This window comes from Helicoverpa zea, chromosome 8, assembly GCF_022581195.2.
Source record: "Helicoverpa zea isolate HzStark_Cry1AcR chromosome 8, ilHelZeax1.1, whole genome shotgun sequence".
NCBI lineage: Eukaryota > Metazoa > Arthropoda > Insecta > Lepidoptera > Noctuidae > Helicoverpa > Helicoverpa zea.
Genome location: NC_061459.1, coordinates 1,821,724 through 1,877,792, shown reverse-complemented (window position 1 = coordinate 1,877,792; position 56,069 = coordinate 1,821,724). Strand labels below are relative to the sequence as shown.

Genomic DNA, 56,069 nt, shown 5'->3' with positions numbered 1-56,069 from the left:
ATAGCATTTTTAAGGTACGGAGCTCTAAAAGGCAACAACCGCAATAAATATCCCTTTGTGTAACTTACCGTTGCCATTTTAGAAAATAAAAATAATTGAAATAGATTGTTTTTAATGGCTTTTTGGTCTCCGTTGTTTCTCAATACGATTTCTTGTATTTTCAATCCGCTTATATGTTATTTCTTCTATCGGATTGCTTTTGAGCTAACAGAAAGAATAGCTATAATTTACTTTATTGAAGCATTGCCAATATTATATTCAGTAGCAGTTTAAAATAATAGTTGAGTAAGTATATTTTTAGGCAGCAAATAGTTCTGAAATAACACAGTTACAGCATTTTTTTTTTCTTATCGTCCCACTGCTGGGCTCAGGCCACCTCTCACTCAGAGAAGGATTGAGCGTTAATCATACATTAAAAAAATATACCATCACAAAAAAAGTATTCGGAATTAAGTTTGGGGGGATGCTTTAAAAAAATGCAAAACTAGGCTTTCGAGTATTTCGGTTTTTTTTGGAAGGGAAAATATTGAAATAAGTAGACATAATAAGTAAAAGCCATTTTGTATTGTACATTTCACTACTTTGTCTATATACACGTATTTTTTTCTACCACATAGTTTTTTAATTATATTTTTACGATAAAGACTGATTGGAATGCGGAAAGAATTTACAATTTTCATGACAGGAATTTTGAAATTAAAAATTCCGTGTTGATTTTCCTACATTATTAACAATAATTTATGAAACCATTAGTGAATTAAGGAAACAAAATAAAAATAAATTTGAAATACAACAATACAGATATTGGCATAACGTAATTAATCAAACTTTAATAAATGGTTTTAACATGACAAAGCAAAAATTACTTTCAATTTTATCAAAGTGTCTTATTTCGTTTTTCAGAACATTAATTTGATTGATAAATATGATGATTTTCATGATAAGTATTTGTTTTCAAGCTTTGTAAAGATATATTCATTTAGAGGTATATATGTCGTAGCCATATCGTAGAATTGACCACTTCATGAAAAGCTTGAGCATTTCATGAAATGGTTGCGTTTCATGAAATGTTCATGTTAATTTACCAGATCGTTAAATCGTCAACATTTCTCGATTTTGTCATCCACGTCTGGCCGTATGGTATAATAGGGTATCCATAAAATATTTAATATAAATCCACAATATTTTGGGTCCACCCACACGATTTGATGAAAGCTTTTTTTTTCATGAGTTAATCGATCTTCACATTACCAATTTTTAAAATATAGTGAAAATAATTCTAACATGATATACAAAAGTAACTCCTGGGAACATAAGTTATAATTAAATATAAATATTTCACTATGAACTAATTCTAAGAACAGAACCTATCTAACTATAACTACTACTACTAACTACACTTATTAAAACGACGTTAGGTAAATTCAGACGACATTTTCAGACGTTTAGTATATTCAGACGACATTTTCAGACGTTTAGTATATTCAGACGATATTTTCAGACGTTAGTTATATTGGGACAATATTATAACACAAGATACATTTAGAAAATATTTTCAGACGTCAGATATATTCAGACGTTAAGTATTTACGATATTAAAAAAAAAATCTACTCCTAAACAAAATTCTTAAAAATTATTACATTTGTACTTTTTCTTTAAACCACTGGTAACTGCTTAGACAAAGTAAAATATTACACAACCATATTATTTATAAGCTTATTTTTACTAGATAGTAGTATTTATTAATCATTTCGTGTTTTGTGTTTATTTCTATACTACTTAGTTCTAAAACTTTGAAGATGGATTCAACAAACTGAAACTATTAACTTCAAAAAATTGTAAAAGATTAATTATAATAAATGAAAAGTATCTAAGTGAGCTTACATTAAATAGAGTACCTAGGCACAATGGGTAGTCCTCATTCATTTCTAAAAACTTCAAAATGCAAAAATATTAATGTACTTAGTCTCGACTGCATAGTGCAAATTGTAGAAAAATAAAAATTGTGAAAACATAAAACGATTGCATTATGGTAGGCAAAAATCTGTCGCATCTACGACGATTAATCTATGTCTTGACTAATAAAAGATTTGCTAAAGAACAGCACCACTTAATACTCCTCAAAAAACATTAAAATACTTTTATGTCAAACAAATTATGTCAGTGTAGCATTATCAAATGTTTCATGACTACTGCTGCCAAAGTCTTCAATCATACCCTGAACAGACACGTACGCTCCAGAGACTAATGCTATAATGGAAATGATTCCAATAAGAAGGTTTTTCCAGAGGACATAGTTGAAGGGGCCTAGGCCCGTGTCCCAGTGGTACACTGTGTCGACGACTGCTGGGATGAGGAGGCCTAGAGTTGAGAAGAACACTGCTCCAACGAAGCTGATGACTAGTTCCAAGTTGGGGAATGCTGCTGCGATGGCCACTGGAAAGATAATGAATAATGTAAAGTAAAATATAAATAACAGTATGATCTGTTAGATTACCACGTTCGTGGAAAGTGAAAAAAAAAATATTGGAAAGACCATTCTCTGTGTGAGAAAAGGCCAGTGACAGACTCAATATTTTTTGGACTTTATTTACAAAGTTTGTTGCAAGTTCCAAAATTTCATTTTTATGTTATATGCTAGGTATATCTATTTATGTTACATGTATATGCTATGTTTATTCTCAGGTTTTTTTGCAAACTGCTTATAGCAACAGATTTTTTAGAATAAATAAAAGAACCTTATCTACGTTATTTTTTCATCAAAAAACATAATTCCCAATTTAAAGTCCCACAGTTTTGAACGTCAAAGAGATATGAACTTAAAAATGTATCTCTGTCCATTCATGACGTTCTCACGACTAAGCCGCTTAAATGGTTTCCACGAAAGAACGATTTTAGTATTCTCTGGTTTTTTTACTCTCAGTTGAAAGAACGTTAGGCATCAAATTCCATACTTCATCCATCATGTATTAAGTTTTCATATGTATTTTTTCTCTTCCAATTACCAACGTACCTATTTGTATTGAACTGTTTTTTGTTTAATTATTTAGGATTCATTTTTGTTTACATTTTTATCGTATGCTGTGTTTATTTTATCAAACTTTTTATTGCTTGAACAGATATAAAAAACAGTTGACAATGCATCCCCTTGTTATCTCTTAACATTAAGTATGGCAAAAACACAATTAATATCTCTTCATATAATTTTGCTTTTCTCAACATCTAATCAGAAATACATTTGAGCAAAAATAATATGGCATTATACGAAGAACAGGAGTCCGGAATAATAGTGACCCCTACAACTGCCAGCAAATAAAATACCCATTTTATTTATTTCAAATTCTCGAACACAAGTAATTATTAAACCCATATTGGCCTGTAAGCTTCGGAAGGTCACATAAAAGAGGAATGGAGAAAGCTTGAAATATAATACTGCGAGGAATATTTTCCAAGAGTAGGTATTTGCCCGTTTATATTAACATCCAATTGCTGAATTCTGTTTTCTAAAAACAAACAATACAGGGCCCATAAATTGAATTAAAATTTATGTGTACATAAACCTTCATTTGGAATTAATGGCGGTGCCAATGCATTATTCTATTTAAATGTTTAAGGAGGCCTTCAGGTCTTTAAGATGGTAAATAAATAATGATGAACTGGCTTCTCGGCCTATTACCTTCTATCGCTTTCTAAATAATTTAAAACAAAGTACCTACTTCACTCCGCTATCCCTCGGTTGATGATAAACTTAGAAACAACTAACTGGAACTAGACCAATAGATAGAGTGAAATGAGATCGGTACATCGGTGTATTTTCATTAATACAAGCTGTTGATTTGCAACCGTGCCATATTCAAGGACGTAATTGTGCTAATGATTCTCGACCCAAATCAACAAAAATATGGTACGTATTTTTTTTTTCGGAATTCCGTCAATGTCATCTAGCCGTATTTGAACTTGACGCGTGTATTACTGGCCTTAAAACCGTGCTGCGCCCTCACACAAACGCAAACACAAAGCATACGCAATGATTATTCATAATTTACATTCATAAAATTGGATGCCTTCTGAAATACTACGACATTACAATGACAAAAAAAGCAGTACATATTAGCTATTTCGCGTCCACTGTAATTCCAATCGATTATTTACGTATTTTATGTCCTCCTCCTGAAGCATGGCACAAATGCAAATCAACACCTTGTATAAGGTTATTACAGTTTAGAAAATACGCACTTTACCTACATTTGGAGTGTGTTTGGAGTAAATACGCAAGCAACGCCTATTACGAATTTAAAAGAAGTTATTACAAATTGAGAATTCAAAGAACTCCACTTTACCTCGCAAATAGGCAAACATCTGGCGAATAAAATAACCTATTTTTATCTTTTATTAAATTTCACTTACGTCAGAATACATTGAATAAAATTATCACAAATAATGTGCAATTGAATTCTTGCTTGGCTTTCAATTATTTTTTTCGGGAACAAATATAATGACCACCATAAAATGCTTTGATACCCTAAGTTTTGTAACCAGAAATATCTACTGAACACCAGAAAAATAAAGTCTAAAAATGTAATAGTACCAGCTATTTTAGTCACGACTTCACTTTAAATTGTATTCGACCACCAAATTTAGTAAATGATCACCAACTCTTGACGACCAAATTAATGTATTATTTTTGCCTAAATAAGTCACTGTGATTGCCATAAAATGTAGGCTTATTACCAAATAAAGTATTATGATGCCATATTAAGTTATGTGTCCGGCTTGCAATGCATGCGTGAGTGTCAGTATGACGAGTGACAGGGGAAAATGGAAGAAAATGACATATTGCGCCGACCCCAAGTAAAATTGAGAACAGGGCAGGAGAAAGAAGAAGAAGAATGTGTTTCTCAATACACTCCCTCGAAAACACACTCTTATCGCACTGTTTAGAGGCATGCAATAGACAATTTTCCACCCTAGAGCAGGAAAAGGGTCCCCATAATGTTATTACATTTATTGTATCAGGCCGAACTTATTTTTTTGGAGTCAGTTTATTTAAACAGGATAGCAAGATGTAAAAACTTTGATTATCATTTTGATATAATATATCTGGTATAATTTTGATGATCATTTACTACTTTTGGTGATCATTTACTACTTTTGGGATAACAATGATTTATTTGGACTCATTTTGCTTAAATAGGATAGCAGAATTTAAAAACTTTGGTTGTAATCTTACTTTAAAATGGTGGTTTAATTTTGGTGATCGTTTACTATTTTTGGCTTACGCATGATTTATTTTGGAGTAATTTCACTTAAATAGGATAGCAAAGTGTTAAAACTTTGGTGATAGTTTTACATTAAAATGCGAGTTTCATTTTGGTGATCATTTACTATTTTTGTCTGCTATTTGTTACTATATCTGGTGATCATTTAAACATAAGCCATTTTTTTCTTCTTGGAACCACACCGTTTGAGTTTGTATTTTTATAAAACCGATCTTAACATTTTATTAATAACTATTAAATAGCATAATTAAATAGCATTAAATAGCAAATAGCGTTTTGAATTTCTGCCACCCATAAGATATTGCTAAAATCTAAAATCATTTTTATAATTCAAACAGTTGAAACTCCTTACTATTACCAAATAAAGATCAAACAAAAGAACTTCTAACTACATTTAAACAACCAGGAAATGCTTGTACTTTGGCAAAGCCGACCGATTTTCGGACCTCGGTTTTACAAAACAGAATTAAATAGCTTTGATCCACTTCGAGCTAACTAATCGCCCCACATTGTTCGACAATTATTCACTAAAGCACAGTTAATTCGTATTCAATTGTTTGTAAACAAATAGGGCTTAGTATAAAAGCCATTTTAGCGTGTCAATAGGACTTTGATAATAATAATAAATACGAGTATTTAATTCCATCTGTTTGCCTTGACTTGTAAATGCGTAAATACAATAGGAGTTGGCAGAAATCATTCAGTGTATGATTTGTATTAGGTTTGTTTAATTTAATTTGTATTAAGAAAATTTTATTATGACGATTGGTGTTAATACATAGTATAAGATGAGAATTGTACACCTATTGCTATTGTAACTGCCTCGTTGGTCTAGCTGTCGCTAGTGCGGCTGCTAAGTACGAGGTCTTTTTTTTTTTTTTTTTTTTCCGACGTCAAAAATCATCAAATGACCCCTCCCGCTGTGGGTTAGCAGCGGTGAGGGAGTGTCAGACTCTTACTGACTAAAAACCGTCGTGTTCCGTCATAGGCCTTTACTACGTCGTCGTACGGGCCTTTTATGTACTAGGGTTTTTTAGGGCGTAAGTGGAGTATCTTGCAGTGCCGTCTTTTCTTCTTTTTTCCAACTCTCTAGTGGTCGATCTATCTTAGATGCTAGTCCAAAGTACTGCTTATACTTCATGAATCTCTTCACTGGTGGCTCCAAGAAACTTGTTAAGCACACAGTGGCCACGCCCTGGTAAACCGTGTCGACCCACGGGCTAAACCCAGTGAAGGGGAACTATAACTACGCATTGTAGTTTAGTTTTATGTGGCTGATCCTCCACACAGTGCTTAGAGTCTGCAGCGGCTCAAGAGGCGGGCCCGCCAGTATGGCAAGTTACCCGGCAATTGTGGCGCTGCAGCAAGGCCTGTGATATGCCTGTAGGGCGCATGTCAGGATCCTTCAGCGGCATGCGGCCATTCACAAAAGTGGCAGATCCTCCACCTATATTTTGTAAAGCCTGCAGCGGTTCGATGGGCGGGTTCTGTCAGTATGACAACTCACCCGGCCATCGTTGCGTTGCAGCAAGGCATATGTGATATGCTTGTAGGGCGTATGTCAGGATACAAAGTGGCATGCGGCCATTCACTGCATCTCCTCTTTCTGTCTAGTCGTATCGGTCATCCGATCCACTGGACACAAGATCTAGGAGACGAGAGAGTGGGTATGTATCTGCGCACATACCTACCCACTATAATATATTCCCGCGCTGATGACTCCTGGCAATATCCTTGAACTCTGAATTTAAAAGCCCTGCGGCGATGGAGACTGGTGGTGGGGATTGAGCGGGTGAGCTCGGTCTTTAGCTGGCTCTCTGCACGTAGGCGTTTGGACGGTGATGGTCGTTTCGGGACTCAGATGAGATGGGAGGACTGACTCGGCAGCTCGTTCAAAGACAAAGCAGCCCTATTTAGGGATAGCACTGCTTTCCCCAATCCGGGGAGAGGCCTAGAAAAGGTGGCCTAAACAAAGCCCATCTCACCTTTATCCAGATGGTTAACCGCGACCGTCTGGTCACCAATCAATGCGGTCGAAAGAATAGTCAAATATACAATAAGAAAATCAATATAGCGGCTTGGAATGTAAGAACACTTCTGGACAACGATAACAACATTTGCCCAGAGCGCAAGACAGCGCTAATAGCTCGTGAGCTCTCCCGATACAACATCGACATTGCAGCAATAAGCGAAACTCATCTAGCTGACAGTGGAGAACTTTGCGAGGAACTAGGTGGATTCACTTACTTTTGGTCAGGGAAACCCTCTTCAGAACGCGCTTCAAGTGGCGTTGGGTTCGCGATTAAGAACAGCATTGCCCGCTCCCTGATAGAACCTCCGAAAGGCTTAAGTGATAGAATCATTACTCTTCGACTTCACACATCAGCAAAGAAGTTCGTCCACCTAGTGAGTGTCTACGCGCCAACCATGACCTGCTCTGATGAAGAAAAGCGGAAGTTCTATGACCATCTTCGTATGGTTCTCCTTAGCATCCCTCAATGTGATAAGATTATTCTTCTCGGAGACTTTAATGCGCGTGTCGGAACAGAGTATCTCGCCTGGAAAAACGTGCTTGGGAGGCACGGCATTGGAAAATGCAACTCTAATGGCTATGCCCTACTTGCCTTATGTGCAGAATTAGAACTCAGCATAACCAATACGTTTTTTCGGTTGCCTGATAAATATAAAACATCCTGGATGCATCCTCGTTCAAGGCACTGGCACCTCCTTGATTATGTCATAGTCCGAAGGAATGACCTAAAAGATGTACTTATTACCAGAGCAATGCGAGGTGCTCAGGGCTGGATGGATCATCGGCTTATCAGATGCAAAATGAGGCTCAATATCAAACCTCCACATAGAGCAGAACATAAGATACCAGCTAGGCTGGCGTTTTCGAAACTAGTTCTGGACGTGGATATTAGAAAAGAACTTGACAAAAAATTTGGGAATACTGCATCTGACTCTGACTCTGTAGACAATCCGACAATTGACGCTGAATGGCGTTGTTTCGCTGATAACCTGCACAAGGTCTCAAAACTGGTTATTGGTAAGGTGCAAAAGAAGAATCAAGACTGGTTTGATGATTCTGATACGGAATTACGACAACTTGTTGGAGAGTTTCGACGCTCTCTGAGAAGTGCCCACTGTAACCAAGAGCGCAATGCACTTCATCAAGTCCTTAAGAGAAAAGTGCGTGAATTGAAAAATGAATGGTGGCTGGCTAAGGCCCAAGACTTACAACGTTTGGCAGATACCAATCAAACTGCTAGATTTTTCGAAAGCCTCAGAACAATATATGGCCCCCGTTGTAAGAAAACAGCCCCGGTATATTCGCGCGACAAGACCACCAAGCTGACTGATCCCTCAGAAGTTCTTCTTCGATGGGCGGAGCATTTCAACGAAGTGCTCAATCCTGGAAGTCAAGGAGCGGATCTAAATTACATCAATTCTCTTGATGCATTGCCGATTTCATCCGATCTCGAAACTCCACCATCCTATGAGGAATTCCATAATGCTCTAAACCGTTTAAAGAATGGCAAATCTCCAGGTTATGACAGTCTTCCATCAGAAGTTTACAAATATGGCGGGAAAAATATTAAGACCAGACTGTTTGAACTTGTGTTGCAAATATGGGACGCAGAAATAGTTCCACAGGACTGGAAGGATGCTCTTATAAGCAAACTCTACAAGGGCAAAGGTGACCTTTCCGACTGTAGTTGCTACAGAGGTATCGCCCTGCTATCTGCGGCTGGCAAGGTACTGGCGCATGTCATCAATAGCCGCCTCGTCAAGCTAGCTGAGAGCTTCCTGCCAGAAAGCCAGTGTGGTTTTCGCCCAAATAGAGGCACGGTTGATGCTATTTTTGTGTTAAAACAGCTTCAGGAAAAGTGCCTTGAACAGCATCGTGACCTCTATTTGTGTTTTGTGGATCTAGAGAAAGCTTTTGACCGGGTTCCAAGGTCCGCTTTATGGGTTGTCCTTGAAAAACGTGGGTGTCCACCAAAATTTGTTAACTTAGTACGCCAATTTCACGAAGGCATGTTTGCACGCGTACGCCACGAGGACAAACTTACGGAACAGTTCCCGGTCACAAGCGGCGTCAAGCAAGGCTGTGTCATGGCACCGACACTCTTTGCCATTTATTTCTCTGCGGTAATGAGCGATGCTCTAGTTAAATGTAGGAATAAGATCATCCTCAATGTCCGCATGGACAAGAGCGTCTTTGACATCTCACGCTTCCGAGCAAAACGCAGGATCTCCACGGTTCCTGTTGCGGAGATTCAATATGCTGATGATGTCTGCCTTATGGCCAGCAGTGTCCAGGATCTTCAAGAATGTCTTGACTATCTGGACGAATCGTGTCACAAATTTGGCTTGGTAATCAGCGCATCAAAGACTCAGATTCTTAAACAGCCTGCAAGAAAAACATCTGCAGACGACACGCCTGTTTACCTAAGCGGGAAACCTCTGGAGGAAGTGGGATCCTTTCGATACCTTGGCAGTCTCGTACGCAGCGACAACCGTCTCGAGTCTGATATATCTGCAAGGATCGCTAAGGCTGCAGCAGCATTTGGCGGACTTAATCACCGTGTATGGAAGTCCCATGATCTCAAATTAGTCACTAAGCTAGCTGTATACAAAGCCATTATACTCCCTTTGCTTTTGTATGCCTCGGAGACTTGGTGCCTTTACAAAGGTGACATCAAACGCCTCGACGTCTTCCATCTTAAATGTCTCCGAGCTATTCTTCGCATTCGCTGGCAAGATCGGATTTCCAACACGGAGGTTCTCCGTCGATCGTCTATGTCAGGTATAGAGAGTTTCCTGATGAAGGGACAATTGCGCTGGTGCGGTCACCTTGTGCGTATGGAGTCCTCCAGATTGCCTAAGACCGTTTTTTACTCTGAGCTTAGTACTGGCAAACGCCAATCTGGAGGGCAATATTTGCGATACAGGGACGTACTAAAGCGGCACCTAAGATCAGTTGGCTTATCGCCAACTTCATGGGAACAACTAGCGACCCAAAGACCTGAGTGGCGCAGAACTGTTCATAAGAGCGTACAGGATTTTGAACAGCGGCGTCTTGAAGCCCTAGACGCTAAACGCCAGCTCCAAAAATCCCGCCCTAAGCCCTCCTATAACTACACCTACAATGCGCAAGGGCAACTCTACTGCGCTATTTGTGACCGCGTGTTCAAGGCAAAGTTTGGTTTCGCTAGTCATGTACGAGCCCATGAACGAAACCAAACTGCCGATATATGCCAGGATGTCGCCGTCGACGGAAACGTCTAGGAGGACATCATCATCATCATGTACTAGGGCCGCGGTATCTCTTTCGAACAACCCGCAGCCCCGGCAGGCCTTGGCCCTGCTGGGCCCCGCTGGGGTTGCTGACATCTCTTTGAGGAGCGCGTGGAACAACGCGCGCCGTCGACACGGGTCTGTCGTCTAAGCAGACAGAGGGACGATGAGCCACCCGAACTCACCGCCCACAGACCCACGCCTACGGTGGCCGGGAGTCATCTCGCGACACCCGGCGCCCATGGTGTCTACCTGGTCCAGCGCGGCGGCCGGGATGAGAGGTGCGAACTCTCTGGCGTTCCGCCTCCTCCTTCTCGAGCATGACCGCTTCGCAGAAGGAGGCGACGGCATCCCATTCCCTCTCGCCCCGGACCATGGCCTGAACCAGGGCCGGACGCGAGAGGTCGCCGCCGCCCAAAGCCTCGACGAGGACCCGGCGGTGCCCCTCCCATGCGGGGCACACCTGGACTGTGTGGTCCACCGTGTCCTCGGGGCTGTCCGCACAATGGTGACACCCGGGCGCCTCCTCACGACCGATTCGGTGCAGGTACCTCCCGAAACAACCGTGTCCGGTGAGGACCTGCGTCATGCGGTACGTGAGGGCGCCATGACTCCTCCCGAGCCACTCCTCAAAGAGGGGACTTACCGTTTCCCCCCGGCGCTGAGCCTCCTCGCGCCAGTCGTACAGGCGCAAGAAGACCCTCGCCTCCAGATCCCACGGTGGCAGTCCAGCAAGTAGGCCAGCTGCTTCGCGGGAGATCGTGCGGTACCCCCGGATTAGCCTAATGGATATCACCCTTTGGGGCACGTTCAGGTAGTGTACAGCCCGCGGCCGTACCGAACGTGCCCATACCGGGGCCCCGTAAAGGGCCATGGACCGCATGACCCCCGCGTAGAGTTTACGGCAGGGGGCGTTTGGGCCTCCCAGGTTGGGCAGGAGCCGCTTGAATGCAGCACCTGCCTTCTCCAGTTTGGGGCCCAAACGTCGGAAATGCTCGACGAAGTTCCACCGGCCGTCGAGGACGAGTCCCAGGTATTTCATCGCCCTCTCGACGCCGATGGTAACCCCTCCCACCGTGACTTGGGAGCCTGAAGGTGGCGCGTTCCGAAGCCCATGAAAGCACATGGCCTCGGATTTGTGCAAGGCCACCTCCAGGCCCAGCAGCTGGATCCTCTCGATGACTGTCGCAACCCCGCGCGTCATTATGTCGGCCGCCTCCTGGTGCGACCTCCCTTGGGCCAGAACCAGCGTGTCGTCAGCGTAGCAGACCACGCTGACGCCGCTAGGGAGGTCGGCGCGCAGCACCCAGTCGTAGCCGATGTTCCACAAGAGCGGCCCCAGTACCGACCCCTGCGGAACACCGCACGACATTGCTAAGTACGAGGTCTCGGGTTCGATTCCCGAGTCGGGCCGAAATCGCTTTGTGGGTTTTAGAAGACTTTCACAAAGCAGCCCGGAGCCTGGAAGCTGGTGATTGATACACCCGTGCATCGGAGAGTACGTAAATGTCGGTCCTGCGCCTGATCTCTCTCCGGTCGTGTCGAATTACCGTCCCATCGGGCTATGAGAGTTAAGGAATAGTGAGTGCACCTGTGTCTGCGCAAATGCTCGTGCACTATAATAGGTCCTGCGTAGTTGGCTAAACTCCTTACATGAGAACAGCCGCCGTAGCCGATAATCGGCTAGAAGGACATCATCATCATCATCATCATCATCATCATCATGATCAAAGAAATTGTTTGATAATGAGCAGTAGTTATGTATTTAGGTATGTAAGGTATGCAGTATGTATACTGTAGGAGTTATCTGTGTGTATAGTTGGGATACTTTATGTGATTATGCATGGAATAAGTGAAAAAAAAAAAAAATAAGTCCGAAAAAAAATCGAACGCTACAATTGAACTCTTTTGAAAAAGTTTTGAGTCTGCCCGTGACCATTGATGGTGTAAAGGATCCGAAACGTTGGGATTGGGATTACATAAAATTAATTTAAGCGCGATAAAATCCGTAAAAGTAGTTTTATTTAAATGTCTAGTATTTCTCGTAAGTGTCAGAAATCGCCATCTTTTTTTTAATAAAAGCAAACAGTCTTACCCGCAACAGTAACCATGACAGTTCTGATGGCGATTTGCACGAAGTTCTCATACTTGGACTCCTTGCCTTTCCTCTTTCTGGTGATCATTTCCATCGGCACGTAGAACTGGAGGGCGAAGGACAGGAATATCACGAAGGCCATCAGGGCTTTGGCTACTTGAGCAATACTGTGAAGAAAAACAATAAAATTTAGAATATATCAAACGAGCCGTTTTCCCGTGGTTTCACCCGCGTACCGTGAGAACTACTGCCCGTACCGGGATAAAATATAGCGTTGTATGTTATTTTGATGCGTAAGTTTCAAAATCCATCCAGTAGTATTGGCGTGAAGACAAACAATCATAAATACATAAAGGATGATGGGCAATTTTGTATGAACCCTGGCCTGATAACCAATAAAGTTCTAATGTATTTTAGATTATTGCTTATACCCTACAGTTACTGAAATAAAACAGTTCATGTCAAGAATCTACCGGAAATAAGTACAGTCGGGCACAAAAGATTTATACTTTTTGCACCGTTTTTTTTTATGTTAAAATAAGATCCATAGTAGGAAAAATCATTGTATGATGTATTTTCGTCAACTCATCACTTATTTAAATAAGCCTAGGGTAGACTATCAATTAAAATCGGTCTTAACTAGGCATAATTGTTTTAATAGCAAAACAAAACATAAAAACTTTTACTTCTACCACCGTATATTATTTCCATTATTGGAGATAACATATCCTCGTTCTGCGGCACCAGGATAGTCGGCCCTGGGTTGTCGAATTATTACAAAAGTAGCGACCCACCCCAGCTTCGCACGGGAAAACAGTATTTACTCACTATTTAACGAATGTTATTACACATACAAACCTTCCTCTTCAATCACTCTATCTTTGAATAGAATAATATATTAAAAAACTGCATCAAAATCTGTTGCGTAGTTTGGAAGAGTTAAGCTTTCATAGGGACGTAGGGATAAAAGGACTGAAAAAGCGACTTTGTCTTATACTATGTAGTGATGCACAAATAGTAACCAAACGGGTGGTCAAGTCCGGTTTAATCAGTAGAATAAAGTTATTTAAGTTGTTTGTCAGATTTCACAGAGTTCTCATCATATGGCACATCAGGCTTGTTAGCCAGGACAGTCGACAGTCATTGATGATGATAGATTGATGCCAGCACATCTCTAATTCCACAGGATTATATTTCAAAGCAAGATATATTATCCTGGCCATTAGATGATGTCTGTGCAAGTACTCACGACAAGTATTTGCATTAAATGGGCTCTGAACTTGACTGAACTGATTTGAAAAATCTTTCAGTGGTGGAAAAGCTACGTTATTTGTAATAAAAAGATAGGTTTTCCTTATATCCCTGCCAATGTAGTTTAATTCACTAGGCAGTCGTAGGCTTACAGGACTGATATCTTTTTTCCCCAGTGGTTAACAATGTTCCACCCATAACAAAAATTGAATTTTAGGGTATAAGCTATCATTTCATGTGCAAATGGATATTATTGGCTATGCCGGTTAAAGTCACTGGAACAGCGGAATAGTTACACCAACTGTTTTCTTTTTTTATATGGACACATGCACCTTCTGTGACACGTCCTGACTGATATTGACAATAATATAAAGCACTTAACAGCCCTCCCATACAAAATGAAGTGGTTCAAGGCCATGGGCTGTCCTATGCTATCAAGTGTCATATCTTCGTTCTCCGGTGGTTAACAAGGTTGTGCCCATAACAAAAAATGAAGCTTAGGGTATAAGCTATCATTTGATATGCAATTGATTTTCATTGGTTATGTCGGTTAGACTTACCAGAACGGCGAAATACGTACACCATAAGTTGTAAATACTACCTGCTAAATAATCTTTTTTTTTTCAATAAACTTGGAAAATATGGGCACAGACACCTTCTGTGACTCGTTCTGACAATGATTGACAATAATAATGCACTTAAACATCCCTCCCATACGCACTGAAGTGGTTCAAAGCCATGGGCTGTCCTATGCTATCAAGTGTCATATCTTCGTTCTCCGGTGGTTTACAAGGTTGTGCCCATAACAAAAAATGAAGCTTAGGGTCTAAGCTATCATTTGATATGCAAATGGTTTTTATTGGATATACCGGCCAATTTTACCCATCATCCTTTGTCTTTAACTTTACCGTTCACAATACAGTAGCTCTTTATCGCAAAGTAAATATCACATCATCCTATCCCTTTTCTCGCTTTTTTATAAGCTCAGGATAAAAATAGTTAAGAAAAACGTAAACTCACTTACATAATACCTAACTATGAGACAAGAAAATTAAACCAATTTCCTATCCAGATGCATTTTCGCGTCGAAAGCCGTTTCAAGGAAAACTTTAATCTCCACGGAATCTGGTACTAAGCCAGATATGAAGTTAATGGTACTTTGTGAACCTAACAGTAAATAGACAAGTTAATTCTGTTGCTTTTAAAATTCCCGTGGGATTAGATTTAAAGAATGACTCTCAATTAAAGTTATTTTATTCATTAGTCATTATTTATGTTTTAAGAGTTATCTATTAATTACGAGTAATGTAATTTAACAAAGAGGATTTTTTGTTTATTTGTTTGTATTCTAAAGGTTTCGGAACTACTGAACTTATTTGAAAATGTTTTTCACTGTTGGTTAGACTGTTGGGAAGCTACACTCTTCCCGAGTAACATTGGCATTATTTTATTCCTGTACAGTGTATTCCTGTGCGGGAAAACTACTAGTCTATTAATGTAACTACTGCATAAAAACGAACATTTTTCGCATCTAAAATTCCCATAAAATCTTCAATATTTTCCGTATTTATTGTACCCTAAAACTACATAAGCTAGTGCACAAGTACACTGCACTACCAACGAGTACTGTCAGCATAGAGGTGCACCTCTAAAGTGTATAGCTAATATTTGAGCACCAAACACATGTGCTTCGAGAAGAACACGAATACAAAGCGAGGACAAAGGGATCCGTTCCCTACCTTTGTGACTGATATGTTGGGTACCTAATAGTATTGTATTAGGAAATCCGAGATTATTTTGCGTGACTATAGCGATGAAAAGGATGGTTATAATAAGTACGTAGTTATCTATACTGCAATTTTTTAAGAGATATTTTTTCACTTTTTAGGTAAATAATTTTGAGATTACTTTACACTTTTTCTAAATAATAGACCTGTATATTTAGCCTTGTAACGTACATGGTGTTGTTTTAAGACGCTTTATCAGTGACCTTTTTAAGATGATCAAAATACCCAATCATGAGTCTATGAGCTAATATATAAATAACTTTATGAGCTTCAAATTAAAGAACCCATTGAAGGTAATAAGAGCTAAATTCTCGCCACAATTATATAAAGCAACTTTCTTATTTATTTAATTTCAAATCAGGTTTCCGCGTTCGGGTTCCGCGTTTATCCAATTTCAGTTCATTATGTCATTTACGGAGTGTTAATAGAATTACTGAGGAAAAGTTTCTTGGAATTTCTTAATTAAGATACTGATTAGTTGATTTGCGGTCTTGGGACGTTATTGGTGATTAGAAAAAAGGAGATTGATTTAGTACAATTTTATCAGATGTTTGGGACCCTTTTCGAGGGATTAGAAAGAAGATAAGAATGAAAATGGAACTCGTAAGCTTATCAATAAGGAATCTTTTGACATTATTTTAAAACTAATTAATTAAAAAAAAAATTGGTCAACTTTACAATTAATACAGATATCTTACGTTGAGAACCTTTTGCTAGGTTCTGAAGTTCAATATTCCTAAACCTATGAAAAAACCATAATATTCAGGATTTCACACTATTATTATAATTAAAGGGAGTTTGTTAAAATTTCAAGGCACATCAACCGAACCTAAATACAGGTATAACCTGGAAACAATTATAAGTTACTCTTATAAGAGTTGGAAAACATTTTAAGCATTTTTTCGACCAAAATGTAGAGCAAATTCAATCACAATGTTCGTACTCCAAATTGAAACTGAAACAGACTAAATTAGAGTCGCGGTTTGAAGTTATTTTCGTTACAGAAAAGGCGCGGGCCCACCGCGGTGCACGGAGAGGCTACGCACGTGTATTAAGCTTCGCTTTGTAAGAAAATGTATGTGGTTGTGTCCACTGCAACCCACGGAGAGGCTACGCATGAATTGACGTCATTGATACACGCGTGGCTTGTTCGAATAGGCGGTTACATAGCTCAACGCTGTCAACGTGGGTCTACGTTTCCACTGGATCGGTTATCGCAGAGCAGTTTTCAGTCATTCACGTTGTGGAACGGACGCGTTTCGTGTTTCTCGAGGTACTCATAGAATGGCATTGGTACTGACTTTGCTAGACAGTTCTTCTGACGATGAATCCGAAAGTGAGATTGATGATAATTGACACACGCATAGCTTGCTCGAATAAGCGGTTACGTAGCTCAACGCTGTCAGCGTGGGTCTACCCGTGCGCCGTGCCACGCTATACATAGTCGCACTGCGGTGGAGCACTGCGGTGGAGCCGCGCCTTTTAAAGGCGCGGCTCCACCGCAGTGCACGCTGTGCACGGACACGCGGCGCATTTTAGCTGCGTGTATTCATTTGTTTGACAACGTGGGTCTACGTTTCCACTGAAGTACACGAATATGACCCACGACTATGTATAGCGTGGCACGGCGCACGGGTAGACCAACGCTGACATCGTTGAGCTACGTAATCGCTTACAACAACTGCTCTGCGATAACCGAGCTGTACATAGTCGTGGGTCTTATTCGTGTACTCCAGTGGAAACGTAGACCCACGTTGACAGCGTTGAGCTATGTAACCGCCTATTCGAGCAAGCCACGCGTGTATCAATGACGTCAATTCATGCGTAGCCTCTCCGTGGGTTGCAGTGGACACAACCACATACATTTTCTTACAAAGCGAAGCTTAATACACGTGCGTAGCCTCTCCGTGCACCGCGGTGGAGCCGCGCCTTAAAGCTCACTCTCGAATCGTGGGCGTAATGTTCCGCACTACGTTCAAAAGGGCCCACATGACTGTCGAAACCGTATGTTAGTCAACACCAGCACAGATTACAAAGGCTACTGACACACTGAAAACTAAATAGTCGGCCGACTGTTCGCCCGATAGTAGGTTTTTTTTAATCCTTATTTTATTCAAAGTGACAAATACCTGATCGTTGTTACAAGTGTACTTTCATTCATCTTCATATTGGTTTATGAGCCCAAATCAACTATCGGCCGACTAAAAGTTTGCCTAATTGGATCAGGTTAAGGATAATGTGATAAGGAAAGGGTAAGAATGCTCTGCTTAAAATAACCTCGTGTGTGTCTTGAGTTAATTTTACAATTGACACATATTTACTAATGTATCAAAGCTTCCACTTGCGGTTTCACTAGTGTCAAGGAATTCCCCCTCATGAGTAAAAGGTGCATTATGTTATCTAAGCTAATAAATTACAGAGGAAACATGTTTTGTTTGTTTTAATGCACCCTTAAAGGCTTCGAAACTACTGAACCTATTGGAAAAAATCTTTCACTGTTGGAAAGCTATAGCTAGTTTCATTATTCAAATTCATGTTCGTTCATGTTTTACAATTCATCCAATAAATACTTTTCGCCGGAAATAGAAAAAACATTAATATATATCCATACATACATACAAACTTTCCCGTTTATTATATAAGTATGTTTAATAGAATACGCAAGTTCACCCACGCAGACGAAGCCAAGGGCAGAGGTTAGTAAAGATCATAACAGATAGCTTCGCATATTTCCTACCTTACTCATGAGAAAAAGTATGAATCTACTTCACCAACAGAAAAGTACTGAAATTGGAAAAAATATACTGCCCACGTAATCCAGTAGGAAGTTAGTTTCACTTACCTACTGGAAGCGAGGATCGTAGAAATAATTACGAAGTTTTTGATCTCAGAGTTTTTGGGATAAATCTTCCGTATTCGTTTGGAATACATAAGAGGACAGATGCTGCTTGCTTTACGATTTTTGTGAGAATTGAAAATATGCTGAATATCTTTTGGAGAAATTCAGTTTATGTACCTTCACAGGTGACACACATAACTATCGGAAAAACTTTTGAGTTGGCCGATGTACTGTGCTCTCTACCATACATCTGCATATTAATTGAGATCTCTTGTAACTACCAGCCAATTAAAATTCTGAGATCTTAGGTGCCTTTACGCGTTTTAAGATTACTTTTGGGCTTCTGGACTTCAGACTAGCCGTAACGACTGCTAAAAATTATGTTCTTTCAAACTATAGCTATGATAGGTTAATTCAACGAAATCATGACAAGATGGTCTCCCATTCACGGACCATTAACCTTATGATCGATCGACCCGGGTGGCTATTACTTAACTACGAGCTTCTGAATAGTATTTGCCTAACCTCTTCAAATGACAACAAACACTCTGATTGGAGAGAGCTCAAACAGGCCCGCCGCTAGTTGTTAGTTCGCCCGCGTGCAAAACTGATTATGCCGCCCTACGACTACATATTATACTGGGTTTTGTCAAAAAAAAAAAAAGAAAATTTCGTTAAGATTATAAAATACGTATTTTAATCAGGTACAATAATTATATTTGTTTACCGAAGTGTAAAACTAAGCAGCAAAATCATTACAAAAACTTAACTCTTTTGTGTAGTGCGCCTGGTGCGATGTAAGAAGGGAGAAGTAATCGTAAATAAGCACGAGCGAAGCGAGCGCGCAAATTTTATAGTTTATGGTCTGCAAATGTAATGTCCTTAAATGATCTTATGCAGCGCCCTCGTGCAAGTGGCCCCTATTTATTAAAAAAAAATGATTAATAGTTACCAACATATGTATATCAAAGTGCTTAAAACAGATTATGGGTAACTCAAAGTAACGAAATAAATATCTTTGATAATGTTTAAATTTAGTAAAAAATGTTATTTATGGTTTTTGGTGGGTTTCCCGTTGAAAAAGTCAATGCAGAAAACCCACTCCATATGTAAGGAAGTGCGAGCGAAGCGAGCGCGACAATTTTTCAGTCTAAGGACACAAAACAAATAAAAACCACTGTAAATTAACAAAGCAAAGTCAAATAGTAAGCTATGCACAGAAATGAAGTTCAAACTGCAAATGTATACGAAGCCGCGAGGGAAGCGAGCGCGATTTTTTCTTTTGAGTTTTCATGAAGTAAACATGTCATAAAAAGCCATAACGAACGTGCGCGAAAAATGTTTTTTCGGAATTGAATGCCTCAACAATTAAACTAAGATAAATCGTGATATCTGACATGGAGTCGCGATCGCAGCGAGCGCGAATTTTTTTGGGGATGCAAAGGATGAACCCGTCAAAATTGACAGGACACGACCAAAGCGAGGGCGGCTTTTTCTGAAATTTTATTGCTAATCTACTCATCTAATTTCATTAAAATATTTTTATTACGTAATTATAGTTTAATTTTGCCGTATGGTTTAATTTTGCCGCCCCCTAAATCGTGCCCTTTATTTTGAAAACGATCTTTCAACAGATGCAACTGAAACGGGCAGTGTAAGTAGGTAATATTCTTAGTGCTATTGCTGTGTTCGGAAATATTGAAATCAAATCATTGGTAAAAAGATATTGTATTTTTTAAATATTACGTGATAAGTCGCTCGATTTGCCGCCCCCTAGGACGTGCCGCCCGCGTGCGGTGCACGCCCTGCACGCCCGCTTACGGCGGGCCTGAGCTCAAAGGGGTAATTTACTAACTGACCACTGCAAGTGAAGCATAAACTGGGTTCAAACATTAATGGAGACACTCAGAGACATTAAATGGCGTAAGAGTATTAGGAAACCACGAGTGCGTAAGAAAATGCAATATAAGTAATTTTCAATTCAAATCTACAGAAAATTACTTAAATACTAAAGAGTAGTTAAAGAGCCTTTGTTTTACAATTTAAGTGATGTTCAGTGTTATTTATTGGTTGTAGGCATCTTGACTTAGTATGTTAAATTCCGCTATACAATTTTATGTAGGTAGTTAGAATTTACGACTATTCGTGAATTGAAAACAGCACCACATGTTTGTTTTAGATATTTCTTGCTCCTGCACAATTCCTTGGAGATTTAGATAACATTTTTAACAAAATTCTGCATTTTTATTTTGAGAAACGAATATTATATTATAATCTTTTCAAATGTAATTAGTAACGCTTGCCTTGGAAATAAAATTATTATCTTTCTGAATAAGTCGTAAGCTTATTTCAAAATGCCAGATAAATGACTGAATTAACATCAAAATTTTAAAAAGACTAGTTTACAGTCAAAAGATTTTAATAATCTGTTGGATTTAGTAAGAAAATGAAGTTTAACACTAATGCGACTTGTATTTAAACTTGGATAATTTTGGTTCTTTATTTATGTGAGTTTATTAATTTAATTAATATTAAAAATTCTCTGCCTGTAATAAACTGATGTCTAAGTTATACGATTACATTTTCAATAATGGCATGGCTCCAGCATTATTAATTATGTGATCTAAACGATTATAATGTAATCAATATGTATCTCATTATTTTCTAAACAGCAACGTGAAAATTGCAAACGAATTAATATTTGGTCAATAAATAATAATATTTTTTTGCCTAAGGGTGCGTCCACATCTGGCGAATGCGCCGCAAATGCGCAGCACGCGAGCCGATCGCGAGCTGTCCGCGAGCTGCGCGCGTGCAGTCACTGCAATAGTTCGGTGCGCCTCTTTAGCGCAACTCACGCAATGCTCGTATAGAGCGCGCGAGCGGCGCGCGATCTGCGCGCAATCACTTCACGCCCTTACAGTTCCGTATATTGGCTCAGTACTATCAAAGATGGCAGACGTCGCGCGCCGCCTGCGCGCCGCTCGCGTGCGGCGCTTAGGTCGCGCGCGAGCTGCGCGCGGGCGGCGCAGAAGCGGCGCACGAACAAAAATGCACGCGCGCAGCTCGCGGACAGCTCGCGATCGGCTCGCGTGCTGCGCATTTGCGGCGCATTCGCCAGATGTGGACGCACCCTAATAGAAAGATGATATTTAGAATGTCTAGTTCTCAGTCTTGGAAAGGTTTCCTTATATCCATTATTAGCGAAAAAAATGATGATATGGTTCCCTGAAAAATACCTAGCTAGTAAGAACTTATATCAAAATGTACTCACACATCCTCTTCAGGCAGATTCAACGTAATAGATCCTTTCACCAAGTCTCCATACTGCACGTATCCGAAGAAACCCACGAAGCCATACAGTGAGATGACGATCACCATGGCCACATTCAAGACTCCAGGGCATCCAAGGAACTGCTGGGGTTTGGCCATCTCGTTCTCAACCGGCATCACCACGCCGATGCCTTCCATTGCGAAGATCACAGTACTGGGGAGGAGGAAAAGAGGTTAATAAATATTGAACTTGGACTAAGTGATTGATGGTGGATATTTTTGCCAATTGACATCAAAACAAGTAGACCTAGTATCCCACAATAAGTGTGCAAGAATTGTTAAAAAAAAAAAAAAAAAACACAAAAAGCTAGCTATAAGTAGGGACAATAAATAATATCAAACGTTTCTAGCTATCACACGAAGCTCAATATTTTCACTGTTGTATCAGAATCGTTAGTGGGCATCGAATACAATTTTTAAAGGAACTAGTCATTTAAATACTATATATATTAATTCTACTTCTAGTAAAGCTGAGCTCACTGTATATTTTGAACAATTAACACTTTTTTCTAGATAAATTGAGAAAATTCCATTTGTGAAGCATTCTCGAAGTAACAATACTTGAATTATTTTCGATCGTTAGTGTAATTTCTCATAGTTTTAGTACCTAATCTAAAGCACCTTTCAGTAGAGCTTAGTAATTTGGTCCTCCCGGTGAAAGTCGGTAGAACAATTTACTTACTTGTGATTTATTATAAAATATCGATTATGATTAATTGATTTTTTGTCCATTTATCACACATTGAAACTTAATCAGAGGCTTATGAAGCTAAGGCATTACTTTAATTTTTCATCTGTCATAGGATTATAGAATGTAAATTATTACTTTGAATGCTATTTATTATAGATTACTCTTAATCATTATGTATTTTCAATATTTTTAAGTGTTTGTTTTATAAATTCGAGTATGGGACCGTTATTATTATAGTTAAGTGATAAAAAATAAAAAAATCTAAATAGGTATTTATTTGCTAATTTGAACTGGTTTTGTACAAAATGCATAATCATTAGTTAAATATTTGTTTTGCATAAGTCCATATTATTATTATTCACTTAATTTCCTTTTAATGTTTGACAAATAATACTGAATCGAAGTGCATCTGAGTAAATACAACTTATTATTGAAGCTCGAGATAAATTCTAACTAATAATATAAAATAAAATAATTGGGATGGGAGTTTGTTTGTTACAACTTTAAAATTAAGTGCCTGAACTCAATTATATTTGTAAGTAAAAATTTTGCTTGCCAAATTAGGCAGAGCATTGCTCGAACCTTTAACCCCTGTCAAATCTGGTACCACCTAAGTTCTATGCTAATAAATATTTCTTTCTTTCTTTGGTATGAACATATATGGCATCTTGGACCCTGGTTATGTTGTAACTTTTAACTGTGATATACGGAATTCATAGTTAGTTCGGGAGATGAAACCGCGGGAAACAGTAAGTTTTACGAGTATATAAATATTCAACAAAAACTATTTTTAGACTTGTTTTTCTGAACATTTTAAAAATACAATTCACGATGACAATCATATTTTTCTTCTACATTTTAATGCGCTAAATGCTATGTAAATACAAACAAAATGAACAAATAAGACAGAATATATAGTCTGGAGGAAAATTTTGGAATATGTGGGTAGACTTTTCATGATTTTTTTATGCTAACATATTCCTTATATTCAGGACCGATTTTTTTTCAATCATTAGTAAACTTCTATTTGAGGAATAAATATGGCGGCTTGACATATTTTCGATACAAAAGCTGTCAAAACCTCAAACACATCATTCAGATAAAAGTTATAAGGCGATTGAAAAATCACCAACTGCATTAATCTTATTATAAAACAATAGAAAATCAATTATGTGTCGGCTAGGTATATTTGCACTTTTACATACAACGGGTTAAATCAGGGAAGTTCGATGACCTTTCGTATGAAATTCGCATGAATAACAATTTTCAGTCTAATGTTTTACAGTAAAACTAGATATCAGCACCGCATTATTGTGGTTTGTTTGTTAGTAACCACAGTATTTTCGGTATTCTGTGATTTTAGTCGTTTACGATACGAAATATGGAATTTATAGTTGCTTGAATTTCCTAATCCATAGTACAGTTACCGGCACGGATGTCGGGCTCTCGGCGGAAGAGTGGGGATCGCTTTGCGCACCCGTACGCATAAGGCAATAAGGCAGTAAATCGCTTGTGCGCAGGTGAAGGTCAGGGCCCGACATCCGTGCCGGTAACTGTAGCTATTTGAGTAGTCGTAGGACGAGAAAATACGAATAGCACAATGACTTAAATAAACAAGAAAGATGGCACAATTTTCAGTTTTGTAAACAGATTTAATCCAGTTTGCTATGACGATAGTAGGTAAGTAATCTTTCTTTGCCTTTTTATTGAACCGCTGCAGGGCTCATACCTACTTCTTCTCATACAGAAAAGGAGGAAAGTCCTGAGTTGCCTATGGCGGATTGGATTGAACCTTCCAGATATACTTCCTTACAAATTCCGATATTAATTAGGAACTTAAATATACAACACTCGACCATCTATTAACATTAAATGCAAAAAAAACCTTGTAACTAAGGCACTTAAGTACAAAATGCAACGCATATAAGCACTCTCTTTGGAATAGCCATTGCAGTCATGTCTGAGTAAAATGAGAATATATGGAGGGACGGGGAAATGCAACCTCCTTGCTATCCGAGTTATGTATGAGCACACGCGTTACGTCAGATCGTCAGACCGTCAGACCGTCAGACCTTGGGTGCAGTTTACAAGGTTCAGGATTTATTAGTGGCAGCATGACGTATTGATAAGGAAAGTACCTCTTGTACTTAGTTTTGTAAGTGATTTTACCCTAATCGATTTTTCTAAAGGGCTAAAAAAACAATGTTATGCATGACAGACATATTTCCTCCGAAATTAAGGTTTACACACATTTTAGACTTATGTAATTTAGTTTATGGAGAGCAAAATCACAAAATTTTGTTCAAAACAAACCTAAAATAAGAATTGCTATTCTAAACAATATACAACATAGCATCAATATGTAGCTCTTACTTATTTGAAATGTCACAGCCAGTGCAGTGCATCGTAAATACGGTAATGGGTCATGTTATTTCAGCTTACATAAGCTATAGCAGAACTAGAGATAGCAACGCGCTACGTTTTACAGCCCGGCCGGGCCCGGTCACATACGCCGCCAATAAGACAAGACACGAGTCTAAAAGGCCAGGCTTGCAACCTCTAAGCAAAATACAAGAAACTATACTACCTACATCCTTATTCCATCTTCAAAAATATTTAAAGAACTCACCTCAAAAACAAAGGCCACTGCGTAATGCTAGCAACCATCTCCCTTTCCTTCAAAGGGGGTAGGTCCACGAACACATAGTACAGGGTGATCACGAAGACCACAAGGATCAGAATGTTGGCGAGCGCGGAGAATGGTACTAAGTACTTCAAGTTACGAATCTGGCAGATTAGAACTAGAGGTACTAGGGTTAACGCACAACATGCTTGAATTGATATCGGGTTGTCTGGCATGTAAACGTCCATTACCTGGAAAGAAAATAATAAGGTTAGTAAAATATTCAGGGCACGAAACTGTGGTATGGTCAGATAGAATATTACCTAGTGAGCATGACAGCGGATGGATGAGTATAGAAGGTGAAAACATGCTGCGCCACCTCAAATAAAATTGGGGTCAGGGCAGAAGGATGTTAATAATGTACGTAGTTTTTTTCTGCAACACTTTTAATTAACTAATAGAGAAAAACTTAAACATTGTTTAATTGCGTAAAGTTGTTACACGCTAAAATCACCCATCTGTCTGAATTTTTTAACCCGATAAGCGGATCAAAATCTGTACCAACAGCAATTTCACAACAGGGAATTTTGTGACTAAGCGACCTATTTCTATTGGATGGCTTTTGCACCGGTAATTGTTATCTGTTTGTTAAACCGTAGCGATTGTGTGTGCTAAAACCGAGCAGAAAATCTGCCAACATGAAATCTCTCTAACACCTTTCAAGAATCGCTTTAGTAGTAGACAAGACTAGTTCCACGAATTACCACATGCTTATTTTCACCGTAACGCTAAGCATTTCCAAACAATCTGAAATATGACTTAAACCCTTGTAATACAGTCGAAAATGGCAGAAACCGCAGTAACTTCAGTTCATTTTAAAGCATATAAGCCCTCTTCCTGCGGTTTGAAGGACTTTCATATGCAGAGCATTTGATAACACAAAGGACTTAAACAATTGTTCAATTTAGACCTTATTTTCTGAGCTATAGGGCAGAAAGTTGAATTTCAATGAAATGCAGAACAAAAGCTCATTGAGTGCATTATCTCGGGGGGTTGCATGTTAAGTTTTGCTTGTAATTAACAAATTAGTTAGCTCAGTAATCATTTCTGAATGCTTATTATTAAGGAAAAGCACGATGGTACTGTTTTCGTAGGTTATAATATTTTTATTAGTAAGTATGTCTCGTCCAGACTACGCGACACGCTGAAGCCCTTTTGAGACAACTTTTTAATGAAATGGTAACAAAAAACCGGTAGGTAGGTACCTATTTTAATAGAACTTATTATAATTTACACCGCCAATTATACTCAGGACCAAAAATAGATCTCATCTTTTGTCTCTTATAATCGTGTCATCTCAAATGTAAAATGCGTAGGTAGAGCATTATATTCTGCCTACCAGCCTACCCTTATATAATTATTTAAAGCTTGAATTTCTTTGTGCCTTTGACAAATAAGTGTAGGTTTTCTCTTCTTATCAAGTGAGCTGCAGGTATAATTACATAACAAGCCCTAGTAATCATTATATAGGCCTTTAAAAACTTTCTCGAAATGTCAAACTTATAGTTGCATGGTTCCAAACTGTGGATGCGACCCACAGTTTGCCATGCAAGGAGAAGAACCGGAAGAAAGTTTGTTTTTTTTTTGTAGCATATTTTTCACAAATCCTTTTCGTACATCACTCTTTTACATAAATGCAATATATAAGCTCAACATTGTTTTTTGCTTTCAGCCTCGCTTTTTGTAAAAGGGAATATTTAAAATGCATTGAAAATATGACGGATTTTCTCTTTTCACGCTGTCTGATAAATAATTACAATCTTTAAATCGATTCAGTAATAACATATGCTAACTACTTATTGTACTTAAATTATTTCATCCAGAAAGAACACTGAAAATAAGTAGACGGCTCGTTACAAGTTGCTAAGAAAAAAATTGTAGGCGCATTATAGCTTGTGAACTTGAAAATAATGACTACTTCATATGTGAGTTTGTTTGAAATTAACATATGCAGATAAATCTGGGAAAGAGTTTATGATGAGCAGTATGTATCCCTTAAGAAAATATTTATAAGTAAATTAGTTAAGTGTTTTTTAATGCTAAAGGTATCTTCTATGCAAGCTGTGGATTTGTTCGAAGTCGACCTTGGTCCCGGTACACAATGAGATCCAAAAGGAACAAAGGTGAGTTTTAATGAGTATGAAACCGGCACCTACATGTTTAGGGGTCATCTGATGCTTTCTTATCTCAAAAACAAGTTGGGTACTTACTTCTTTCATGGATGATCCAATGAAAACAACGTATACACAGAGAACGCTGAAATATGTCACCACCATGGAATAGTCCACTATTACTCTGTAAAAGAAAAAAAAATATAATTAGGATCAGCCTTCTTGGTAAAAAGTTCTACATTTTCCAGAAAAAAAAATGTTTTTATGACATTGAAAAATTGATCTGCTATATTAAGAAAATCCTTTTTCAACAGAAATGATATTTTAAGATATTTGCTATAAATAGGTCTGAAAACCTACAAGAATATTTTGATTAATTTGTTTTCTTGATACTTTGCTATTATATTTTAACCTGGGTCACTACTATGGCTTGATCACTTTATAATGCAATCGATTTAAGTAGTTAGGTATTCATAATTTTAATCATGATAAGTAAAAAAAAATATCATTATTATTAGTTTTATGCGGGTAAAAGCAAGTTCCTTTGATTTTTGATATGTTTTATCTAGAATTGTGTAAAGCTTACTTTATAGAATTTCCCCATGATTGCAGTTTCTTTGGTCCATAAGTAAAGGCCGCTCCACACGTTTCAGCGAAACTTAGCGATGGTTTCTTTGCGTCTACGCATACTTCTTGTGACGTTTTTACCTGAAAACATATTATTTAAGTAGGTATAACATAAAAAAATACAAAAATAGAATCGACTTAACAAAACACTGAAAGGGACAAAATAAAACATTTCATATAGCTCTAGAAGTTGGTATCTGCAGGTTCGTTGACTGTGTTTAGATAGCCAATGACTTCTAGAGACAACCTCCTACTTCCTTTTGAGTCCCTTGAAAATATGACATTCTCTTTTTAAATTGTTGTTCACCATGAGGATATGGTAGGCTTATCCAAAGTTATAAGTCATAATGATGATAAATGGAAGCCATATTATCCAACTTTTTCAAAATTTATTTTCCTCCTGATGGGACGGTGTCACTTTAATGCTTACTGACGGTAATGGATGGAGGTAATGCTACGTTGCTATGGGAAATGGGAATGTTTTTTTTTTTAATAATTAAAACTTATATAAAAATATCTTCTTAAAGAGTGGGCTGCAGGTTTAATCGCCTAACAAGCCCTAAAGTCAGAGTTTTCTCAAATTCGCCTGACGACCTCTGACGTGGAAATGTAACAACGACTGCTACTGAGTAGCATTCCTCCCAGTGTGTGTTACACCCTCAACTTCCAGACTCCGCGCTGCTTTGTGAAAGTTTCTAAAACCCACAAAGCGATTTCGACCCGTCCGGGGAATCGAACCCGAGACCTTTTGCAAAGCATATAGACGTTTTAGAGGCAGTTATAACTTTGAATCTGTGTGCAAGAAGTTCACTGAGACCGCGGAAAAGTTCAACTGAATAAATAAAGACAAAGAAAATAAGCTTTGCTTGAAACAAAGCTTTTATATAAATAACAGGATCATAAGAGTGTATCGCCTTGTTCGTCTATTGTCGTTCAAAACAAAATTTATGCAAATCTTGATTATGGAAATTTGTTACTCATGAAAATTTACCACTATGGTATATTGAACTGTTTTGAAAATAATCTATGAAAGAAAAACTATTGTTAATAATAAATGTAAGAATGCAGCAAAAATTACTATAATTTTAGTCTCTTATCACGTATCGTAGTCGTTTTTGGAAATTTTACTGGTGTTTCAGCAATTAACGTACATACATTCATATCGAAACAACGTTTTTTTTTCTATTTAATTAGCAATATATTCTCATACATAAATATTTAAGTGTTTGTCTAATAAAGAAGGGAAAGTTTAAACTTTTCAGTTTTTATTTCTTCTTTGAATTAACGTTTAATTATGTGTATGAGTACTAAACTGTGGTTTTTACTATTACAAGGTCCACGACCACACAACTTCAAAAATGACCTTCAGTTTTGAAAGGGGATTAAAATTGCAACAAATTTTTTGTTTTACAACATTATTCAATTAAATTACAAAATTCTTTTTAAATATTTTGGAGCATTTTTTGTTTTGTTACAAGACGAGACATGGAATTAATGTTTTGAAAGCTCAGTTGAGGCGTCTAGACTTTAATTCGGTTATGTTAACGAACAATGAGGGTAGACAGGTGTAATTAAGTAGCTCAAGCTTCATCTATATGTTATTATTAATTGGTACAAGAATTACGACTAATTAAGCGTTCATTGCAAGATTTCACAGTAAGAAGACGATCATTATGTGCCTAGCTTTTACCCAACTACATTGGGGTCGGCTTCAAGTCTAACCAGATGCAGTTGAGTACCAGTGTTTTACAAGGAGCGACTACCTATCTGACCTCCTCAACTCACCCGGGCAACCTGATACCCTTAGGCTGTTACCTGTACAAGCTGTTGATTTGCATCCGTGCCATATTCAAGGACGTAATTATGCTAATGATTCTCGACCCAAATCAACAAAAAAATTGGTACGTATTTTTTTTTTAATTTTTTTTTCGGAATTCCGTCAATGTCATCTAGCCGTATTTAAACTTGGCGCCTGTGTTACTGGCCTTAAAACCGTGCTGTACCCTTACACAAACGTAAACACAAAGCATACTCAACGATTATTCATAAATTTCATTCATAAAATTGGATTACTTCTGAAATACTACGACACTACAATGACAAGAAAAGCAGTGTATATTAGCTATTTCCCGTCTACTGTAATTCCAATCGATTATTTACGTATTTTATGTCCTCCTCCTGACGTATGGCACAAATGCAAATCAACACCTTGTATACGATGAATTGGATATTTTTAGTTTTTAATAATTTATTCATTGTATTAGGGGTTAGGTACTCCCAGTTTAATCCTTTAAGTTTCCAATACAAATAAAACAATTAAGTTAAAATATGGATGCGGTAGAACAGGAGCTAGATTGATTATCTTGGAAAACGAATAAAAACATTGTTATCTTTGAAACGGAGATACATAACTAAAGAATCGCTTGTTATTTCAGTGCAAGTAATAGCTGCACGTGTAACTCTAAAGAAAGATATGTACTTATGCTTTTAACACAGATTTGTAGCTTAAGATTTTTAATTAAAATCCTAGCATATTATGGCTGGATTCAATTGAGAAAAACGATTCGTTTTGCTTACCGTTTTTTACCTTTCTAGAATACCATGAGCTTATTAAGTTTCATAGCTTTTTACTAGGACTTTTGTCGTATAAAAATACATGCAGAAATAATGAGCACTTACCAATATATGGACAGTGTGTGTACAAACAAATCCAGCTATTAATGTTCCAATAGCGCCCACAATTAGACCAGAGTTCTTGAAAGCAGCCGGCATTGCCAGAATACCGGAGCCAAGACAGCATTTTAATAAGTGTACAATTGATCCAATAGTTCTGTAAAAAAACATAAAAAAATGTTTCAATGAACCCGTGATTCAAACGACCCCATTATCTTAAAAAGTAGGTGTCTATAGAGTTTAAATAGTATGGTATTCTCAGATAACAATTTCATGATAATTGATCATTAGGTTTCTGATCTTGAAAGAAACCACAACCCCTAGTTTGTTTGATATTTCTTTTCAGATGAATTCAGTTAGAAAATGTAATCAACAATAAGCTTGGACCAATTTATAGAAAAAGAATAATTTAATTTCAATTTATATTTCGTTATCGAGAAATAATGATAAGTTCTAAATTAGGTCTCAAATTGAAATATCGGATTATTTGAGAACAATCGTATCAACTTCCTATTTCCATTAAAAATGGTAAATGATCGGAATAAGTTCCTAGGAAAAGACAAATTGGAAAATTAGATTTGATATTAAATTGAAGACAGGACAATTTTCCGGATCGGTCGGTGACCGGAATTCAGAAATAATCGTAATACAATGATAGTTACTTTATATCAAATTTTACGTTTATGAAGTCAAAAGTAATGCTAGCTGAGCCACAAATAATGATTTCAATATCGCTAAAACTACTCAATCACTTAACAAGTTTTTTCAAAAGATTGGTGAAAAACATGCTCTACAAAATAAAAGAGATTTATGACATAAACGTGACTGAAATAAAAATAACACTAAAAATCATGTACCTAACATGATTTTTAATTCTTGCCTTTACTATTTTTACAAAGGCTCACGTTTTACTGATGGGCGGTCATTATTTTTGTCTTGCATTGTAAATTTTTTTACAATATCTTTTTATTTTCAATCTGTCACGGCGAACATGATGCTTTAAATTAGTTTGAGCCTTTCATAAAATGAAAATAATATCTTGAGAGCACACTGAAAACTTTTAGTCGGCCGATAGTTTGTTTGGGCTCATAAATGAAGAATAAAGATGTATGGTAGTATGCACATTTACAATGGTTAGGTACCTACTAAGCTGGTATCGGACCGACTGAAAACTTTGATTGGAATCAAGATGTGAACTCGCAAAAATGATTTTATTTATATTATGTTATCTATTTTAGGCTTATAGAACTTTTGCTTTTATTGTTCTATTTTTCAATTTTATTTTATTTTGTGTAAAAATGTATCTTGTATGTTTTATTACCCGAATGCCAAAAAGGGGTTATGTGTTTTTATTTTATTTTTGTCAGAAGTTAGATAAGTGCCTCACATCGCATTAGATTGTATTTGTAATGTTAGTGATAAGGTTGATGAATAAATAAATTAATAAGATAAAGAATTCTTTGAAAGAAAAATTTCGCCAACTATCGTGTCAATTGTCGGCCGACTACATACCGATACAAAGTTTTTCTTACTAAATGTCTTTTGAAAAAAATATTTCAGCAATAATATGCGTGAATAATATTTACATAAATGAGTTATATTGTTATACGATAACAATTAGGTATACCGTTTTGCGTATCGGCTTATTTTATTTGTTGAAGTAATTCACGTGTTTTTCGCTTCACGTTTTTTTAAAGGAACTAATTGGACGCTAATTTTGGTAGGTGTAAACATCTTTTATTCGCTGACTGAATGGGTATTGCCGTCACGGTTAGACATCCCGGATTTTACCACTAAGTTATACTATATTGTGATAAATATCTTTTGAATTTTATTTTTTCTTGTGAGATTTTATGGTGTATTTATTTGATAAGTTTCATAAAAAATGCATCAACAATTATATTGATGACTTGAGAAAATCGGCACTTACAGTATAAATACCTAAGTAAAGCCTTAGCATTATTCCACATTAAAAACTCAAATAGAATAGGGTATTACATGCATTTTTGAAATATATCTTAAATAAATTCTTTAGTCTTAATATATCTCTAAAAAATTAAAAATATTTTTTTTTCTCACGTTATGTACGAATATAAATTAATTGTTTTATCATAATTTCAAATTTCGCGCGTATTTCGCGAAAACGCGGCACACAACGGACGCCATGATTGTTTTTTGGTCATGACGTCATTACGTTAGTAAACAAACTACAGCTGTCAGTAATACATATTTTGATATGTATTGAAAATTTTAATAATGAGTAATTATGCTCCGTATCGTTGGTGTGTTGTTTCTGAATGTGAGAACACTAGTGTAAAAACACCAGACAAATTATGGATTCAAGTACCAGTGGATATAAATATGAGAAACACTTGGTTAAAAGTTGCGAGACGAGATCCCGGACTGTTATCAGATAAATCTCGTTTATACTTTTGTGAAGATCACTTTGATGTAAGTAACCTTATTAACATTACCTATCTAATGAAATATACTCTTTAATGATAGGTTAACTACTTCAAGAATCAATACTTTGGGAAATGTGGATAATATTTAGAGGTTATACACTTTTGTTTACTACCGTAATGACGTCATTAGCATGGCGGCGACATTTCGTAGTGTTCAAAGACAGATAAAAAAACCTAAAAACTTTAAACTGCAATAAAAAATATATTTATGTACCTTACGAAGTGAAACTAACATTTCCCGATTGCTTTTCCTCTAAACAATCATTGTAATACACTTTTAATGTTTTTCTCATCTAGACTAAAATACCCTATTGCAGACCTCTGTCTATATGCCACGGCAAAAGAAAAGAAAACTAGAGCGCTTAATCTAATGATTTACTTAACACTCAGTTTTCTTTAGCCATTGTTAATTGGAAACTTTTATTACATTTTGTACAAGATATTTCACATGGAACTGCTACGGAAAATGTACTTTTCAGATGAACGGGGGTTTTCACAATATTTTTTTGAGATATTTTTAGAATGAATGTTCAAAATTACCTGGTTGTATAGCGTCGCATTATGCTGGCTTATCAAGGAGGTTTCAACAGCCATTCTTTTTTTGAAATTTTGGAGCGAAAATAAACAGTATTAAGATGATGGAGAATGTTTTGAAAAATGTGTCACGCCATTTAAGAATGGTTCATATTTTATCTGACTGTTTTACTTCATAATTAAATTAACTCATGTTTAAAAGATGTTTTATTATTTCACAAAAAATCAAGTTAACAGAGTAATGTTGAAATGTGTATAATGCCTTTGATTTTTTTTTAATTTATTTTTTAGGCGACTTTGTCCAGTGCAGAAAAAATTAAGGTAGGTAATATTTTTATTCCACAAATGAACACGTTAACGCTAAAATGCAGGTTTAGCAAAGTAATTATCACGTCTCTAGATATTTGGATGAATCAGCTTAACCAGTTAGAAGCTTAGTTAGCGCTACTTTAGATAAAGGAACTTTACACTTGAAAGCATAAAAATCGGATAACTTTGAACTCGTCGCTTCAAGATCAAGCTGAGGTTAACAAAAAATATTGCACCATTAAAGATTATAAGCTATGACAATTTGTAAAATAAAACTCTAAACTTAAAAAATAAATCATGAAATATATTTTTTATCTCTGATAATTATGGCCTTTATTTTGTTAATGAGTTTGTTTTACAACTAAATATATTTGAGTCATAGTATTGTCTTTTGAATAATATTTAAAAGTCGTGGGAACTATTTCAAACTGGGTTACTGGAGCAAATCACACTACATAAAAACAATACGAAAACAAATATAATATATTTGAAATGACAAGGATATACTTACGAATTAGGATGTTCCACTGTTCGATGCTCGAAAGGGTTGTATGGCTTTTCATCAACGTTTTTTGAAGCTATACTAAGTGAAGACTGGAATCCTGGATTACTTGTTAAATCCGCTCTGGAAAATGAAAAAATAATATTTAAATAAAATTTTGTGTAAATAAGGTTTTGTTCGTCAAAATAAAATCTGAAGCCTTAGTGCACTGTCAGAAAAGTTTTTTAAATGCTGTCAGTGAATTCTAAAGCGGATAAAATCCTTTAAAAATTGCAGCTCCTCATTTAATTTCAACACAATTTCAAAGGGTATGTTATAAAAAAAAATCCTCTGAATTGTCTCGTGGAGTAAATCATTTTTGATAAAGTCACGGCTGTAGTTTGAAACAAGTATCCCAAAATTTTCTTATCATCATTTTTTCAGACTTCCCAAATTTTATTCACATAACAAAACCTCTGAAATCACATTACACGGGTATCAGAAGCTACGTAAGCAACTACAAATATCTATTTCACGAATGACCTTGTGGATCAGATGCGCTCAATGGCACGTAACGGGTTTTTATAGTGAACAGTCGACGAAAATCACAGTAACCATTCATTTTCTATTGTTGACACGCATCACCGGGTATTTGCACATAAATTGAAGGTTTAACGCAAATAGATCCGTAGCGTTTTAACATTGTCTATGGTAATCCAAAAATATGAGATTATTGAAGCATAGTTTTTAAAGCAAAATGCAATTTACTATTTTATAGTCGGTCTTTTTTTTTTATTAGTTTATTATGAATATAAATTGGTTTTTGATTTGATAATGAAATTGCTGTTTGTAGAATGCAATAACTTCATTTACAAATAATTGCCCAGATTGAGAAACGATTCAATTTTAAATGAGAATTATGAATATTTTAAAATATTACCTTTTAGAGTACAATATAAAACTTTGTTGTTACCGGCTATTTGTTACCTATATTATCTACTTCCTCTACTAACTAACTACTAACGACTGCCTCGTTGGTCTAGTGGTCGCAAGCGCGGCTGCTTTGCTCAAGGTCTCGGGTTCGATTCCCGGGTCGGGCTGAAATCGCTTTGTGGGTGATTGATTCACCCGTGCTTCGGAGAGCACGTAAATGTCGGTCCTGCGCCTGATCTTTTTCCGGTCGTGTCGGATTGCCGTCCCATCGGGTTATGAGAGTGAAGGAATAGTGAGTGCACATGTGTCTGCGCAAATGCTCGTGCACTATAATATGTCCTGCGCAGATGGCTGATCTCCTTAAATGAGAACAGCCGCCGTGGCCGAAATCGGCCGTGGACGCCATTATATTATCTACTTATTTTGGTTGGAGGTTCGATTTATCATACTGTTAGGTTTGTTTATTTAGTCAAATGACTAACTCTTGTAGAAGCTAATTTTGACAAAAAAAAGTATGAATACGACTCTATGGAACGTAAATTGTACCTACATTACATTACCTAGCCGATGTAGTGACGTCATTATCCTAATCAATTACCTTGATTTTGTTATACCATTGTATTCTTCGACGTGAGAAACTGATAGCAAAAACTAGGATCGGAATGCAAACTGTGGAGCAAATATATCCTGTTTTCATTTACTTGTAATATTCTGTATTATATTAATCAAAAGTTAAAATTGCAGGAACATCGTTATTGTAATGAATTCTTTGAATGTCAAAATTCAATAGGTAAGTACTTTTTTGTATTATATAATTGATTGCCTCACTTAACTAGTAAATAAAACTTACGTGGACTTAAAATTATCTATCTCCATCGACTCCTTTGCCTTCGCCATTTTGGATTATCTGTAAACAAAGGAAATAAATATAAATAGGGCATAATATTCGGGAATTATAATTATACTACATGTCTTTGATTTCCGATTGGAAGCCGACCTTAACATAGTTGGGATAAGATTCAGGAGATGATGATGTCTTTGATTGCAATCCTTTAGAAAGTTTATGAACTGCCAAAGCATGTAAATTGAATATTTTGTCTAATTAGTGCAGTTTTTACAAATAAATACATGTTTTAAGGTGCGTGCTAGTTATTTGTCACGCCGTTTATTTGGATGTAGAAAGATATCCCCTGAACCTCTGGGCAAAACTGCGGACAACACCTGATACATAAATAAGTCACGGCACCAAGATTCTATATTTAAGCTCCACCGAATCTCCCTTATAGCAACACATATGTACCTACGTGAGTTTCCGTCGTAAAAGTCGTCAATCAGCCACGTAAATCACATTTTAGGACAATATATCATGTTAAGGAAAGTGGGCAGTTTTCCCTCACGGGCTCGCACGTATTCGAATTATCAGGGAAGAAAGATCCGAGTCTTGAAATATCTGAGTCGTGGAATATCCGAGGTGCGGAAATATCTAAATGGTTGCCAAATATTTATTTAGGAAATATAGGAAATTTAGGAAATTTTTATTTAGGAATCTTGGGAATACTGAATACTTTTTTCAATTCTTGTAAGTAAATAAGTACTGGGTTTGTTACTTCTTTCTATCGATTTGTTTTTCAAGTTGTCAATGTTTTCGTTATTCGAAGAGGTATTTGATGTTCGAATGAATTATTGTGATCGTAAGACTTGCTTAAGCAACGTTTATAAGTATGAATTTTCTTAAACAGCCTTTAAGTATTACTTATATTTAATTCACGTTTATAAGTAAGGGGGAAAGTCTACGACCTAGGTTAATCAATAAAAAAACGTCACGTTCCCAACACGAGACTAACATTAGTAATAATGTTATCTTTATACATTACAGCATCCATTTAGGCAAAAAAATAACACTTGACACGATTGACAGATGAAAAACGTCAGATCATTTTCTTAAGAAATAAGAGATAAAACACATGTTTTCAAATAGATTGAAATATTACGAGTGTTCCACTGAATTGACAGTAAATAAGGAAAATAAATAAACAGCCTCAATGTCATGTTGATCTATTGAATTACACATTTCTGTGGAAATATTTTTCGTGATCGTAGTCTTTATCAGATTCATGTTTTCTTATATTTTGTGTTCTTATTTCAGTTTAACTTGTACACTCTGGTACAGATAAATGATTTGGATATTATTTCCTTGAAAACATAAGCTTAACAAACTGAGGGCCGATTTTTCTATCTATCTAATGTAACAGACGTTGTCCAATTGATTTATTAGTAAGTACATAATATTGTTGATGTTTATAATATGTTTACCCTACTTAAGGGTTTACATAATATTTAAAAACCTCTTTATTTCGTTTGTTGTGTAAAGTGTTTGTATTCTCCATCTGAGAAGTATTTAAATCTACAAATTCATGACGATATTATGACGAAAAGATAATAAAAACTATCGAAATAAAATATTTATCTTTTCTTACTCATCTTTAAATATTGTATATAGAGCTCGAGAGTTCACAAAATATCAGTATTTTTATAACGGCGATGTCAATAATTCTTATACTATCAAGCATCTGATACAGTAGCGGGTTTAAAGTCCTACAATAGATAAGAGCGTGACAAGTGTAATCTCACCTTAAATTTATCATTTGAAACTTCAACGTGTCATAGCACCTTAGTAGAGAATTGAATTTAACATAGATATTATGCCTGATTCAGAGGAAATAGGAATCTTACGAAATAGACAATCAAGTACCTGGAAAAATACGAAAATGTTTTTGAAAAAATAATCCGATTTCACCTTTTTTCTTTTGAAATATAATTAAGATGGCTTATCTTTAGAAGACTATTTAAAAAGAATGAGTATTATTTTTGGAAAAGATCACGATTGGATATCATATAACCTCCAACTTCAGCCCATTCAATACTTAATACGATTTTTCAAAATTAGGTCAGATAATATCTTTGTTCTTTCAATCCTATCGGGGAAATTAAACGATATCTAAGTATAATTCTTTTGATACTTCAACAATATACAAAACAAATGGTCTTTATTTAAATCCGATTAAGTCAGTCATGGTTCCTGTTCTCATACAAGGAGATGAGCCAGGTGCGCAGAACATATTATACTGCACAAGCATTTGCGTAAACACAAGTGCACTCACTATTTCTTCACTCTCATAGCCCGATGGGACGGTAATTCGACACGACCGGAGAGAGAACCGGCGCTCGGATGTGTCAATCACCAACTTCCAGGCTCCGGGCTGTTTTTTAAGTTTCGAAAACTCAGAAAGAGAATGTAAAAGTTTCATGGTTACAATAAAAGCGAGAACATGTAATTTATTTTAGGGAACAGGAACAAGACGGATTGCTGCCAATAAGACCTAATTCATTATTTAACTCTCTTTGCTTGTCAGTACTGGTTGACAGTTTGTTTGATAACGATGGCTCAAGGGCTACTAACTCTTTTTTATATAGTTGGTACAATATTCTTCTGTTACTGTTACTGTTACAGCCTTTTTATCGTCCCACTGCTGGGCACAGGCCTCCTCTCACATGGAGAAGGATTGAGCATTAATCACCACGCTTGCTCTATGCGGGTTGGTGATTTCAGACTTTATAGTCCAGGTTTCCTCAAGATGTTTTCCTTCACCTTTTTATCAGCCATTGGTGTCTAAGTATACTTAGACAGTACATACAAACTTAGAAAAGTTATTATATATAAGTACATAATTATAATATATATAAGTACAATATTCTTCATTCTCTCCTATTTTTGCTTCTTTAAAGGCTGCTGCAAAATTGCAGCACCGATCAAATTTCTCTGTAGGGAAGCTATATTATGAACAATAAGCTAGGGTTTTGGTTTGTCTGATTAACAGAAGTAGTTCTCCCGGGATGCGGGTGAAACCGCCGGAAAACAGGTAGTAAAAAATACAGCAAACCATGCAAGTCACTTTACAAATGAAAAAGCGGTGCCACCGACACAAGTCTGTGTAAACGGTTACAAATGTAGGCTCACCTTATGAGATATAGAGTAGGTATCCGCACACTAAACAGTCGGCCGACAGTTGACCCAATCATTGCCAATTTTTTTTTAAAGAAAATCTTGATCCCAAGCAAAGTTTCTCCGTCCATCTGATACCGGTTAAATACCTGATCTTCGTTATGAGTGGGCTATCAATCATCTTCCTACTGATTAAACAAACTATTGGCCGACTAAAAGTTTGCAGTGTGCGAATACTCTAAACGGTTCCAAATATAGACTCACCTTATTAGAAAAACATTTTCACTGAAGCTATTTTCACTATTTTCACATTATTTACAGTTTACGAGTATTTTCACGATACAAATGGGAACTACTTAAACGTCGAAAACGGTATGTTTAATATTGACTGACGCAGACAAAAGAAAAATACAGCATCTTGAAATATCGACAACTAAGCGTAGGTAATTTGAATTTGGTAGACTTTTTCAAGCTAGTTGTTACGTGTGAACTACAAAAGTTACTGAAAATTTGAATTGGGACAGTGGGTTAGTTAAAAACTTTTCTGTAGGCCAATTTTTTTAGTTTTGTCGTCGAGGTAGATACTGCTACTGGCTTTCGTGGTAATTACGCAGGTTTTAAACTGGTTATAATGATCTAAACCTACATTATCAAGTTTAGTTTTCATTGTGTAATATGTATAATGTTGTAATCATTTCTTTGTAAAATTCTTTACAGTTAACTTATTCCTAGAAAAAAAGCAAAACCTTCATTTTAGGTTATAAACACAATCTATACTTTTTGGTAGCCACTATATAACTTCAGATCTTTTGGGAATCCTTCAAACAAATAAACGATATAAAACTGATTAGGTTTCCGACGAAATCTAACAAAAGTAATTTCGCGATAAACAACCCAATTTCGATTACTCGCGTATTACATAACCAGTATATAATGAATTAAGTTTATTTTCACAATCATTATAATATCAAGTTAAGTACTTTTTATTTTATTTTCTTGTATACAAGGAAAATTATGTTTAGTTATAATTTGTTTAAGCTGAAGATTTCGTTTGTTTACTTGAATACACTAATCCAAGAACTATCTTCTGTTCTGATATTAAAAATCTTTCAGTGTAATAGCCCATTTATTGTGCGAGGCTATATAAATGAAATGTATGTAAAGTTGTTCCTAATGAAGGAATATAAAGATCATAATACGATCCGGTTGGCTTCCATCACGCGTCGCAGATTTACAAAAAAATCTATTATCACTATGCAATGTTCCTAAAAAGGAAGACCGATACGTACACCTGTTTTGAGTTAGTATAATAAACAATAAGAACACTATACTTGTACAAAAACAATCGGCAGTTAATTTATTATGTCACTTCTGACGTACAAATGTTATATTGAAGAATTGGTTTGTTATAGTGACTAAGCCCACTCTAGCATACTGCAGACTAAATCGTTGGCTAATAGTTGCCTCCACGGCTGATTGACAAATGTGATGGTTTCGAAGTACTTTTAAAATCAATCAATTTAAATTATTATTTTTAAGAGAAGATTTAGCGCAACGAACACGCCAGTAACACATGCCTGTTACTTTGGTTTGGATTAAACTTGTAAGTCGGTTTGATACCGACCGGACCCTGATCGTTGTAATGTAGGTACGCTCTACTATTTAGCTCTATACTGATTTAAGAGTCTGACCAAACTATCGGCCGACTATAATTTGAAGTGTACAACAGCTCTAATGGATTTCATTCACGGAATTACTTGTGTGATTCATTCTAAAATATTTAATTGTATCCATATGGAAATATGAATCCGATGAAGTATGAGAAAGTGTTATTTTGATGACTTTTAAGGTTGTTCCAAGTAAGATGTGAAAAATCTCAAAATGGTGAAGATATGTGTGTCAGGCACTTAAGGCATAGTTTTTAAGATTTACTGTTATACTGTGTTATACTGTTTTTATAAAAGACACAAGGATAAAATCTTCTATAGTTAATGCATTAAAAAATAACCTGCACATTTATTACCACTAATTTACACCTTAAAGTAAATATGCGTAGGAGCGCGAAATGTCTAGAAAAATATGTAGGACACTAATGAATAATAACATTAGTTATACGAAAATAGTGATAAATCCGTATTGGTACATTAGTGATTTTGTAAACAACTTTAATTGGTCTGAGAAATTGTAACTTATAAATGCGAATTCGTGTTTGTTTGTTTGTTTGTGTCAATTATTATTGGCAGGTATTAATGCAAAATTTTGATGACAATTAAATATATTACTGTCAATCATATATTGTACTGATCGAACTGATCAGATGATAACATATGAACAGAAACTTCATAGCTGTGTTTGGACTTGTAAGAAAAGTCTTTAATGTTTTTACGTGCATTTATAAAAGCGTGCTTATCTCATATTTTTTTTAAAAGCGAACAATTTATATAAGATAAGTAGATAGGGCTGCGAGGCAAATAGTTACCTCGTTTATACACACAAGTATAGCTCACTCGCTTTTATGAAGTAAAATATCCACTTATACAATAAGAACTTTATGAAAAGGGATGCATATGGGACAACCCCGCGTGCTTATTGAAATTCCAAACGATATTAAAAACACCCTAAGAGTTATGTTATTATTATTACTTTCTTAATACTTCCTGGAATAACATTGAACTCGTAAATCCTTTTATGTATGTCTTCCTTTTCTGTGAATAAACTACGGAAAACTTGTGCCGGAAAGTATATTTCGATATGATTGAGCATACACTGAGGAGCTACTGAATTAGGATAGATAGGAATTTGCTGTTGCTGTGAAATATATATTTCAATGGCAACGGTTTTTTTATGGGATCGTGAAACTTCCTAGTCAAATATTTTGATTCAGTTATATAGGTAGGTTATAGAGTTTCTGAAGTTAAAACGTGTGGAAACAGAAACATGCAATCTGATGGACCTTATTTCATTAATAATACGCGAAAGTAGCTCAGTCTGTGTGTCGAGCTATACGCCGAAACCAGTGAACCAATAAAGAGGAAATTCCACAGATACAGATAGTTTAAAGCCTTAGCAAGGACTCTAATGCTATCCTAGGTATGTTACTTTTTATCCTAGCAAGTAATTTAATCGGGACGCTAATTAAGCTTCTAGGAACAGCTACCACGAATATAAAAATTACTGACCCAAATCCACTGCACTCAGGTGTATATAAACAACGTTAGCACCTAGCGATAATTAATCTGAACTCAAGTGTAAGAACAAGTTCGCAACCGGAGCATAGAACCCAAGGCTTTATCTTCGTTAACCACCCACACTGCAAACTTTAGTCGGCCGATAGTTTGTTTGGAGTCATAATTCAGTATGAAGATGAATGGCAGTACACACATTACAAAGATTAGGTAATTAACCGATCCTGCCGGGGCTGCGGGATTGTTCGAAAGGGTTGCCGCGACCATGGTTCATAAAGGGATTAACCGAACTGACTGTTGAGACGCCATGGCCACTTGACTTGGCGACCTTCGGATGCCAGAAGAAGCCAGACCTGCGTCGCTGGCGGCGTTGCCACGGCGTCTTAGTGAGGCAGAGCTCTAAGATCACAACCATCGGATCAACCGTCTGGCGACTGTTTAGTCTGCAGTGTGTGGAGCGTTTAGTGTAAAATTGATTCGTATTATTCATCTCCAGTGTAGTTAGCTAGTTGAAGAAGCCAGACCTGCGTCGCTGGCGGCGTTGCCACGGCGTCTTAGTGAGGCAGAGCTCTAAGATCACAACCATCGGATCAACCGTCTGGCGACTGTTTAGTCTGCAGTGTGTGGAGCGTTTAGTGTAAAATTGATTCGTATTATTCATCTCCAGTGTAGTTAGCTAGTTGAACAAAACCTTGGCACTTTGGTCGGAGAAAGTGATCTTGTCAAGGTGTTCGGTTAATTTGTGTCTGTTAAGAAATAGATGATGAATTGGTAATGGACGGTTTGGGATAAAAAATGTCATCGTAAAATGCAATTAACTATGCTCCGTTCGCAAAATTTGCAGTCATCCACGGCAGTCTTGACTTCACTATCCACAAAATATCTAAGGATGGTTTGGGCCATTTAACTTTAATGATACTAAAACCATTGGTGATATTATTACCCATTCATCATATCAGTGATTTGACAACTAGGTATTGTTTGGTTCATCGTCATCATCAGCCTTTTTATAGTCCCACTGCTGGGCACAGGCCTCGTCTCAAACAGGAGGATTGAGCGTTACTATGCTTGCTCAATGCGGGTTGGTGATTTCAGTCCGTAGTCCTCAGTAGTAGTAGTTCATGGTTTAGTTATCATAAATAATAGTGAATGGTGCACCCCACCCAAAGTCTCCTAAAATAATTTTGCAGTAACATATTTATAAGCAAGGTCGATCAACTATGACAAGTTATGCGACCTACCGAATATACGTTATTACAGTCACACATTAAAGAGCAAGTTCGATCAACTGAGATAAGTTATTCGACCTACCGAATATACGTTATCCCAAAGGCACCCTCTATAGAGGTGTGATACGATATTATGCATCTCTAAAGCATCACTATAATAGCAACGATATTTTATCCTTCTTTACGTCCCATGGTCACAGATGTGTCCATAACAGAATACGTATAGAAATCGTTTCCAATACCGGCATGGGACCACTTAACTGCTCTTGACAAGATTCGATAATATAATTTTATCTCGATTCATCGACTTATACATAATTGAAAAATGAAGATCAATTTCAGTTCAGATACTTTGTAGAGAGTCCAATAAACCAATATTTTTAGATCTTTTTTGAATTTTTCGATCCATTTAATTCATTGAATTGTTTTCATTCAAAAAATAGGAACCGCACTATTTCCTGTTTATACAAGATAGATATTATAAGAAATCTAAAAAGAATATTCTTTGAGTAGGTATTTTCTATGACTATTGATTCATAGTACGATAACAAGATAGGTGATTGCTTCGTCATCAAGAATGTATGTCTAATACTTCGAAAAACAAGCTTGACAGCTGTATTTATTTATCTCAAACTCTTAGATTTGATTGACAAGAATATTTCACTTTATCAACAGATTGAATAATCTGAGTTATTGAAGTGAGGCAATTGACAATAATGCAGATAAATCTAGATAAATAGCCTTGAAAGTTATCGTTTAAAATAAAGTTTTTAGAGTTCCATACCCAAAGGGTAACACCCCTATTACCCTATTACTAAGAATTTGCTGTCTGTCTGTGCGTCCCTCCACCTGTCACCAGGCCGTGTCTCAAGAACCATGACAGCTAGACAGTTGAAATTTTCACACATGATGTATTTTTGTTGTTGCCACTTGGACAACATATATCTACTAAAAATAGATGTTATCAAATATGTTAAAATAGAATAAAATAAATATTTTTGGGGGCTCTCATAAAATAAACGTGTTAAACATAAATGGTACGGAACCTTCCAAGTATGAGTCCGGCTCGCGTGACTTGGCTGATTTTTTATCTTGTTTTCGTAATCGCATGATTATCACGTTCTATGTGAACAGTAGGTGGGGTCATCTTTCATGTGGATCAATCAGATTACAATTCTGATTACATTAACCAGCAGGACTCCGTAGGCGGAAGCTGATCAGCCCTTCGGGTTTTTTCGAAAGAGTTGCCGCGGCTCTGGCATACAAAGGTATCAAGAAGGAACATGGTGGGGTTGTGGTGTTGTCTGGTCACGACTGGTATTCCTCTTTACATTATCTTTTCCTCCGGTATATTCTACTTTAAAGTCGTACTCCTTCGAAGAAGGTCATTAAGACTATTTTCTGAAATCGGTAAATCATGTCGTTCATTTGTTGTAAAATGATTTAGATTTCTATTATTTGCATAGTTTGCGTAATTGGAACGATTCCCACGAATATGCTTGGCAACGTAACTTGACACTCCTCGTTTATATACCTGAGCACCGCTGCCCCAACGTGTTCCTTGACGCAGCAAAATTTGATACGCACTAAGTATGTGGCTGTCTACTACATACCTCGAAAATATCCTTATGAATTTCGACCACCACGAAATCCACAATGGCCAAAATTAATAGTGCGAGTGCACCGACGGTATATGACATAACGCTCTGATACCTCTAATTTCATATCTTTCATAAATGTTAATTGTGACGTAAACTTTTCTTGCTTTGTCCTTCAAACCATTGATTTAAGTTCTTATAAGATTACGCTAAGCTCTGCAATAGAGCCTTCTTTATCAATCTTTTTCTGATGCACTATGGTCATCATCCTCCGAGCCTTTTTCCCAACTATGTTGGGGGCTTCTAATGTACTATGCCAACCTCACAAAATGACTCGCAACTTAAACAAAACATAGTTGATCGACAAATTAGTTCAGTTTTCGCAAACAACGCCGAAGTCCTTGTAACAGAAAGTTCCAAATCTAAACTAATTTGTTCGTAAACGTTTTGGCAGCTGTTTCAAAACTCTCCTTATTGTTTGTTTATGTTTTCTTCTTTAAGGTAAAGTGACATTTAAATGAAACCTTGGCCTGGAATCCTTTTTTCTTTTATGGTTCGAACGCCAATTTTTTATGGAATAATTGTCTGCTATGGTTTTAATGTTTTTTTTATGTGTTAAGTAATGTAGTGTCATTTTTGGTTCGGAATTATTGAATATGGAACTGAATTTGCCAGTCTTGTTCTTTTTTTTACATGGACTTTTGGACTGTAGCTTGTCCTCGCTTAGCTATTCAATGATTAGCTATTCAGTGGTACATTCGACCACTAATCATTGAACCAGCGTTGTATAAGGAGACATTAATTAGGCTACCACGACTTCCACTATTGCATGATAAGTAAATCAGAATTATTATTAATTGCTTACCATATAAAAATGGAATCGTTTCGTAGGTTATGCTCATCAAGTATAAATGTAGGATTTTAATTTCTTATACCAAAAATAAAAATGTCTAGTTTACAAATGACTAGCAAATATTTGAAAACCTTTAAAATACTCGAAATTATTCAAGTTATTCAGTCACCAACTTGAAGTCCTTTGACCAATGTAATTTAAGATACAAACTTAGGCTCGGTCGCCTGCGACTGGATCGTCTAAGTTAGTACTTAGTCAAAGCCTTTGCTGAGTTTCAGCAAACTTGTACAAATGTTAGTGGTTAATTTTAGCTGAAACTAATGAACTAATTATGTAATACTTAATATTTTTACATAAAGACCGGTGTTTAAATTAACTTTTCAATCAACCGATCAATGTTTACTATATTTCAAAAAAAAAATTAATTACGTATTTACAAGTCTATATTTCTAGCCTACATTACTTCTTATCTGCTATAGCTTCGTTTACTTCATTGGGGGACTCCGTTCTGCACCCAGATAAAAGGTACTCTATATGCAATGCTTTCCTTAAATAAATGCTTGAAAATATTATTACTTTAATGGACACACTCAGAGACATTTAATGATTACTTAAGCCATTTGTTAGTGAAGGATTTCTTTGAAGAATTTTTCTTTTCCGTCCGTATCTCCAACAAGGAGTGACTTAAGTAGTCATTAAAATGTCACTGAGTGTGGGGGTAAGATAGATAAATGTAATTTATGCCTTTTGCAAATATTTTTGTAAGATTATAGTTCGGCCATTCAGAGAATGCGTTCCTGACACGTCGCGATTGAACTGACGACGTAACTTTGCAATGGCGTTGCAGTTACGATAAAAATATTTTTGCTGGTTGTTTACCGTTTTAACAATTGAGGAGCATTAAAACAACATTATTATATCAATAATCAATGAATGTATATAATTATGAGTGACACGTATCTCGGCCATTTATTTACAATGAACTCAACGTTTATAAAATTGAGTTACAATTTTATCTTTAATACGTGACTTTTACTTAAATAATGTATCAGCCCTCATTATTGTATTACCAAATTATTATTCTACTTATTAAACGTACCGTTCTAATTAACGAATCATTTTCATACTTAATTTCTTTTTTTTTATGAAAAGTTACCCCCCACTTTAACACTTTAATATATTTGAACTTATGTTTAAGATTCATTGAAACCGAGCAATTGACTGCTCATTTAATCCCTTTGTATCAAATTATTCCGCAACAGTATTTTGCGTCTGTTTAGTTCAAATTAAAAGAATTTGATAGAACAAATTTTCTTTAAAAGAATTCGTGGCTACCCTAGATGCTCATGTCCATCATAAGGTCCATCATAGTCTTGACCTGACGAGTTCTTACTTGTTTCGGAAGGCACGTGTAATTGAACGACCCTAGCCGCTGAGCCACAGAGGAGAGAGAGAGAGTTATAAGACCAGATATATGAACTGTCTTTTTCTATTAGGTAGGTACTATAAATATAAGAAAAACATAAGAAATTCTTCTTAGCAAAAAGAGAGATGTGTTATTTACTAATAACATTATCATTAATGAGTAATGATCTCACGAAGCCGCGTTGAAAACGATTGATCAATCTGTCCTTTTACAAGTACCATTAGTATGATATAAATAATATTAATATTTTTTCCTTTGATCAACCTTTGGTGACACGGAAGGAGGAAAATGTAAGTCCAATAGTGTACATTCTCGTAGAGTATGTTTTAGCGTAATAGGACAGTCGTCCAAAAATGTGTCCCCATTTGAACGTCCACAAGAAACAAGTTCGAAAATAACAATATCAGATTTGACATGAAAAATTTACAAAACTGTTCGACTAATTATTTGGAGTTTTCCTTTTCTTGTAAGCTTAATTATTTTTGACTGTGTAACTGTCCAAATGATTAATAAACGTCCTCCATTGTATAATGTAAAACTGTTTTTTCTGTGTTTTCACTCGTGTCCCATGGAAACTACCTTTACTGCCCGTAGCGGGATAACTGTAGCTTTCCAACAGTTAAAGAACTATTTAAATCGGTTCAGAAGTCTCGGAGTCTTTAGGGTTCAAACAAACAAAAAATGTTCTTCTTTATTAAATTAGCATAGATAAGCTTATACCGTCGTACCACAAAAAGACTTTTAAACTTCAGTTTAACACTTGTCTAAAAAAACGTCAGAGTATGACGTTCAAATAAGGTCCATTTAGCAGCCACACCGTTTTTAGACAAGTGTTCGACAGATGTTTAAGGCGTTGTAGTAAGTGTCTAAAATGACCAATAGTGTCTAAAATGACAAGCAGTTTTTTTACTATTTCAAAACTACTTGAACATTAGGAAGTAGATCAAATGTATTCGCAACGAGTTTCATCACTAAGGTCAGATACCACTCGCTTCCTTAGCAACGGACATGGCAACACTTCAATGGCAAGTCAGACGTAAATAATAAATTAATACACCTATAATAATGGGAGGAAATTATAAGGGTAAAACAGATAATATCTTTTTTGTAATTTTCCTACTTATTTTCCACTCGATTTGTCCTTATTATAAGTTATAAAAATGAGAAAATATGATGATTTTTCTTTAAAATAGTGGGAATAAATACGTGAGAGATGATTTGCATTAGAAGGGAGTGAATATGGTATTATGTCGGCTCCAAATAAATTGGGTGCGGGAAGGAAGCAGATACTCGAAAATATTTTAAAGATGTTAGTTAGTCAGTTGATAGTAAAAAGGTGTCGTTACAAACACATAAACTATATGATTATTATATAGTCAGGTGCCATGTCATCCACTCCAATTTTAGGTTCCAAAGAGCGCAAAATCATTAGTCATTTGTTTCATGACCAGATACTTCACATAGATAAGCCTAACCATACCCAGATACTTATCAAGATTGTAATGATGTAAAATTTCATGAATTTCGGAGAAAAATAAAACATGAATACAGTTTATGTTTAATATGGACGTAGCCAATTATATGTAACAGACGTCAGATTGCATTGGCTGCACGCAAGGGCACTGTCTAAACAATTATAGGTTGCAAACTGCATCTATTATTGAGATCATCAATTCATCGTGTTCTGTGATTCCTATAATAATGTTTTCAACGGTAAAATAGGCTCTAATGTGAACCACGTTTGATCCTCATTAAGGCCGGTAAACAGGACCTACTCATCATCATCATCCTCCGAGCCTTTTCCCAATCATGTTGGGGTCGGCTTCCAGTCTAACCGGATTCAGCTGAGTACCTACCAGTGCTTTACAAGAAGCGACTTGATTTTATCTAACAAACAGGACCTACTCGTTGTTAGGTAAATATTCTATGCTTTTACTTTTGAATATCAAAAAAACTAATTGAATAGTTGTGGATGAGTTATAGCGTCACGCGTCTTTGATATAAAGTATACTATAATTTACTCGTCACATTTACCTACCCCTTTCCCAACTATGTTGGGGGTAGGCTTCCAGTCTAAACGAATGCAGCTGAATACCAGTGTTTTACAAGGAGCGACTGGCTCTCTGATCGCCTCATCCTAGTTACCCGGGCAACCCAATATACCAATGTAAGACTGGTTGTCAGACTTACTGACTACCCGTAATGATTGACAAAGATGGTCATTTGACTTTATTACCCATATATTATCCAATAATGAATCAGACTGTAACACATTTCAACCATACTTTGCCTTGAAACAGAGCCTTTCGATTACCGATAAAACCACAAGGGCGTTCATTGAACCAATTTTACAATCCACGTCCGCGTTTCTTAGTTATAAACTTAACTTACTTACACTGACCGAGACCATTTGGGCCTTACTACAAAAACTTTAAACCCTGTTTTACACTTGTCTAATAAAATTTTGGCTGCAAAATGAACCATATGTCAACGTCATAATTTGACATTTTTTTAGACAAGGCATAAACTGACGTTTAAAAGTTTTTGTGGTAAGACGGTTTATGTTCTAAAAGACATACACTGTTCCATGTTCGCAACAGCGATATTGTTACTCATAAGAAATCTTTGAGGTCAAAGATCAAAAAAGTAGTCGCTATTAAGTGGTCCCTTATAAATCGGTTAATTTATTTTTAGCTTTAATTGTACCAGAATTAGTCTTCAATCTTCATTGTAGATATTCCAAATAATTTATTCAATGGCGACTTATGCGCGAGATTCAAGTGAACCTGTATTGAAGTATTCAAGGTCAATTCCGTAGTCCTTTCAGAAAAATAAATATCAAAAGAGCAATGAGTAAACAGCTGCTTGTAAAAAAACTTTTTTACAAAAAATTAAACCGACTTCCCAAAACACTAAAAAGAAAAAAAAAAAACTAATTTTAGGTGCATCGGCCTAGAAGTCGGTGTCTGATGGATGTTACTAAGTTAATTTTGCCACCGACTTCTAGGCCGATGCACCTAAAATTAGTTTTTTTTTTCTTTTTAGTGTTTTGGGAAGTCGGTTTAATTTTTTGTAAAAAAGTTTTTTATTTACACCTTTTCAGTGATACGAATAGTTGTCACTATCCATATAAGTGGGAAGTTCTCATCAATACAAAGAATATAAGTCCAAATACGAGGCATTTTACATATTCAGTTGTCGAGTTCCCTCGACTTTCTCTGGTCTCCATCATCAGGTCAGCTCCAAACCTTCACTGTTGCAAAGGTCTTGTCAATTCAAATAATTTAAGCCCAAACACGAGGTAGTTTACATATTCAGTTTTCGAGTTCCCTCGGCCCTCTCTGGTCGTCATCATCAGGTCAGCTCTAAATCTTCACTGTTGAATAGTGCTTTTAGGCGTACACCTGAGTGTCAAGTTTTTACCCTATGTATGCCTACAACTTTCGAAGGTTGCCCTCGATTTCTCAGGGTTTCCATCATCAGATTCTGACCTGATGACTATGGGACCAACTGGCAGCTATTCCGAGTCGAACAAAAAAAGAATCACGTAAATCGGTCTATAAACCTCGGAGTAATCGATGTACATACATAGAAAAGAAAAAAAAAAAACATACCGACCGAATTGAGATCCTCCTCCTTTTTGGGAAGTCGGTTAAAAAGAAATAAAAGAAGGTTTTATTAAACAAACAGTCTAATTGAGTATTTACCTTATTCACAGATTAACAGTCATAATATAATATTTACATTGTTTTTTATTTTGAATAATGTACAAGCTTTTATGAAGTGGATACAATGGGTGCAACCTTTTTTTGCAGTGTAAATAATCATAAAACATTATATTACACAATATTGAAGATAAGGTCCAGGGATCGGTCCCAAGGACCGTGTTTTTTTGAACTCAGTCATGTTAAGTTAAAAACGGTCAAGTAGTTTAAATAATCGAAATAAAAATGTTTTTATTTCGATTATTTGGAGATTAATTGTTTTTGCGATTTAAATACAATACGATTTTTGTATTAATTACGTGCATTTACATGAAAATGCATTCTAATACAAGATAATCTGAAATCTTATTGTCACGCGACAATCAGTTCTCACGATGAAATCAGTGTAATAAAATATTATTAAAATGATTAAAGCAATCAAAGTATAAATGATATTTCATTGTTTATTTTAAGAATATAAAAGCCGACCGACTCAAGAATTTAAAACAATATTTTCAAGTCATCATCATCAGCCTTTTTGCCACTCCAGTGCTGGGCACAGGACTTTTCTCACACAGAGAAGGATTGAGCACCAATCAAAATTTTTTTTCCAGTATCTAGATAAAAAAAATATTTAGATTAAAGTATGGCACAAGTAACTAGAATATTTAAGTTAGCAGTAATTAGCCTTACATCCATGGAAGAAGAAAGATGGGTCGTAACGCCATAAGGTAGGTCAAGCGTCATCTTGTAAGTCAAGTAAAGTACGGTAGGCGTGATTAGTGACATCTTATGCATCTCCTCCAATCATTTTGTTCTGTCTTAAAGGGACCCGAGATATTTTGCACTTTAGGAAAATGTAATCTTGTCGCATAGATACATAAAAATCCAGTCATATACCTATTTAATACCTACGACTTAGGATTGCAACAGCTATCGAACATAAGTACCTCTATTAACAGCTGTTGTCCTAGTACCAACGCAATTCCACATTGTTATAAATGTCGGACATTCTCGCAAACGACTGCCAATAGATAACTAATACATAACAGGAACATTGTATAGATATTTTATTACTACCGCATAGCTACCAATTAAAGTGCCTAGAATTTATTATGCCTTAGATTATGAACTGCAAACGATTCCTCTTAGTTAAACTAACACTTCAAGAGATCAATTTCTCGCATATTAAAAAATCGATCGATAAAAAATTGCATTGAAAAAGAGGGATGAGAAGAGAGTGCATGCAGCAGAAATGATAATGCTGAGATGGATGTGTGGTGTTACAAGAATGGATAAAGTGAGGAATGATTACATTAGAGGAAGTCTGAAAGTAGCGCCAGTTACAGAAAAGATGAGAAGTAGAAGATTGTCGTGGTATGGGCATGTAATGAGGAGGGATGATACGCATGCAACAAAGTGTGTGCTAGTTATGAATGTAGATGGATGGAGAGGAAGAGGAAGACCTAAGAAAAGATGGATTGCCTGGAAGATGATATGAATAGGAAGGGAGTGAGTGTCAGTATGACGAGTGACAGGGGAAAATGGAAGAAAATGACATATTGCGCCGACCCCAAGTAAAATTTGGGAACAGGGCAGGAGAAAGAAATATCGATAAAAAATTGCCTTTCACAGGTTGGTCCTGCGATAATAGTTCAAACACTCAGAAAAGTATCATACATTTTTTCAGTCTCCCTATCTTCATTATTAATATTTAATTGGAATCCGTTCAGCTTTATCAAGAAAGTGCTACTGACAGACAGAATTATGGTCAGCTTCTTCAGGAAACAATTGAAAAACCAGGAAATAGCTTCTGATTTATGAATCGCTTCCCGTAAAAACAACCCCACTGTTTCCATACTATGGTCATATATTATGTCATGGCTTGATACCCATTGAATCCTCCTTATCCCATATAATGCCATATATGTATAGCAGGATAAAGGTTTATTACTGTGTGACAGAAAACCCGCTTTATCACGGCCGCCATTTTACGAGAGACATTCACTCTGATGCAGTTTGGTCAAGGCCGACTGAATAAAAATACGTTTAAATGCTATAGGAAATGAAAGGGTTGATTTAGGACAGTAAACACAATATGTACGGCATTTGAGTCATATAAAGTAGATGTGACGAACAAAAAAAAATCTAAAATGGCATCTCAAAATCAAGAGTTTAACCTGCATTGCAAGTGATCTTGAAAAAAAAAAATATTTTATATCGCAACCGACTGGTACAGGTAGCTCTTAGTATATCAAAATCTAGAACTAACATTATGAATGAGATGCTAAACTAGAACATCTGACAAAACCTGAAAGCTGTATACGTTTCACTAAGAGCAAAAGGTATTTTCTTTTTGTAGCATTTTATTCAAGCAATACGTTGCATGAGACTCCAGTCCTTGCATAGGAGTATCATGGAGAATAAAATGAGCAGCGGAGATGTCATAACGCACAATCTCCTAAGAAAGTAGTGCGACAAAATGCGGGAGTCCGCAGGACGAGGAATGTTACTAGTCCAGCCCTTACTCGCCTTTTATGGAACCCTCCGATTGTTTTCAAAATAAAATCACCAATCAATCAAGGCCAATCTTTAACAGTTTTGATTTGACAACCAGAGCGTCTCTTTAGCATAAGTAACTGATCCCGCCTACCGTACGTTGTATGACCTACAAGAAGGCGCCTAACCTACCTTCCTTATGGCATCTCCACTATCTTTCTTTCCTCGGTGAGGTAGTACTCTAATAAATTAGTTGCAAGGATGCTCTTGTATTGCATCCTTGTGTACGTAAGTTATTCGAGATGACCGGTGCAATAGGGACGGGATGACCATCAAATCAAACGGTTGGATTATAATCATGTATCTGAAGATGTCCTTGAGAAAGATTTGGAAATAAAAAATTAAAAAATCTTACTTTCTTAGCTAAGGATAGCTTGTATCTTGTGGCTCCGAATGTTAACGAATTTCTTGTCTATAGGTTTGGTGTGAAAATTAGGATATTTTGATGATATAGTTTTATAGAACATCTACCTATAGGTATACCTATATTTGACGCTATAATCCGGAAGAAAAAAGGTTTTTTTGAAGAATCTAGAGGGAATATGAAATGTATCCTAAAATTACTGTTAATACTACTAGCAAGCTTTGTTTAGCTGTTCACTAATCCGTCTACCTCTTAATCTCAGACTATAAAGTTTTTATTGCTTGAACCTAAACTCCCGGTCTTTAAATAAATAGATTAATAATACTAGAGGTATTTATTCCCAACTATTATCCCATATTTTAATCTGAAGCGCTCAAGTTACTCCCAAAATCCAGCCTCCTCCTAATATAACTTGTAACTAAGTTGTATATTAGAATCAAAAACTAAAAAGAACTAAAATAACTTCAATAGTTAGAACTGACTTACCAGTATTAAGGAATGCGTAAATAATAAACCAGATCTAATGGATTTACGATTCTCATTACTATTCATGTTTGACGTGATATCGATAAAATTCGCAAATTAAAAAATTACACAACACAACACAAAACATGCTTTTTGATAAATAATAATAGTTTAAAAAAAAAACTATACGCACCTTTTAGAAAAATCTGCAGTCAAAAAATTCAAAAAAACACTGGTCACATTGAAGTCACGATAAAAAAAAAACTGCAATAAATAAACAAAGCACTGTTTCCGTTCCGCACTCGAAATCTGACTGACCGTTTGCGCTCGCGCATTCGTACTATTTGTCACAAATCATTATCACAACACAACCTACTTGGTGACCTCCAATTAAATGCATGTTATTGGCCCGACTCTGCTTGACTAACAATCTTTATTGTGTGTACAAATTGTCAATGATATTGACAGGTGTATTAACATTGTTAGGGTAGGTTTAAGAATGCCAGATATTAACTACGTACCTGGTACATAAAAGGTCTCCAGAAGGAACATAGGTTGGTTGTAAAGAGTTACCGCGGCACTAGTACATAAAGGGCTCAAGGTCAGTAACTGATACTACCTCGGATGATTTCCCCATAAAAAGGTGGGTGGGTGGTTGTAGTCAGTAAAAGACTCCTTACTATAAAACCAAAAACATCAAATTAAAACATCTAACAATTACCTCAAAAACAAAAAAACCTCTTTGGTCCAATGTCTTATTAACTTTTATCGTAGAAAATATTCATGAGAAAACTCTCATTTTTGTCACACTTGACCTCAAGATTTTGGCCTGAAGAGCAATTACGTGACTTAAAAGACGCGTCTCATTGCATAACTTTTCCTTTCAAAATTCTTATTATTCTTTGTAAAATAGACCTAACTTTACTTTACTTAAAGACCTTTTCTTGTTGCACAACATTTCAAGGTCATGTTAAAGCTCAAATTGAAGCCTAGATTGACCTAGTCTCATTTTCTTTAAGAGTACCCGAACAATGCAAACTAAACAGTCGAGCGACAGTTGACCCGATGCTAGGCATTTTTTTTAAGGAAATCTTCATGCCAGTCAAAGTTTTCAGTCGGTCTGATTCCGGCACATTACAAAGATCAGGTATCTTTGTAATGTGCGTACTACCATTCAGCTTCACATTGATTTATGAGCCCAAACAAACTATCGGCCAACTGTATTTTGCCTGTATTGGCCTGTATTTTGCATGAAATAAACAGCTTTTTATATTTTATTTTTACTAA

At 36.3% G+C, this 56,069-nt stretch overlaps 1 protein-coding gene across 1 annotated transcript; it reads right to left on the bottom strand.

Moving 5' to 3' along the window:
- Nucleotides 1-545: 545 nt before the first annotated feature.
- LOC124632409 (proton-coupled amino acid transporter-like protein pathetic) lies at nt 546-55,112 on the bottom strand. The gene is made up of 11 exons (XM_047167241.1): nt 54,976-55,112; nt 36,247-36,303; nt 34,494-34,607; nt 30,681-30,831; nt 27,961-28,082; nt 27,474-27,558; nt 25,210-25,454; nt 21,831-22,043; nt 12,680-12,846; nt 1,199-2,437; nt 546-993 (listed from the first exon to the last, which is right to left on the bottom strand). The coding sequence occupies exons 2-10, from the start codon at nt 36,291-36,293 to the stop codon at nt 2,157-2,159; spliced, it is 1,425 nt and encodes a 474-aa protein (XP_047023197.1). The 5' UTR covers nt 36,294-36,303; nt 54,976-55,112; the 3' UTR covers nt 546-993; nt 1,199-2,156.
- Between the last annotated feature and the right edge of the window lie 957 nt (nt 55,113-56,069).

Bases quoted from the DNA above. Each gene is read 5' to 3' on its own strand.
- LOC124632409 (XM_047167241.1), bottom strand. From the start codon at position 36,293: ATGGCGAAGGCAAAGGAGTCGATGGAGATAGATAATTTTAAGTCCAC. The intron at 25,455-27,473 runs GTAAGTACCCAA...TTTTCTTTCCAG, and splicing joins TTGGATCATCCATGAAAGAA to GTAATGGACGTTTACATGCC. The intron at 2,438-12,679 runs GTAAGACTGTTT...TTATCTTTCCAG, and splicing joins TGTCATGGTTACTGTTGCGG to TGGCCATCGCAGCAGCATTC.